At 35.1% G+C, this 72,089-nt stretch overlaps 2 long non-coding RNA genes across 2 annotated transcripts; both read left to right on the top strand.

Moving 5' to 3' along the window:
- The first annotated feature begins 41,157 nt into the window (after positions 1 to 41,157).
- Positions 41,158 to 41,743, top strand: LOC127150514 (uncharacterized). Its single transcript, XR_007822897.1, has 2 exons — positions 41,158 to 41,304; positions 41,392 to 41,743. It is a non-coding gene; the product is annotated as an uncharacterized LOC127150514 (long non-coding RNA).
- A 10,862-nt stretch (positions 41,744 to 52,605) lies between these two features.
- LOC127150509 (uncharacterized) lies at positions 52,606 to 53,611 on the top strand. The gene is made up of 3 exons (XR_007822892.1): positions 52,606 to 52,743; positions 52,877 to 52,964; positions 53,393 to 53,611. It is a non-coding gene; the product is annotated as an uncharacterized LOC127150509 (long non-coding RNA).
- The last annotated feature ends 18,478 nt before the right edge of the window (positions 53,612 to 72,089 follow it).

Below are 72,089 nucleotides of genomic sequence, written 5' to 3'. Positions count from 1 at the left end.
CTTCTCCTCTTTAATGCAATTGTAGTCCTCCTTTGATTTTGTAAAGCCTTACGCCTCACTCCACCTTCTCTCCAATCACGCCTCTTAACGTGTGATAATCATTTCATCAAATCATGCGGTAAATAATATACTACTAAATTTGCAAAGTATTGAATTTAAATTACATCATCTCAATTTTATCAACAACCTTTGCAAATTGTAATTTCAAATGGAAATCATCTCTTTTTAATTCTTTCATCACAATTCATATCGGATGCTATGTACTTCAAATATATCATAAGCATCTCTTATAACCTGTCTGCATGGTTAATTACATCTTGTACCCCGTTTCTTAAGTCAATTCCACTACGCATAACATATCTTCTAATGCCAGATCACACAGCAAGCAAAAGGCATCTCATACCAGATCACAGAGCAAGTATGAGGCCTTCCACTCAAGATCACACAGCATGAATAGGGCATTCTATTCTTGATCACACAACAAGAATAAAACATATTATCCTAGATCACACAACAAGGATAATGCATCTCATTGCATAAGGTACAAAAGATATCACTTTTCATTGTTTCAACTTCTATCAAATCTTATGCATTTCTTAAATACACATCATATCAGCTTATCGCATCATTCTTTCTCATAACAAGTCTAATTCGCTTATCATTTGTATTTTATGAATTGTAAAGCATGAGACAAATCATATGGTTCATGGTCTCCACATAATTGTAGTAACGATCTAAACACATTTAAGAAACCATTTTCATTTTGGAAAACGATTTATAAGAAAAACCACTCACAATCACAATGACACTTGGCTAGGTTCTTACCTAAGAGCTCCCTTGTACTTCTTCGCAATTCTTATTGGATTCAAGCTCATTTTAGATCTCTAAAATCTTGAAATTTCTCTCAATTCTTTAAGCGAGCTTAGGGTAAAAGCAGTTTCAAAATGACCAAAGTTTCTAAATGCATCTAAACAAATTAGAAATTAATATGCATATCAAATTACCCTAATTAAATGAATTTAGAATTAAAGGAAAAATCATATCTTTGTAGCTTCATGTTCCTTCTAATCTCAACACGAACTCAAACTCAAGACCACCACTAGGGTGACTCACTATTCTTTTGACTTAGAATTAATTTTGGAATCCGATAAGAGAAGAAAATTGAAAGAGAGATGGAAAATGGAAGTAGAATTTAGAGTTGAGATTTGAGAGAGAAAATTAGTTTGGTAAATTTTGTAAAACCAAAAATACAAATTTGACAAAATCTTTGAAATAAAAGAAAATGAAGCCTAATTATAACCAAATCACATGAAAAAATGCATTGAATTTGTTTATAAAATCTAAACACTTAACATTCGACTAGCCATCAGTGGAACCAAGTAGGCTAGGTGTTTTCATCTCGTGTAACCACTTATCCCACTAAGTGTTAGTGGAATTATATAAGAAAAAGTTAGATTTTTTCACTAACTTTAGTCCAAGGGCAATACTGTCATTTCACAATTAAAGTCAAAATCAAACTTTAACCTTTTGAAATCAAAAGTCAACATTTTGATTTTTTACCATTTTTCCTATCCTCACTAATTCTGATCTCTCAAGCATTAACCCGCATTCATTTTTCTGAAATTGAAGTCACATTTGAATATAAGGTTGATCAAAGTTTGACTTCTCAATGTCAAAAGTCAACATTTTGACTTTTTATAACTTTGACCATCTTTATGAATTCCGAGCTTTCAATTATGAATCCACTTTCTTACTTTTAATATTTAAATCACTTTTAAACTTAAAGTTCTATCTCAAACTAATTACTGATGGTTATATCACATATATTCTTTGGTTTCTCTCCCTTTACAAAATTCAAAAAATTTGAATTATTCCAATACATTTTTCAAAATTAATTCCATGTGAGCTAGCTGGGGAACCTAATGGACATATAGATCATGGACACCAATAATTCGAGATTAACCTCGATTGGGTCAAAATACTATTTTACCCCAAGACTATATCTTGCTCCTTAAGTCCCATTGAACCACTATTGAACAATTCGTTTTAGGTTCAACCTATAAACCGAATCCCTCTTAAGCCAATGAGAGGGTGAGACACTTTGTTCAAGACTTTGATTCAATTCTTAGGGAACAACCTACCTACTAACCCTAAAGCCATAAAATTCCCAAAGCTTCGGGAATAAATTAACCAATACAGATCACAAGGCTATAAAAGAGTTAAACCAACATCAGTCTCAATTATTTGAATAACTAAATTTTCTTGTTTCTTTTTTAACATAAGGGGCTATAATCACCAATTCATGTAATATTGTGTGTTGAATGATCAAATGCCAAACTGACAAGTGCTCAAAGCTTACGAAGAAAGTAAATATCATAAGAGGCTTCCATAAAAGGTACGATCCCCGTAACAACATCTAGTGTGACGAAGAGACCATTCCAACATGAAAAAATCGAGTTTGAGGCAATGTCATTCGCATTTGTTTGGAACGAACACCCGAAATGTTTAAAATTAGCCCATTTTCTTTGCTGGAAGTGCATTTTCAGTGGCTATATACACCAAACAATGTTCCCATTTTTTGGAAGCATTGATCATCTTTTTAATCGTTATGGGTTGCACCTCAGTTCTCCCTCCTCTTTCACATTTTTTGGGATGAACACTAGAAGTTGTTGAAATTAGCCAATTTTCTTTACTAGAAGTGCATTTTCACGTGGTTTTTGACACCGGACAAACGTTCTCCATCTTTTTGGAAACATTGACCATCTTTTTTACCATTTTGGGTTGCACCTTAGTTCTCTGTCTAAAGAGCTCACTTCCTGACTTATACTTTGGAAATGTATAAGGATCCATGCCAAGAATGTAGACTGCAGTCTTCAGACTTTGGGTCCCGAAGCTCAAAAGACAAATGACCAATACATAACAAAGAAACCGTCGTAGGACCCCTTTTTACCCAAAAATATAAAATTTGATCTCGAGAAAATGTCATTCTCATTTATTGAGGACGACCACTCGAAATTCTTAAAATTAGCCCATTTTCTTTGTTGGAAGTGCATTTCCAATTTTTTGACACTAGACAAATGTTTGCCACTTTTTGGAAACATTGACAATCTTTTCGACTGTTTTGGGTTGCACTATAGTTTTTTGTCCAACAAGCTCGCTTTCCAACTTATACTTTTAGAAAATGTGTAAAGGAGCATGCAAGGAATGTAAACTCAACTCTTTAGACTTTGAGTCCTTAAGCTCGAAAGACTTATGATCAATACAAAACAAAAAAACCATTGAAGAACCACTTTTTACCCCAAAATATATATAAAAAAAAAAGTCTGGGGCATTGACTGTAACGACCCGACTCCCTATACTGAATCGAAGTCATTACTAAATATAGAACAAGTGGTTTAAGTCATAAAAATTATTAAAACGCATACGGTTTAAGAAATTTCATTTATAAAAATTTTAAACAAGGTAGTCATGCAAAAAAGTAAAAGCGTTCTGAAGTCCTACTCGGGCCCTATCTACATAAAAGATGGTAAATAATGAAAAGTACTCAGACTCAAATGCGAAAATCTGAAATAAGAATAAGCGGAAGCGGTAGTCCCTATGGCCCTTCACGGTCTCACTTCGGGTCGCTCGCCAGCTTGCCCTTGCCCTTGCCTCGTCCTCTACCTGAAAACATAAAGTGAAGAGAGTGAGTATAAAAATACTCAGTAAGGGACCCACTACTAGTCCCACTAGGTGCCTGTTAACTTCCTGTTAGAGTCCTGATAACTGCTACCCAATCTCTGGCACGTTCCCGAACACGTGCAATCATGCGCTCCCGTAGGAACGTAACTCTGGTCTTCGGTGCCCCGGGGGACACCTAGGACAGTCGGGATGCGAGGACCCCGTCGAGTCACTCGAGTCATATCTATATCCATGCTAGACTGGTGTCCCGTCGGACCACACAGTCCTCAATAGGTGGTGATCCCGAAGGACACCCATGCAGGTACGACTCTAACAGATTAAGCTAACAGGTACCCTAATTGCAGTAAACATACACATGGCATCAGCATATAACATGTCACATAAATCACCTCTACACTCTCTCCGTCCCGACATTCGTCGTAGCCATAACAGCTCTTGCCACACATAACAGGCTATAGCATAACTATATCGTCATTTACATCATACTAACATTTATTTCAGGCATCGTACTGTCTAATTCTCAACATGCAACATTGGGGCATACACAGTCTCATACTTCTAAACATGAAGCTAGTAGTAGAATCTCTTACCTGGAGATTTACTTGTAGAGTCCTAACCGCGAGGCAGTACGCTTTCCAAGCGACGAGGTCCTAACTGTTTAATATGCCAAAATTCGTAATTAGGTCGCCAACGACTAACGGTTCAAGACTCATTCGAAATGACTTACCCTAGAAGGAGATTGCAGTGCTCAAGCCCCTACTGAAGAAATCCCCCGCTGCAGCAGTTACTTGGTCCACGACGTCCCTTAAGGAAAAATGATCTAATTTAATTCCAAATTAAATTATCTAGTGCCCAAAATATTGAATCTTACTGGATAATGCCAAAATAATTGATTTAATTACCAAAAATTAGGTGGAAGGAGCCAAATTAGGCTTGGCGGCTCGGCTGGAAGGAGAACAGGGGTCGGCTCGGCTCGGCTTGGCGCAAGGATCTTGCGCGTGCGGCTCGGCTCGCGTCAGCAAGGAGGCGCGGCTCGGCTTGTAGTGCAGGCGGCGCGGCGCGGCTTGCACGCGGGGAGAGCTAGGCACGTGTGGGCACGGACGCGGGTTCGGTTTCGGGTTCGGGCGAGCGGGCGCGGGGCGGTTCCGGGTTCGGGTTCGACGGCTGGAGGCGCGCGAGGCTTAGCTGCTGGATTTCAGTCGGCGCGACGGCTGGCTGGCGAACGTTCCGGCTGCGCTGCGTCGGATCTAAGCGGCGCGGCATGGCTGGGCGTGTGAATGACGGCGTTGCGGACACGGCTTGGCTGACGAATCGGCTGCGGCTCCTCAGCGCTGGATCGGGGCGTCGCGACGCGGCTGGCTGCCCTTCCTCAGATCGACGCGGCGCGGCTAGTTTCGGCTGCAAACACGGCTGGCGTGCGTAGCTGATCCTCGGCGTGCGGTGGCTTGACTCGGTTTGCAGTCTCCGGCGCGGCTGGGCGTGTGGCGTGGGTAGGCGGCTAGGGTTTCGGCGGCGGCTTAATTGTTTTCTTTCTTCTTTTCTCTTTTTTTTTTTGTTTTTCCTTATGCGCGTCCCGAGGCTGCTTTAAAGAGAAAATTTATCTTTTTTTTTTTTTTTTTCTCCAAATCCTTTAATTAATTTGAAAACAACCACCTCCTATATCTCCAAATCTTTTGAAATTTACCTAATTAACCCCAACTAGTCCCCACATTTCTCCCTTAACCAACCAACCTTAGTTTTATAAAACTTCCCCAATTATTTCCAAAAATACTTATTATCTTAAACCAAATAAAGATTCTCAACCTTAATTACTCGAGAAATAAAATGACAAGGTTCTTCCAATAAGTTTAAAAATTCCCATAACCACACTTAATATTGATGACAATGGACAAAACAAAAAGGAAATATCGAATTTGTTGGGCGTTACATTGACGTTTGTATTGTTTTGGGACGAACATAAGAAGTTCTTAAAATTAGCCCATTTCTTTGTTATAAGTTCATTTTCAGTTGTTTTTGACACTAGACAAACGTTTTCCATGTTTTCGAAGCCTTTACAATCTTTTCGACCGTTTTGGGTTACACCTTAGTTTTCCGTCCAACGAACTCGCTTCCCCATCTATACTTTGGGAAAATGTGTAAGGGAGCATGCAAGGAATGTAGACTGAAGTCTTTGGGCTTTGCTGGAAGCTTTTTCCAATGAGCTCGCTTCCCGACCTTTACTTTGGGAAAATGTGTAATGGAGCACACATAATGAATGTACACTAGAGTCTTTAGACTTTGAGTTCCCAACCTCGAAAGACTTATGACCAATACAAAACAAAGAAACCGTTGAAGGACCATTGTTTACCCTAAAATAAAAAAACTTACTTCAGAGCATTGTATTTCGTATTTTTTGCGAACGAACACAAGACATTCCTGAAACTAGCCCATTTTCTTTGCTTGAACTGCATTTTCATTGGTTTTTGACATCGGACAAACGTTCGCCACTTTTTGGAAGCATTGACCATTTTTTCGACCATTTTCAATTCCACCTTAGTTTTTCGTCCAATGAGCTCGCTTCCCAACCTATACTTTGTGAAAATGTGTAAGGGACCATGCCAGAAATGTAGAATTAAGTATTTAGACTTTGAGTCCCTAAGCCTGATAGACTTTTGACCAATACAAAACAAAGAAACCATGGAAGGACCACTTTATACCCCGAAAATAAATAACATAGTCCATGGAATCATCGTTCGCATTGTTTTGGGACGAACACAAGAAGTTCTTGAAATTAGCCCATTTTCTTTCTTGGCAGTTCATTTTCAGTAAGCCTTTACAATATTTTCGACTATTTTGGGTTACATCTAAGTTCTCTATTCCACAGCTCGTTTCCCCACGTATACTTTAGGGAAATGTGTAAGGGAGAATTCAATGAATGTAGACTGAAGTCTTCGGACTTTGAGTCCTTAAGCACGAAAGACTTATGACCAATACAAAACAAGAAACTGTTGAAGGATCACTTTTTAACGCGAAAAAAGAAAACAGAGTCCAGGACATTGTCGTTCACATTTTTTTGGGACGAACATAAGAAGTTCATGAAATTAGCCCATATCTTTGTTGGAAGTTCATTTTCAGTGCTTGTGGACACCGAACAAACGTTCGCCTCTTTTTGGAAGCTTTTACAATCTTTTTTATCGTTACGGATTGTAGCTTAGTTCTTCATCCAACGAGCTTGTTTCCTGACCTATACTTTGGGAAAATATATAAGGGGGCACGCAAGGAATGTAGACTGAAGCCTATAGTCTTCGAGTCCCCAACCTCGAAAGACTTATGACCAATACAAAACAAAGAAACCATTGAAAGATCTCTTTTTACCCTAAAATAAAAAAAAGGGACTCCAGAGCATTGTCTTTCACATTTTTTTTTCGAACGAACACATGACGTCCTTGAAATTAGCCCATTTTCTTTGCTAGAACTGCATTTTCAGTGGTTTTTTAGATTGGACCAATGTTCGCCACTTTTTGGAAGCATTGACCATCTTTTCGACCATTTTGGATTGCACCTTAGTTCTCCATCCAAAGAGCTCGCTTCCCAACCTATGCTTTGGGAAAGTGTGTAAGGGACCATGCTAGAAATGTAGAATGAAGTCTTTAGACTTTGAGTCCCTAAGCCCAACAGACTTTTGACCAATACAAAACAAAGAAATCGTGGAAGGACCACTTTTCACCTCAAAATAAAAAAATATAGTCAGGGGCATGGTCGTTTGCATTATTTTGGGACGAACACAAGAAGTTCTTCAAATTAGCCCATTTTATTTCCTAGAAGTTCATTTTTAGTGGTTTTTTGCACAGGACAAACTTTTGCCATGTTTTCGAAGCCTTTACAATACTTTCGACCGTTTTGGGTTACACCTAAATTCTCCATCCAATGAGCTCACTTCCCAACCTATACTTTGGGAAATGTTAAAGGACCACTTTTTACCCCAAAATAAAAAAACTGACTCCCGAGCATTATCTTTTGCATTTTTTGTACAAACAGAAGACGTTCTAGAAATTAGGCCATTTTCTTTGTTGGAACTACATTTTTAGTGGTTTTTTACATCGAATAAATGTTTGCAACTTTTTGGCAGCATTGACCATCTTTTCGACAATTTTTTATTGCACCTTAGTTCTTCGTCCAATGAGCTCGCTTCTCGACCTATACTTTGGGAAAATGTGTAAGGGACCATGCTAGGAATGTAGAATGAAGTCTTCAGACTTTGAGTCCCTAAGCCCGACAAACTTTTGACCAATACAAAACAAAGAAACTGTGGAAGAATCAAATTTTACCCGAAAATAAAAAAATTCAGTCTAGGGCATTGTCGTTCGCATTTTTTTGGGACGAACACAAGAAGTTCTTGATATTATCCCATTTATTTGCTGGAAGTTCATTTTCAGTGGATTTTAACACCAGACAAATGTTTGCCACATTTTGGAACTCTTTACCATCTTTTAGACCGTTATGGGTTGCACATTAGTTTTTTGTCCAATAAGCTCGCTTACAAACCTATACTTTGGGAAAATGTGTAAGAGAGCATGCAAGGAATATAGACTGAAGTCTTCGGACTTGGACTCTCTAAGCTCGAAATACTTATGACCAGTACAAAACAAAGAAATCGTTGAAGGCTCACTTTTTACCAAAAAAATAAAAAAACAGAGTCTAGGGCATTATCTTTCTCATTTTTTTGGGACGAACACAAGAAGTTCTTTAAATTACCCATTTTCTTTCCTGGAAGTTTATTTTCGGTGGATTTTTCCCCTGGAGAAATGTTTGCAATGTTTTCGAAGCCTTTACCGCTTTTCAATCGTTTTGGGTTGCACCTTAGTTCTCCGTCAAACGAGCTCGCTTCCTGACCTATACGTTGGGAAAATGTGTAAGAGAGCATGCAAGTAATGTATATTGAAGTCTTTAGACCTGATAGAAAAAACAACAAGAGACATGCTACAGCGGAATAAAAAAAGGATCATGCTTTACTCTATATGCATGTAAACGATTCAGAAGACAACATGCACATAGTTGACCTACTAAGCTCAGGATGGACCTAAACGAAGAGCATAAAAGGTAAACAATGAATTTATCTTTTATAGTTCTGAACTTTTTCTTCGATCCAAAGCTTCTTCTTTGCCTGAAAATCATGAACAAGGACGACCACCAAGTTGACCTACTAAGCTCAGGACCAAGAACAAAGTTGTGGGACTCGGTTTGTGAAGTAAAACTTTTAAAAGAAGGGAGGTAGTGTATCGTTTAGGTTGTTTTTCAGAAGAACATCATCCTCTTTCATTCTGTAATGAGAAAATATTTTATATGAAATTTACATGCAAATTATTTCATATATGTTCAACACCTAATTAATCCATTAATTCTTAATGGAATTAGTGGCTTCAAATTCACGATAATCTGCTACATTTCCCATTAACTGATAATTAATAAAATAATTAGTCAAAGGGGCATTTTGGTGATTTAACCAATTAAGTCAAAGTCAAACTTTGACTTTTCATAGTCAAAAGTTAACTTTTTGACTTTTTACTATTTTTCCTGTCTTGACTAATTCTAACCTCCCGAGTATGAATCCGCATTCATTTTTCTAAAATTCAAATCATATTTGAATATAAACCTAGTCAAAGTTTTTTTCTCAAAGTTAAAAGTCAACAAGTTGACCTTTACAACTTTGACCGTTTCAAAACTTGTCAAGCTTTTAAATATGAATCTATATTCATATTTATTTAAATCATATTTAAACACAAAGCTTAAAGTTTATTTCTACCAACTTATATCTTATATATTTGTCAGTTTCACTCTCTTTTCTTAATTCGAACAATTCGAGTTACTTCAACATTTTGTTCTTATTTGAATCCATATGAGCTAGTAGGGGAATCTAATGGACCTATAGATCATGGGCTCCAACGATTTGAGATTAACTGGCTAAACTCTTTTAGACCAAGCTTAATCAACATTCGTTAACTAAAGAGTCATTCCACTAAAGACTCTTAGTTGCACTTCCCTCACTATAGATATATTTATGTCCACCTGATATAACTATGATGAGTAAGTTGCTCCTTCACAGGTTGTTCATAATCTTGGTTGGGTCAAAATACTGTTTTACCCCCGAGATTACATCTTGTTCCTTAAGACCCACTGATCCACTATTGAACAATTGGTTTAAGGTCCAACCTATAAACTTGAATCCTTCTCGGGCCAATTAGAGGGTGGGGCCTCTTGTTCAAGACTTGGATTCAGTCCTTAAGGGAACAATCTATCTACTATCCCAAAACCGGGTATGAGTGAATTTGTCTTGCACCCTATGTCCCTAACTATCCACTCGGTCTTATCTCTGAAATGGGAGGCTTATTGGGCCAGCGATGAAAAGTTGTCCTCACCTATGCAGATCTAAGGACACTACTGAATAAATAGAGGTTCACGTTGGAACCTTTCTTAACATTTAAAAAACGTCAAGTGTTATGTACTTTTCCTCGACGTTTTAAAAACATCAAGTAATATATCTTTTCCTTCTCCAAATTTTCCTGTTTAAATTTTTTCCTTAATTTTTACTTTTTCCTTTATCTTTTCATTAAATGTTTCTTAAAAAAAACAAAAAGCCTTTAGTTTTGCACTTTCTCGCCATCTCACTCCACTTTCATGAACAAAGCAAGTCTCCATGAAACCCTCAACACTCAAACGCCTATAGCGACCCATCCATCATGCTTAGGTTGTGTAAATCTGCCTTTCATTCTTTGCTCATCACACAAGATTTGTCGTTCTTTTGTTTTGTCGTTCATCGTTTAATATTTGATATTTTTTCTATGTTTGGATCTATTCATCAAGGGATGTAGCACCCAGCTTGTGACATCCCCCTCGGATCACCTGCTTAGACCCAAAAGGTGTCGTGATGTCAATTGAAATCATCCACCTTGGAAACAATTTCAGTAACCCTTGACATGAAAACATAGAACATTTACCAGCAGAAGTCTTTAAACTTGGTAAAACTTAAAACAATAGTGTAACCCATTTGGAAATGACTTTTATCAATACAATGTAAACATAAAAAGTGCAATAAGAATAATTTTCATAAAACATGACAACATTTCTAGTAAATCATTTCTTTTCATGATTGAAAACCGATTGTCTTGGCAGCAGTAAGTTCACCATACGATTATTCACAATTTGTACCTGGAAAGAGGAAAACATTTTGAAAGAGTAATTCAAAAGACTTCGTGAGCAACAGTTTCATAAAACAAGTTTTCATAAACAGTTTAACATAAAACTGAAGCTTGAAAATCATTTATCAGTAAAGAATCATTTCATACCATGATACTAGAAACATTGAACTTTTACATACCTTTTGGAAGAAATGATCCATAGCGACATGTATACAATAGGTCTCATGGAATATTCGGACTAAGATAAAACATATTGTAAAACATTGAAACATTTCCTTTGCTTTCATAGTTCATTAGTGTTAAAGCAATTATTGACCCATTTATTTTGTACATTATTCTCAATCCATATTATTTATATATATCCATTATCTTTTATTCTTTTATGCATAATATGAAAGAAGACTCCAATACGAATCCAACACAATGAAATTCACCTAAAACAGAGTCGGAAGGAAGAAAAATGGACAAACTAAAAATTAGGGACAAATTGGTAAATATTGAAAAGTCGTGACACGCGTCAGCCATCCATATACGCGAGCACCCTCAGATCATGAGTTCGAACCTGACTCAACGCATTTATTCTCCAGATTTTTCAAAACGCCAAAAACCGCGTCGCTTTGACCCTTCCTCGCATGCGTCTCTCACGTCAAGGGCACGATCCTTACCAAATGCAAGAAAAAATCGGAAATATTTGAACTTCGTGTTTTCCCTCCTCCGCCTCATAACGCGGCACGTGTCAGCTTGTGGTCGGGCGCACCATCAAGGCACCCGAGTACGAATCCCATAGACGTAAATTCATTTTTTTTACATATTTCCAATGGCATTTTCGTAATATTTTGCCAACTTCCCTAAAATTCCTTCTTTTTCCGTCAAAAGCTCGTACGTCTCGTCCTTAAGGGTGACGGTTTCGAATCTTGGTGACCATTATTTTCTATTTTTTTTTCTATATAAGCCCTAATTTCCCCTAAATTTATCATGAATTCACGAAAAAAAATGCCAAATTCTCTAAGAACTCTCTCAATTTTCCAGAAAACTTCCTTTCCATTCTGCCCTTTTTTCTTCACTCAATTAATTTCTAGCAATCTATTTTGGATGGAGAGCTAAGCATAAAGAGGTAAGTGGCAGTGGGCTTTTCAAATTGTTGGAGAATTTTCCTTATTTATTAGACATGATTGAATCTTTGAATTTCTTGTTGTTTTTGTTGAAATCTTTAATTTAAGAACATTTCCTTCTTTCAATTACAAGTCTTCTTTGCAATTCAATTCTTTAATTTGTTCTCGATTCACCAATTTGTATGCAAGATACTCTTTCTTTAGAAAATTAATGCAAGAATGATTTGACTATCCTTGTTTACACAAAAAATTCAATTTATTTCTTACTTATAATCAAACATGTCAAACCTTGAAATTTATTAATGCTTAGGAAAATCACCTTGTTCTTGGGAATTTATGATTTAATTGCATCAATTTTATGTGCACAATCAAATTCAATTAAATCATGGTTGTAATTTCTTTCTAAAAAGTATGAAAGTCACTCGGATTTTTTTTAAGAACAAGAATTAGACATTAGTTGTTATTGCAAGAATACAAGAAATGCTTGTGGTGATTATCTCTTTTCTTGAATCTTAATCAAGACTCTTGCAAGAATTAAACAAGTTGATCTTGCAAGAACCTTGATCAATAATCTCTTTTTAAAGCAAAAATCATTTCATCCTTCTTTGAATATGATGATAAGAATTAAATAACGTCCATTACCCATCACCTCGTTTTTTTTCTCATAGGAGTTCAAGTTCTACTTTTCTTTTATTGTGAATTAAGTTTACATCTCAAATTCCCCTGATTCTTGGTTCATTTTGATGTTCTCTATACTAATGCTTTCTTTTGTTCTCTATACTTTCTTTAATGCTTTCTTTTTGCTACTAACAACATTTTTTTCAAGCTTGATTTCAAGAAATTTTCTTTGCAACCATTCCCTTAGGTTCGACATTCCTACCAACGAGATACGGTAAGAAGGAAGGGTAAATTTGAAAATACTTTTTGTCGAGGTAAATGTTGGTAAGCATCCTACCCTTAGCAAGTTACATTTCATTTTTAAACATATTAGTGCTTGATTCTAACGGTCTTACCGATACATACTTTCATACATATCATCTTTTCCTTGTGAATCAGTAAATTATTCAAACATAGCATAGTTTGAGAAATCAGTTCAACAGTCATTTATTATAAAACATATCTCTGAACAATAACTTGAAAACCATGCTTTATTAATAGTTTTCAAATCAATGTGTTATTTACACTACTTGAACTAATACTTATTCTAGGAATTCCTTCGAAGTCTTTGTTGGAATTTATGTCCTAAAACTTGTAATTTCTAGTTTAAATTACATTCTATTTAATAAAGTAGTTATTGAGGACTTATTAGTGAAAATAGAATACTATAATCTTCAATCCTATAAACTAAGGTCCAAATGCTATCTAGTGTAGCCTTGAACTTTATGTAGAGACATAAATATGGATCAAGTTCGAGTTTGTAACCCAAACTGTCTATAGTGTATAAATAAGGTTGGGCGCCTTATTCTGGGAATGTTATGGATGCAGTACGCTTTGTAGTTAATACAAATGATGTGATCCTAAATCGTTCATGTAAAGACATGGGAGTGAGGGACATCCTATGTAAAGAGTTTACATAAGACTAGAACCATGAAATAGTCACTTTTAAGTTACAACACCGTTGATTGTATAAAACTAACTATTTGATTATGATGACCTAGGTAACTTAATCTTAATCTTGAGCAAACTATGAACTTCTGTTCAAATAGTATTATCCTTAGATTTGCATAGGTAAGGGTAGCTCATCAGCACTGGTCCAACAAGCCTCCCATTTTAAGAGTAAGACTGGGTGGATGGCTCGGGACATAGGGTGAAGGACGAAATTTACTCCTACCCGCTTTAAGGTTAGTAGATAGGTTGTTCCCTTAAGGATTGAATCCAAGTCTTGAACAAGGGGTCCCACCCTCTCATTGATCCGAAAGGGATTCAATTTATAGGTTGGACCTTAAACCAATTGTTCAATAGTGGATCAGTGAAACTTAAGAAGTAAGATGTAATCTCGAGGTTAAAACGGTATTTTGACCCAGTCGAGGTTATGTACAACCTGTGAAAGACTAACTTACTGATCATGGTTATATGAGATAGACATAAATATATCTATAGTGAGAGGAGTGCAGCTACAAGACTTTAGTGGAATGACCCATTAGTTAGCAAACATTGATTAGCTCGGTCTAAAAGGGTTTAGCCAGTTAATCTTAGATCGTTGGAGCCCATGATCAATAGGTTCATTAGGTTCCCCTGCTAGCTCATGTGGAATTAACTTAGAACAATATGATGGACTAATTCGAATTGTTTGAATCAGATAAAGAGAGAAATCGACATGTATATTTGATATAGTCGTCAATTTTATGTTTGAGATAGAGCTTTACGTTTAAATGTGATTTAAATATTTAAAATATGAACATAGATTCATATTCGGAAGCTTGGAATTGATGAAAATGATCAATGTTGTAAAAAGTCAAAATGTTGACTTTTGACTTTCAAAAGTCAAACTTTGATCGACGTTATATTCAAATGTGATTATAATTTTAGAAAAAAGAAAACGGATTCATGCTAGGGAGGTTGAAATTAGTCAAGATAGAAAAAATTGTAAAAAGTCAAAATGTTTACTTTTGACTCAAAAAAGTCGAAGTTTGACTTTGACTTAAATGCTCAAATGACCATAATTCCCTTGGACTAAGTTATTGGAAAAATCCAACATTTTGTTGGATAATCCTACTAATATTTAGTGGGATAAGTGGCTATATAAGATGTAGACACCCAGCCTACTAAGTTCCACTAATGGTTAGTGAAATGTTAGGTGATGAGATTTGACCAACTTATTACATGTAAATTTGCATGTAATTAGGTTATAAATAGGTTCTTTTTCTTTATTAAAAAGAGTTTTTGGTCAGTTTTAGTATTTTTTTGAAATTACAAAATATTTTAATTTTTTTCTAAAAAATCTCAATCTAATCCCCTCTTCCAATTACAATCCCTCTCTCAATATTCCTTCATTTATCGAAATCCACCACCCAATTCTAATTTGATGAATAACTGGTCAACTCTAGTGGAGGTCCGGAATCGTGTTTGTGAGGAGATTTCGATGATTGGGAGGCTTCGAAGGTAAGGTTTTCTTCAACCCTAATTTAGTTAAACTAGGGTAGAATTATGCATGTTAACTTCTAAAATGTTTAGATGCAATTAGAATAAGATTCGATCCTTATTCCACTGCGTACCTATCGCTTCCCATTAGTCTCCTCATCTTGAATTACATCCACATTTAATTCTTAATTAACCCTTTGGTCATGAAAATATCCAAAACTTCGCTTAAAATTCCTAAAAATAACAAAACAACCCAAAACAACCCAAAACGACCCTTCGGTGCTCGCTACATAGTAGCTGGGGTTTGGAGCACGCACATGGCCTAGGGGCCTTGTTGTGTGCTAATCTCATCGATGGTGCAGCGCGCTGTGTGCTAACCTCACGATGAGGTACCGCGCTTGTCCTGGCCACATGGCTCCACTACGCGGTACAATCATCAGACGCACGTTGTGCTGTGCATATAGCCCTGCACGCTAACCTCCTCGCAAGGTCATGCACGTAGCCTTAGTGCATCCCTTATTGCCTCAAATAAGCCCAAAATAACCTCTATAAAATTTAAAACCATGCTCATCTCGCCCAAACATACTTGACACTCGACCACTTCCCAAAAATACTTTTTCATCCAGAAACATGACTCGAATTTGAAAAATCATGACTTTAAATATATAACTTTTTTGGAAATATTTTATTCTACAAAGTTACTCTTAAGTGTCTTAAATTCCTTGCCTCAAAAGTTTAAAGCCAAATTCCTTCTGATGCATCCTATGAACCACAAAACATCTACCCTGTTTAAACTTTCCTTCAAAATGACCTTCTCGGCTTACCTTGGTCTAAACACCAAGGTTTTCACCTCCAGTTTTCACAGTAGCCCAGTTCTATGAAGTAGACAAAAATGTTGAACTTTTAAGAGTAATTTGAGGTAAATAGCACGAATGAATTGTGTGAAGTTGCCTATTTATAGTGGAGCCTTGCATGAAAATGGAATGACACCTCCACCTTGCTTAAACAAACTTTAAATCTCCTTATTCGCTCCTACTTCCAATCTACCTCCACCTTGGTCGAAAAAATGCATGTGATTAGCTTCAGACACCTGTATTAACTTTTAACCAATTTCCGTTAGTTTGCCCCGTAATTTGTTAAAAACGCCTAGCCTTGTCAAGACGCCAACTAACACCGATAGCTTTTCTCGCATGCTATCTTAAACACTTAACCTTGTCAATTGCCTTGCCCACTAACCTTCATAACTACTAGCCTTCTCGTACAAAAGCTCTTCTTACGTACCCTTGGCCGTCCAACTCATGCTTGCTAACCTCTTAGGTCATCTCGCAAGCACATTGCTAGTCTTTCTCGCCTAGCCATCACTCCTATACTAACCTCTAAATCCTTCTTCTCGCATAGCAAGTCTAAGGTTGCTCATCCACTTAAAAAGCCCAACTTGTCTTAGAGGTTATTTTCCATGATTACGGTTGCCTAACATGTGAACCAAACGCCTAGCTTAAAGGTTTTTAGTCCTTATTTTGCCGCCCAATGAGTGTCATTTAGAGGTTATTCACACACTTTTTACCACCATCGTAACTTCTAAACTTCTTAGCATTTTCTTATTTGACAATTAGCCAAAATTTCCCAACTCGTTCCTTCTTGATCACATTTATATTTACCTTGCCAAAACTTAACAAGTTAAAACATGGGGTTTCACATTTTTTACCCCTTTAAGAAATTTTGTCCACGAAATTTAGAGCGTACTATTATTCAATTTAACTTTGTACATAACTTTGACTTTACAACTAAATTACATCCTTTACAATATAAAACACATATTTCCCTAAGATTTTCTTTTTGTATAATTGGGTCCTTCTCCACTTGATGGTTTTACTCTTCGGTTGATTTATAGACTAAGAGGTTGTGCTTTATTCTCCTTGTTGATTTTTGCCAATCAACGGGTAATTCCTTGTGAAATGTCCCGACTTATTGAATCGGAAAAAAATGTCTCCTTCTTTGAGACAATGTCCTAAATGGTACTTATTTCACTCACTACAAAGAGGTTTACTATTGTCACTTGAAACTGATTTTTGGTAACTACCTACTGAACTTCGAGACTTGAACGAGCTTCCCCTGGATCTACTTTTAAAACTTTTCCCTTTAGATACTCCTGGGCTGAAGCTCTTCTTTTGTTCCTGTCTTTTACTACCAAAAATTGACTTTGAAACATCCTGTAACTTCATACTATCAGACTTCTTCGAAGTCAAACTTTGTTCAAATCGTATTCAATTTTGACTAATTGTGAAAGATCCATCCACTTTGATTATGCACTTATTGGAGTCGAATCTCTTATCGAAGTCCTTTTTCAAATTGTCAGCACCTGTCACTTTCTGATGTCACAATGGGTTCAACATAACAGAAGACTTTTGTATAGTTTTTGTCATATTAAGCTACTGTTAATGAATTTTGTTTCAACCTCAAGAATTCATCTCTCTTTGCTTCACAATATGTATTTGGGTAATATTTATCTTCAAATATTCCTCGAAATACTTTTTAGCTTATAGTATCCGTATCTTTTCTACGAGCTTTCATTGATTTCCACCATCCTTCTGTTTCTTTTGGAGTAGAAAAGTAGCTAACTTGACTTTTCTTTCTTCGGAGCAGTCCATCAAATACTGTAGCACCAAAAGATTTTAACCTTTTGATGCTATGCTCCTTATTAGACTTTATCTGCATTGTTCTAATGGATTCCATAAATTTCTGGTACATTTCTTGATAACTCCATTCATCCATTCCTAGATGTTGTTGCCTCATACTTGATTATGATTCTGGAGTATGATACTCTTCTATAGGTGTTATGGGAATTTGTGCCTTTCCTCTTTTCAAGTATTGGGGCATTCTTATCTTCTGCCATCATTAATATCTTTAAAACTGTTATATGTACTTATGGCTTAGGTATAACATTCTTAACTTCTACTCTTAGCCCAACTATATTTATCAACCAAGAAAGCAACCATTACAAACCCACCTTTTATTAATTTACACAAGCCTTTACATAAATATGTTACGTACTATCTTACAGACATTTTACAAGATAACAGAAACAAAGACATATACATTGTACTCTCCTTCTGACAAACTATTTAAGTTTATTTTTCCCCTTGATCGATGCTGCTACCTCTCGACGACCGATTGAGCTACAGATCTTGACCCTATCTTCACCTATTGATCTAACTTGAAAGTTAAACAATTATTCCTAAAGTGTCCTGTTTGGTGACAATAAAATCAGACTACCTCGTCTATATAACATGTTCTCTGATGAATTTTTTTGCACTTATAGCACTACCTCTTTCTTGCTAATTTTAATGTGACCTCTCTTATTGAATGTGACCCTAAAATATTCTTGCTTACTCTCTTCTTCCATTTCTTTTAATCTCATCTTTAGTGTTTAGAGAAATATTCTTTTCGAAACATACTTTGAAATAACTCCCAATTTTGTTTCACTTCCTTAGTCAAGTCCTCCTCCAACGTAAACCACCACTCTCTTGATTCACTAGAAGAATACATTCAAATAACTTAACTTTTATGTCCTCCTCACAGTTGATTATCTCAAAACATTCTCTCACTTGGTGCATCCATTCTTCGGCTTCAGTGGGATATATAGATCCCCTGCACATTTCTATCCCGTAGATTTCTTGCCTTCCTCTTGTGTTTTTGTTTTCCATGGATCTGTTAGTGATAAAATTTTCCTTTCTTAGTGCACAAAATAATAAAAGAAAATACTTTCATAGCTTTTGGAAAGATTGTGCCCCAGTTGCTGCTTACATAATTTGCCAGCCAATCTTATTTTATGAATTTAAATTTATTTTAAAATTTACTTTTCATTTCTCTAGGAAATAACTTTTGCTTTGATACCACTTGTCACAACGCCTCCCGGATCACCTCTTAGACCTGGAAGGTGGCGTGATGTCAACTAAAACCATCCACCTTTAAAACAATTCCAGCTGACCCTTGACATGAAAACATGAAACATTTACTGCAAAAGTCTTAAAACTTGATAAAACTTAAAACCATAGTGTAACCCATTTGGGAATGACTTTTATAAATAGTATGTAAGCATAAAAGGCGCAGTAAGAATAATTTTCAAAAAACACGACAACATTTCTAGTAAATCATTTCCTTTCATGACTAAAAATCGATTGTCATGGCAGTAGTAAGTTGAGCATATAGAGATTCACAATCTGTACCGGGAAAGAGGGCAAACATTTTGAAAGAGTAAGTCAAAAGACTTAGTGAGCAACAGTTTTATAAAATGAATTTTCATAAACAATTTAACATAAAACTGAAGTTTGAATATCATTTATATATAAACAGTCATTTCATAACATACTACTTGAAACATTGAACTTTTGCAGAGCTTTTGGAAGACATGATCCATAGCCACAATTAGTATTAAACCTCTCTATCCTAAGACAGAACAATCGATAGGAAACAACTTTCATTGTAATCCTCCTCCTTTAAGGCATAAAGATATACCCTTCCTGATGACCCATAAACTATAGGTTTGCCAACCCTACCATCAGAGTGGAGTTAACCGCAAGTATACTCTCATGAAATATTCGGGCTAGAATAAATCATATTGAAAAACATCGACACATTTCCTTTGCTTTCCTAGTTCATCACTAAATTATTCTAACATAACATAGTTTGAGAAATTAGTTCAACAATCATTTATTATAAAACAGATCTTTGAATAATAACTTGAAGACCATGCTTTATTAATAGTTTTCAAATCAGTGTGTTACTCACACTACTTGAACTGATAGTTTGGGAATTTCTTCGAAGTCTCCTCGTCTAAAAAATCCACAATTAATCCTTAATTACTCTTTTGGTCATGAAAATAATCAAATATTTCCTTAAAATTCCCCAAAATAAAAAAACAGCAAAAAAAACCCAAAAAAGACCCTTCAGTGCTCATTGCTGGGTCTTGACATGTGTGCATAGCCTGGGGCTTGCCGCATGCTAACTTAGTTGAGGGTGTCACACGCATTATGGCTGCAGGCCCAGTGCGCTCCGTATCGCGTGCCTTGCTCGTGCAGCCCTACACACTAACCTTCTCGCAAGGTCATACGCGTAGTCTGACCGCATCTCTTGCCGCTCGGCTGTGCATGGCTTTGTCGTGTGCCTCAAATATGCCCAAAGTAACATCTATGAAATTAAAAACCATGCTCATCTCGCCTAAACATACTTGACAGTTAGTCACTGCCCAGAAATACTTTTTTCTCGAGAAATATGACTCCACTTTGAAAGATAATAACTTTAAATCCAGATTAAAAACTTCCTTCTACAAAGGTACTCTCTTGGAAAAACATTCTTCTACAAAGGAAATTTCTTTCAGACATGTCCTGTGGATCACAAAACGTCTACCTTGTTCAGATTCTCCTCCAAAATGACCTTCTCACCTGACCTTGGCCTAAACGCCAAACTTTTTACCTCCAATTTTCACAGCAGTCCAATTCTATGAGCTAGACACAAATTCTGAACTTTTAAGAGTAATTTGAGGTAAATAGCACCAATGAACTGTGAGAATTCCTTGTGTGAAGTTGCCTATTTATTAGTGGAGCCTTGCATGAAAATTGAATGACACCTCCACCTGGCATAAACCAAATTTAAATATCCTTAACCCACCTCCTGCTTTGAATACACTTCTTCCTTGGCCGAAAAATGCATTTGATTAGTTTAAGACACGTGGATTAACTTTTAACTGATTTCCATTACTTTGCCATGTAACTTGTTAAAAACGCTAGCCTTGTCAAGACGCCAACTAACATCTATAGCTTTTCTCGCATGCTGAACTTCTCTCGCGTAAAACTCATGCTTGCTAACTTCTTAGGTCATCTCGACAACCGCATTGTTAGTCTTTTTCACCTAGCCATCTCTCTTCTACTAACCACTAAATCCTTCTTCTCACCTAGATAAGTCAAAGGTTGCTAAGCCACCTAAAACGCCCAACCTCTAAATGCCTTAGCATTATCTTCTTTGACACTTAGCCAAAATTTTCCCAATTCTTTCCTTCAACATCACATTTTCTTTTTACCTTGCCAAAACTTAACAAGTTCCAAGAGTTTTAGAAAAATTGGGGATTCACACAGCACTAACACACAACTTCAACCTCCAACTACTCTTTTAATAATCGACAATTTTTTTTCTTTTCTTGTATTTTAGAATTTTTGTTTTATTTCTACAATTAATTTTAAAAATTAGTTAATGGGTGTTGTATAATTGATTTCTTCATATACTGTAATCCCTCTTTTGTTATGTAATTTGTATCTTTAGTTGGTTGTATAGCGTCTAACATGGGAAAATTCCAAGTTTTGTTAGTTGCGCCTATAGGGGAGTTTATCCCATGGGTTTGCAATCAAGAGGGTTTGACATTCAAAGCCAAACCCATGTTTGGATACTTGGAATAGAATCCATAGGATTAAGAAACCAAACCCATGATTTTGGAATATGTTTTTTTTATTGAATGTCATATGTTTTATCAAAATTTTCATTTTAACCTCTTATCGATGATCATTGATGACCGTTTGTAACAAATGTTGGCCAACTTCATGATTAACCATTGATGATTAATCAGGATTGTTTGATGGTCACAACGACTAATCGTCTTGATTGTCGACTCAAGATCATCTTAATTGTCACCTCTAAATCGTCTTAACAGTTGATTAGCGATCATCGGTGATTAATCTCTTTATCGTTGGTGACCTACAACTTTGGACATCACTATCGTCAAGTGAACATCTTGATTGTCAGCAATCAATCGTTATCGTTAATTATCAATCGTCGTGCCTGTTAATAGACGGTCATAGCGATTGTCAATGACCAATAGCCATGAGCCTTGGCGACAGATTGTGATGATTGTTAGCGACCATCCAACCGTCTTAAACAATGGTAACCGTTGACCATCTTCACCAAGACTTCCTACACTACTTTCCATGGGTTTGAATAGTAAACACTATTCAAGCCTACGGATTACCTTTTCTAATTCTCGATGACCGTCTTCACGACGGGTTTTCAAATACGTATTTTCTCATTCTTTTATTTTCTTTTCTTGAGTTTTTTTAACAATTATTTATTACAAAGTAGACATTTATAGCGAAAAATGGATTTAAAGATTACCCTAATTGCTAAGGTAGTAAACTACATGCATTAGGGTTTTTGAGAAATAACCTTTGTAGTATTTGAATCATTAGAAATTTCACCAAACAGGAACTCGGGCCACCACTAAAGTTGACCCGCTATACTCCAAAAGAAGAATCGGGTTATGAGACCCGAAGGAAAAAGGATTTGAGAGAGAGAGAGTAATGGAAATTTAGGAAAGGTGAAGAAATAGTAAAAAAACTTGGTGATTTATTAAAATGGAAAAAAATATTCTAAAAAATAAAAAACTGTCCTTTTATATATAAATTACATGCAGAACTTGCATGTAATTAAATGACTAAAGGCAAACACCTCACAATCCACTAACCATTAGTGGATTTATTAACTATTCCATTTTCTCTTAGTGGGCTTGGTGTCGTTATCATGAACCTCCACGTGGGATTATCCAACAAAATATTGGATTTTCCCACTAACTTCAGTTTATGGGCAAAATGGTCATTTGACATTTCTAGTCAAAGTCAAACTTTGACTTTTCAAGTAAAAAGTCAACATTTTGACTTTTTACCTCCTTGACTAATTTCGACCTTCAGAGCATGAATCCAAATTATTTTCTCTAGATTCAAATCACATTTGAATATATTGCTTGTCAAAGTTTGACTTTTCAAAGTCAAAAGTCAATATTTTGGCTTTTTACAACTGACTATTTATATCATTTTCGAGCTTCTGAGTATGAATATGCATTCATATCTTCAATATTTAAATCTCATTTAAATATAAATATAAAGCTCTATCTATAATCTAGAATCCAACAGCTATATCATATATACTCGTTGGTTTCTCTCTCCTATCCTAATTCAAACAATTTGAATCAATCCATCATACTGTTCTAAGTTTATTTCTTATGAGCTACCAGGGGAACCTAATGGACCTATAGATCATGGGCTTCAACAATTCAAGATTAACTGTCTAAATTCTTTTAAACCAAGCTAATCAACATTCGTTAACTAACAAGTCATTTGACTAAAGTCTCGTAGTTGCACTCCCTTCACAATAGATATATTTGTGTCCATCTGATATAAAAATGATTAGTAAGTTAATCATTTACAGGTTATTCATAAGCTCGGTTGGATCAAAATATCGTTTTATCCCCAAGACTACATATAGCTCCTTAAGTCCCACCGATCTACTATTGAACAACTGGTTTAAAGTCTAGCCTATAGATTGAATCCCTCTCAGCCCAATCAGAGGGTGGGGCATCTTGTTTAAGACTTGGATTCAGTCCTTAACCTAACAACCTATCTACTAACCCTAAAGCGTGTAAGAGTGAATTCTGTCTTGCACTCTATGTCTCTAGCTATCCACTTGGTCTTACCTCTTAAACGGGAGGCTTATTGGGCCAATGATAATGAGCTACCCACACCTATATAGATCTAAGGATAATCTCGTGTAGATATGAGTTCATAGTTAGCTTAGTATTAAGATTAAGTTACCTAGGTCATCAAAAAACTAAATAGTCAATTTTAAACAGTAAACGACATTATAACATAAAAGTGACTATTTCATGGTTTAGTCTTACGTAAACTCTGTACATAGAATGTCCTCACTTTCATGTCTCTACATAAATGATTCAGGATTATCTCATCTGTAGTAACTACAAAGCAGAACGCATCCACAATGTCTTCAAATAAGGTGTCCAACATTTATTCATATACTATAGACTATTTAGGCTATATACTCGAACTTGATCCATGTTTATGTTTCTACATAAAGTTCAAGTTTACTCAAAATTACTTCGGGACCTTAGTTTATAGGATTTAAGATTATAGTATTTAATTTTTCAACAATGACTTTATTGAGTAGAATATGATTACAAACTATGAGTTTTAGGACATAAATTCCGACATTATTATTATTAGATAATCTTTTTAAATTTTCTCTTTTCTCTTTCTTTCCTTTTTTTTTAAAATAATCATTCCTTCATTTGAGGAGATTTTGTTTATTTTGTTATATTTTTGTAGGTAAAAATTGATGACATATCGTCAATATGAGCTTAGCTTAACTAGCATCTATATGTTCCTTGGTTTATTTTTAGGTATACCATGGTTTCTTTTTAGTTTAAAAACATTTTCATTTTTTTCGTTAGTCAAAGTAACTAGAAGACTATCCTAACACTACCTATCATAATCATTCCCCCAAATGCATACTATCATAATAATACCTATCATAATCCTTCTCCCAAGTCCATACTATCATAACACTATCATAATCCTTTCCATGAATTCATACTGTCATAACAATACCTATCATAATCATTTCCCCAAACTCATACTATTATAACACTACCTATCATAAGCTTTCCCCCAAACCCATACTATCATAAATACCTATCATAATCATTTTCACAAACACATACTATTATAACACTACCTATCATAATCCTTCCCCTAAACACAAACTATCATATCACCAGAATTATCATAAATCTAACCCTTCCATATATCAGTCATTCTCCCAAACGCCCCCTTAGGACTTATTTGAAATGACTTAAGAAAACAATGTTTTTTAAAAAACTAATTTTTATTTAAATTCTTTTGATGAAAGTGGTTTTTAAAATACACTACATGCTTATCCTAAAAAGGCAACCATAACTATGGCTAAATGTAACTCAACTTGACTTTCGCTTTTGCTTGACTCTTTTGGTTAGCTTATTTTAAACCTATTAGACCTTTTCTAATGTTTCTTAACTGGAACTTTCGTAAACGTCATCAAATTAACATGACTTGTCATGTTTTGTGAATGATTTGTAATATTCCTAATTAGACCATTCATGTTAATGCAAATGTAATCAAAATTATTGTTATTAAATAGTAAAATTTCTTGTTCTTACATTAATCTCATGAAAATCAATAGAGTCGATAAATTGAATAAGAGGTTCAAAATATGAAAAAAAATCAATTAAAAATTTGATACACGATAATTTTAGGATGTACAATTCAAAAAAAAAAAAAAACCAAATAGATTCACTAGATCCAGAAACTCAAAACCAGCACCTCAAACACAAACATCATAAATCCAGATTTCCAAATCCTACACCCAAACACAAAGATTTACACTTTGTAGGCACCATATCCTATCAGATAGCCCACGGGTATTTAATTCCCAAGCATTTGATTTCGAACCTGTGCGTCAAACGTCCTATAGGTGTTTGATGAAATGCTTGTAAGAAGTATTATTATACCTTATTAGGAGTTTTGTAAACAAACACTTCTTTAATCCATATTGGGTAGCATGTTGGTCTTAGAAGTTCAATGTTATCGAATCTTATATATACACTTATGGTATTTGAATTATAATTTGAGTGCAATTTTAATTATCTAATTGTTGTTTAAAAAACATTAATTCTTATAAGATTCTATAGTATATGTAATTTCTGTTTGCCTCATTTTAAGAATTTTTTGCCAAGTGTGCTTTTTTTTTTCTTGATGATGATTTAAAAGAAAAAAAATCAAACATCTGATGTTTTGATTTATTATTCTTGCTGAGAACTCAAAACTCAATTCCATTCTCCATTAAACACAAAACATCATTAAATACACTATTTTAACACAGATTTTCCTTCAAAACTTTAGTTTAAGTAACTTGATTTAGTCTTTTAAAACGCTAGATTGTAGGTTTGGACTAGTTTCATTGTAAGGCCCTGGTCATGTACCGCCAATGACGAAGGGATTATGCGAAGAAAGACCTCTAAACGAAGAGATTTACGACAGACAATTAGGCAAGATTGATTGCTTCCCGAGTTTAAGATAAGGGGATGAAAAAGACACTTTGTATTTTAAGATCAATTGCTTCCCGCCGCTGGCAAGGGTAATCATTTTGGCATGGAAAAACTCACCGGAGAGGTCTATAAATAGAGGAATTCAGATCATTTTGAAGTTGCTTTTACACTGAACTTACTTAAGAAATAACTGGGGTTATACCCAAGGATTTGAAGACACGAAACGAGCTCATTTCCCGCAAGGATTCCAAGAAGTGATAGGGAGACTCTTGACCGGAGAAGCTAGGTTAAGGAGCTAGTTGACTGTGACTATGAGTGGTTCTTCTTACAATACTTTCCAAATAAAAAGAACTTATGAACCATATTTAAATTTTTCAAATATATTTTCATTGAACCTACAATGCTGTGAATTTCTTCATGCTTTCAAATCCTCAATATGTGTGTGTGACAAATGAATGACTTGAAAGAGTCGATTAAGACAATAAACTACTTAAGAGGTATAGTGTGTGAACTTCCAAGGGAAGTAAATGTTTCAAAAACCATTATTCTGAACCTCATATGATAATCATGATTGAAGCATGTGACGTATGTCATTGATGATGTTGGTATTATTTGGAAGAGACTTATGAGGTGATGAAAAGTAGAAATAAAATATCCTTGTACACTGTGTGATAGAATGCCCTATTCATGTGGTGTGATCTAGTATAGGATGACTCATATTTGCTGTGTGATGCCCTTTCTTTGTTGTGTGATATGGCATCGAAAGATGCATTGGGTGTAAGGAAATTGACGGTATATGCTAGTGCGTCGAGATTTCTTTACGTGATTGTAACTTGGCAAAAGAGTGTGGTAAATGTTTGAGTTAAGGAAATGGTACAAAGACGACATTGATATGTAGAATGAATATGTAAAATAAACACGAGATGCACGCGACGCAATAAATGTTTCTTTGATTTGTAATAGTTGATTTAACTATTGATTTAATGCTTGTTTGGGAAGATGATCATGTTAGGATAAAGAAAATTCGATTTGAGTAAAGCGATTGATAAACAATCCCACTTACTAGGCGTTTTCGTTTAACCTTTCCAATGTTTTGTTTTATCCCCCTTCCAGATTGCGAAGGACTTCTGACGTTGAACTTATAGTCTTGACTACCTACCGTGCCTCCTTAATCGCATTGTTTTGACAGTGGCCACTGTCTACTTGCATAGCATGTAGTAGCTAGGTGAAGGGAGCCCAAGTCCTTTTGAGTTATGTTTACTAGTTTTGTGACGAATGTTGTAAAAGTACTGGATGTACCTATATTCAAATTATCAATGAAATTTTTGAAGTTCATAAAAGTTTACATTCCGCGTTAAGTTTCTTTATGCTTGTCTTTTAATTTTGCTTACTAGACGTTCGACGTGTTACTTCGCATGAAAAATAGTGTACTAGGGAGTCACCACCATCACATTGCATAGAATGTTCGGGGTGGGCCGGGATAAGTTGGTATCAGAGCATAAGTTCTTGGGAACAGTTTCAAGTAGAATCATACATATGGAGTCATGTATTAGTATGAGAGACTAATGTATTGATGCGATATAGAAACTATGGCACCAAGAGGAAGGCCATGACGAGTAAGACAAGTGGCAATGAATGTTCTAGCTACTGGGAGTGCCAATAGAGCGTAAGCATCTAATGAAATATTTTGTAAACCCCATGATTCAGTGGGGAGAAGAGCCAAGGAAGGCATGTTTGATTGCTTCCAATAGAAGTTAGACAAAAGATTTAGAATCGAGAGACTAAAGGTGTTGAGGGCAATGACCTTTACAGGAACCACTAATTCAATGGACTGCCCCAAAGTGGAAAAGGTGAAATTAGCAACGTTCTTGTTGCAAGATAGTGCAAAAGATTGGTGGATCCTCAATGCAGCAAGGGTAGGCGGAGAAGGCCTCATCCTGTGGAAAGAATTCAAAAAGGCTTTCAAGGATAAGTTTTACCCTTCCTTCTATGACATGAAAGGAAACAATTTATGAGTTTGGTCCAAGGAAACATGACCGTCACTATAATATGAAAAACGATTCACTGAGTTGGCTACGTATGCTTTGACCTTTATTGTAACGCCCCAAAAATTTAGATAATTTATTGGGCGTTATTTTGAATCCATTTAATGAGAATTATTTGATTTAGGTGGGAATTGAAATTAATTAAATATTTCTTGGATGAATATTTAATTAATTAGAGGTTTTGGCATGTGGTGTTTGTTAAGTTTTTGATTAAATGGTAGGTTAAGAGGATTAAGTAAAGTTGTGGATTTTTAGTGTTGTTGAACTTGAATTTAATTAAATAATTATGGATGTTATTTAATTGTGGGGTGGAAAGTTTGTTGGAGATTGAATAATTATATGTATATGTGGAAATATATATATAATTATTATGTTAAAGGAAAAGATAATTATATTTGTTGAAATATAATTATTTAAGGAAAAGATAGTTGTATTTTGGAGAAAGGATATTTATTAAAGGAGAAAAAGTAAAATAATTATATTTTGGGAAAATATAATTATTTGTAAAAGGATAATTAATTACTTTGGAGAAAGATAAACAATAATTAATTATTTGTAAAAGGATAATTACTTTGGAGAAAGATAAATAATAATTAATTATTGTGGAAGATAATTAATTATTTTGGAGAAAGATAAATAATAATTAATTATTGTAGAAGATAATTAATTATTTTGGAGAAAGATAAATAATAATTAATTATTGTAGAAGATAATTAATTATTTTGGAGAAAGATAAATAATAATTAATTATTTTGAGAAATAATTAATTATTGTGCAGAAAGATAAATATTGTTTATGGAGTGAAGTTGTTATGGTTGAGTTAAGATAATTCATGTTGGAAGTTATAAGTGATTTATTGGAAAAGATTTGATTGATTTAAATAAATTGAGGATTTAAGTTAATTTGAGATTTTGGAGGGAAAAGTTAGTTTTGGTGGAATTGTAATTAATTGAGTATATATATATGGATATATATATTTAATTAATATTATGAAAAAGTGAAAGTAATTATATGATGAAATATAATTATATTTGTTTGGAAAAGAAGATAATCCATGAAGAGAGAGATGGTTGATTTGATTGGACGAAAAAGATATATATTTATAAGAGAGAATAATGGTTTAAATAAATATATATTTATTGTAGATTTTGGTGAGAGAAAAATAATAATAATAAAGAAGTATTATTATTATTATTAATAGTTATAAATGCCTAAGATTAAGGCATTGATTTAGGAAAGATAATGGGAATAAAGATATATGTATATTTCTTTGGTATTATACATATATATATATCCTAAAAGGAAAAGGAAAAGGAAATAATAATAATAATTATTATTATTGTTATTATGTGAGTCTATAAATAGCATTGGAATGCTTAAGATGGAAATAAAGGAAAAAGAAAAAGGTTCTTCATCTTCTTCTCTAAGATAACCCTCTGCTGTCGCTGCCTCATCAGTCGAAGTTAAGATTGGTCTCTTTGGAAGCTTGAGGATTTAAAGTGATGAATTTTTCATCAAGGATAAGAAGATTTTCCAACCTCCATCTGAGTAACCTTGGTAAGCTAATGAAATTAAATTAATATTTTATTAATTTAATTTTGGATCTATTTGGGGTTTCTGTAAAGGTTCAATTGGCTAAACTTTTTAAGATCTAAATCTTGGATTTTTCCCAATCAAGGTTGAATTGGTTTCAACCCCTTTTTTTTTAGAAAGTTAATTAATTTGGGAGAATTTTTGGATGTTAGCCAATTGCTACTTTCATTAATTAAGATACTAAGTTTTCCTTTTATGATTAGGATCAAGTTAATTGGAGAATTTTTACTGTCAACTAGGGAGTACCTTGTTTGGCTAAAATCTCCAGGTAAGAGATTCTCCTACTAGACCTTCGAACTGAATTTAAGAGACCGCATGTAATTATGATTATGCATCGATGGTAGCTAAGATGCATAATTTGATGATAATGATTATACTGAGATTATGATGATAGTTGATGTTGATGATGATGACTGAGATTATTATGTTGATGATTGATGATGATGACTGATGTTATGTTAATGACTGGTAGATTGATGTTGATGATTGTTAATGCATGATATATTAATCACATGATTAAGGACGTTAAGATTAATACTCATGCCATGTTATGATGTTGTGTTATGCTACATGCTATGGATAGGGTGTTCTGTTAACTTTGTCTATTAGAGTCGTACCTGCATGGGTGTCCTTCGGGATCACCACCTATTTAGGACTGTGTGGTTCGACGGGACGCCAGTCTAGCATGGATATAGATATGATTCGAGTGATTCGACGGGGTCCTCGCATCCCGATTGTCTTAGTGTTACCCCCGGGTTCACTACAGACCAGCATGTCCTAGGTGCTCCCTCGGGACACCGAAGACCAGATTTTCGTTCCTATGGGAGCGCATGTTGCACGTGTTCGGGAACGTGCCAGAGATTGGGTACCATTTTCAGGACTCTAATGGGAAGTTAACAGACACCTAGCGGGACTAGTAGTAGGTCCCTTACTGAGTATATGTTTATACTCACTCTTTCTATGTTCAACATTTCAGGCGAAGGTAAAGGTAGAGGAAAGCTGGCGAGCGACAGAGAAGGATCCGTGACATGCCATATGGGGACTCAGATTTGCTTCCGCGTTTATGTTTCAGTGTTTTAATATTCCGTTTTTAATGAAAATTTATTCTTCCCTCGTTTCAAAAAGTGTCTCTTGTCATTGTTTCTTTTTTAGTAACGACCTCAGCTTAGTATAAAGAGTTGGGTCGTTACATTTATGGTTGATGAGGGGGTCAAGTACAAGCGGTTTGAAGAAAGCTTGCATACTAAAGTTATAGCACCGGTCATTACCAATATGGATTGGTCTGACTTTTCTAAACTGGTTGAAGTTGCCATAGGGTTAAGAGATGCATGGTTGACGATAAGAAAAATAAAATTTTGAAAAAGAACCCTTATGGCCTAAACTTTAGTAGCTTGACGTATGATGAATGACACGACGAGACCAGACATCAGGCACAAACATCTAGCAACTAGGAAACTTTAAAACTCATCCTTATAATCCTTAAGATTCCACGACTAGTTACGGAGGAGGATTTCAGAGGAAAAATTGAGGTCAAGAAAAAGGAGGAACCTCAATGTGGATGGAGAATATGTACCCCAGCGAAGGCCTACAGAGGAGTAGAACCCAAATTTTAAGGAAAGGACTGGCTTTTAAAAAAACTGTTACACTTATGGACAACCAAGGCATTTTGCAAAGTGTTGTCCAATTGTGGGAACTCATGGTAACCGACAAATTGTATCGTATTCGATCAATCGGTCCTATTGACAAGACAAAACTAAAGTTGGGCCTCATGGAGTCAAAGGACTTGGGATGCCCATGTCACAAGGAAAGGTTTATGCCAAGACTCAGAGTGAGAACATAAATAGCCCTCATGTAATCACATGTTCGTTGATGATTTGTAATTCTCCTAATTTTGTGTTGTTTGATTCTGGAGCTACAAACCTTTTTATTTCTCCATTGCATGCTAAAACTCTAAATCGCCGAATAGAACCTTTAGAAAAAGGGTTACTAATTAGCACCCCTTATGGCGTCATGTTTTTAGTAGAACTAGTATGTAGAGATTGCGAAGTAAGTATTAAGAATGTCGTGATGAAGGTAGATTTGACTTTGTTTGAGCTTGATGAATTAGATGTGATCTTAGGAATGAGTTTTCTCACCAAGTACCATGCGATATTAGACTGCTCCAATAAGGAGGTAGTATTGAGAGACCGTAGAAAATTTGAATTTAAATTCATAGGCAACTAGAAAGTTAATTTGGCGGGGATCATATCCGTACTTACGGTAAGGAAGTTGATGAAGAAAGGGCATACCTCCTACCTAGCACACGTGGTAGATACACGGGTGCTGAGAAATGATCCAAGCAAGGTATTGATAGTTTGCGAGTACTTAGATGTATTCTTGGAAGAATTGAGTGGATTGCCACCTAAGCAAGAAATTAAGTTCACAAATGAAGTTACACTTGGAACCACCCCAATTTCTCAATGCCCCTATCGCATGGCACTAAGTGAATTGAACGAATTGAAGAGTCAATTAGAGGAGTTGATAGGAAAAGGTTATATTCAGCCAAGTACCTCAGCATGGGGAGCCTCTGTACTATTTGTAAAGATGAAGCATGGATCTATAAGATTGTGCATTGACTACCGCCAATTAAACAAAGTGATGCTCAAGAATAAGTATCATTTGTCGTGAATAGATGATCTCTTCGATAAGCTGATGGAAGCCTCATTATTCTCCAAGATAGGCTTGCATTCAGGCTATCACCAATTAAGAATTAAGGAGTCAGACGTACCTAAAACAACATTTTGAAGGCATTATGGGCATTATGAGTTCTTAGTAATGCCCTTTGGATTGACCAATGCCCTAGTAGCTTTCATGAATCAAATGAACAATGTGTTTCATCATTGCTTAGATCAGTTTGTCATTGTTTTCATTGACGATATTTTAGTTTACTCCCCAAACGCAAAAAGACACGCAAAACACTTAAGGATTGTGTTACAAACCTTGCGAGAGGAAAAACTATTCACAAAGTTCAGTAAATATGAGTTATGGCTTAACCAAGTGGTGTTTCTTGGGCAAATTATCTCCTCAAACGGATTTAAGGTGGACTCGCAAAAAATTGAAGCGATTGAAACTTAGAAACGCCCCAAGACAGTTTATGAAGTTAGAAGCTTTCTTGGCCCGACAGGTTACTATAGGTGATTCGTGGTAGGGCTTTCCAAATTAGTCCTTCCCGTGACAACGCTTACAAAGAAAATGACGAAACATGACTACAAAAGTAGTTTCCAAGAGTTAAAATGCAGACTTACTACTACACCCATTCTCGCATTACCTACGCCTGAGAAGGAATATGGAGTTTTTTGTGACGTGTCGAACCAAGGCCTAGGATTTGATTTGATGCAAGAGAGGAAGATAATAGCCTACGCATCAAGACAACTGAAATTGCATGAGCATAACTATCTAATGCATGATTTAGAATTTGGGGTCATTGTCCACACGTCGAAAATTTGGCAACACTATCTGATGGGAGAAAAGTGTAGCATGTTTACAGAACACAAAAGCCTAAAGTATATATTTGATCAAAAGGAAATAAATTTAAGACGAGGAATTGGATGGAACTCATTAAAGATTATGATTGCACCATCGTTTACCACCCTGGAAGAGTAAACGTCGTAGCTGACGCATTGAGTAGAAAGAGCCCTATCTCGAAGAACAGAGGAAGAATAGCCCTACTATAGGAATTGGGAAGTTTCAAGGTAGTTTTAAACGTAGGAGCATTTAGAAACTTGATGACACACTTTTAAGTGAAGCCCACATTAAAAGAGGAAATTGTTAGATCGCAGCTTGAAGACCTTAAGTTGAGAAAGTTAGCTGAAAAAGTGAGAAGTGAGAGGTGATCAGATTACATCTTTAGAAAAGATGGTGCTTTGCTTGAGGACAGGAGGGCGTGTGTGCCACAAAATAAAACACTGAAGGATAGTATTTTTGAAGAGGCCCATAGTTTGGACTATGCGTTGCACCCTAGAAGCACTAAGAAATACAAGACTTTGAAGGCCTATTATTGGTGGCCAGGCATGAAGCAAAAAATAGCCGAGTTCATAGCCAAATGTTTGATTTGTCAACAAGTTAAACCCCAGCGACAAAAGAATAATGGCTTGCTATGTCCTTTGCCATGTCCTGAATGGAAATGGGAACATATAACTATGATCTTCTTGTTTGGATTGTCCAAAATGCCATGTGGCTGCGATGGGATTTGGGTAATTGTTGATAAATTCACTAAGACGACACACTTCATCCCTATTAAGTAAACCTTTCCATTAGACAAATTGGTTAAGTTATATATTGACAAGATTGTATGCCTAGAATGCCATTATCTATAGTTTCAGGTCAAGATTCGTCATTTACTTCCAAGCTTTGGCCAAAATTACAAGATGCATTGGGAACTAAGTTGTGTTTCAGTACTACGTTCCACCCACCAATGGATGGTTAATCTGAAAGAACCATTCAAACATTTGAAGATATGTTGAGGACCTGTGTGCTACAATTAAAATGAAGTTGAGACGAGTGGTTTCCTTTGATTGAATTTTCCTATAACAACAGTTATCATTCAAGCTTTGGGATGACTCCTTTTGAGGTGTTATACAAAAGGTATTGCAGAACGCCAGTTTGTTGTGAAGAAGTCGTTGGGAGAAAATTATATGAATGAGAGTTAGTCCAAGCGATGACATAGGATATAAAAATGATCAAAGTGAATTTAAAGACTGTCTGCGATAAACAAAAGAGTTAAGTGGACAATCGTTGCAAATCACTAGAATTCGAGGTGGGAGACAAGTTTTCTTGAAATTATCGCCATGGAAGGGAGTGATAAGGTTTGAGAGAACAGGAAAATTATGTCCATGATACATAGGACGCTATGAGATTCTAGGATACGTGGGGCCAGTGGCTTATAAGTTAAGATTACCCACGAAAGTATCTAGAATCCATAATGTATTCGACGTTTCCATGTTAAGGAAGTACGTGCCTGACCCCTTACATACCCTCCAACACCAACCTCTAGAAGTACGAGAAAACTTGACTTATGAAGAGAGACCTTTACATATCTAAGACAGAAAATAACAAATACTAAGGACGAAGATGATTCCTATGGTCAAGATTCTGTGGAACAATCATGGAATTGAGGAAGCTACTTGGGAAAATGAAGAACTGATGAAAGCCAAACATCCAAAGTAATTTTTGTCGGCTTGTTGAATTTCAGAGACGAAATTCCAGTAAGGAGTATAGTTGTAAGGCCCTGGTTGGATACTACCAACACAATTGATAAGGATATTGCACAAAGGGATGATGCGAATAAACACCTCTATGGGAACAGAGTTACACAGCAGACAATTGGGCAAGATTGAACTTCTCCATCTACGAACAGGGATATGACCCTAATGTCAATAGGTCGGCGATCGATTGAACCTTACCGACCAATTTGAGTTCATGATAAGGGGATGACAGATACATGTGGCATTTTGAGATTGGGCCACTTCTCGCCATCGTCAAGGATAATCATTTCGGCATGGAAAAACTCATCGGAGAGGTCTATAAATAAAGGAATTCATGTCATTTTGTAGTTGCTTTTACCTTTCACTTACTTAATAAAGAATTGCGGTTGTATCCATAAATTTGAAGACATGGAACGAGCTCATTTTCGGTAAGGATTTCGAGAAGTCATAGGGAGACTCTTGACTGGAGAAGCTAGGCTAAGGAGCTAGTTGACTTTGACTGTGGGTGGTTCTTCTTATAATACTTTCCAAATAAACATCTGGCCTTTAATGTCATGTGGAAAAAATGAAAAAAGAGCTTTAATGAAACTTTTCAAAAAGCTACATAAATTTTTTTTTAATTTTTTTTGTAAAAAATTAACATTTCTCTCCTACTTTGCTCTTTTCTCGAGCAACATGATTTTTCTCTTCCCTTTGTCAATTTCTTTCGTTCTCTTCTTAATGTCATCTCACTTTCTTCCCTCTTTTCTCCGAACAGCCGCCGCCGCCACCAATAGAAGAAATCCCTCGTTCCCAGCCCGAGCCCAGTCATCGTCGAACCCACCAGCGTCGTCCCTCGTGCCCAGCCCATTATTCTACGGAGGAGAAGAGAGATTTGAATCGGGAATAAAGCTAATAAAAGCTCCATTATAGATGATGGACCGAACGGACTGGTACTGGAAGGCATTTTTACCGAAAGGATGTGACAGAGACCATCCGTCGGTAAACTTTTTCGGTCCAAACTCGACGAATATATCGAATATACGGCTTCCGACGACTAAAGTTTTGGTTGGAGGATTAGATCTGTTAATCGATTGGCAAAAGAGATACTACGAAGCATTGAAGAAATCTGGGAAGGAAGCTTACTTGACTGAATATCTGAATGCGTTTCACAGCTTTTACGGATTCCTGGAGTTGGCGGAATGCAATCTGTTCATCAAAGATATTAGGGATTTTGTAAAGGAACAATGCTCGAAGAAAAGCAGTTGAAGGAATCAGAATCAAGGATTTCAGCGGATTATGGTCAACAAAGTTTAAGATTTAAAAGCTTTGTGCGTTTTATTTGATGACAAATTAAGAACAAATATTAAGATAGATATTTTAATCAACTTTATACTTTTATAGTGTATGAAAATGATGATCGAGGGCATGTGAATCATTAATAAGTACTTGTATTAAATATTTTCTAAGTTAGTGTACTATCTTTTTAAGCAGGAGTGGATTAGTGTTATAAATTTCTTTGAAACAAAAACAACAATTGTTGGAAGCGTTTGATGAACACCCCAAATAAATAATCACCAAATAGAATATTTGATAGAAAACAAAAACCTTTTTGAAAGACTTGTTGTGTGTATTCAACTCACACTTGGATGATTTAGATTACAACATTTCAATCCTATTTATAGGATTGTCATAAGAATAACTCATATCACAAATAAATACAACAAATTAAATCCTACATTTAACTAAGGTGAAACTCTTACTAAATTAACTCTAACATTTTTAACTCATATCCTTCTCTAACTTACATAAATTAACTCACATATAACTTATTTATTTAAAACATGTTTAATTTTCAACATCCTCCCTTAAACATGTTTTTTGTTTTGAAAAACTCCAAGCAAAGTTCTTAAGTTGTTAAACACATTAACTTTGAGTGGCTTCGTAAAAATATCTGCAATTTGATCTTCAGTCTTCAGATATTCAACTTGAACTTCCTTCCTTGAAATGCAATCTCTGATGAAGTGAAATCTTGTATCAATGTGTTTGCTACGATCATGGAACACATGATTCTTTGCTAAAGCAATTGTTGACTTATTGTCTATATGAATCACAGTTGGATCTTCTTGCAAAATTCCAACTGTCTTTAACAAATTTCTTAACCAAACTGCATGACAAACACATGAAGCTGCAGCAACGTATTCTGCCTCACAAGTGGATAATGTCACAATAGGTTGCTTTTTAGAACTCCATGTAAATGCAGTATTGCCAATGAAGAAAACATATCCACTAGTGCTCTTTCGATCATTAGTATCTCCAGCCCAGTCACTATCACAATAGCCTTCAAGCTTGAATTCTTTAGATGAAGAATAAAACAACCCATAGTCAAGCGTACCTCTGAGGTAACGAAGAATTCTCTTTGCCACTTTCAAATGAGTAGTTGTAGGAGATTCCATAAATCGACTCACCAATCCAACGCTGAAAAGAATATCTGGTCGTGTGCAAGTCAAATATCTCAAACTCCCAACCAAACTTTTGAAATATGAAGGATCAACATCATCTCCTTCTTCATGTTTGGACAGTTTGGTCCCAGTTTCAATCGGAGTTGCGACAGACTTAGAATTCATCATATTGAACTTCTCTAGAATATCTCTAGTATATCGTTCTTGAGAGATGAAAATTCCTTCCTCTGACTGCTTCACTTCAATGCCAAGATAATATGACATTAGCCCTATATCTGTCATTTCAAATTCTTGGGTCATCGCCTTCTTGAGATCTTCAAACATACTTGCACAATTTCCTGTAAAAATTAAGTCATCCACGTACAAACAAACTACCAAAATATCTCCATGACCATTAACCTTAATATAAAGAGAATGTTCATAAGGACACCTCAAATACCCATTATCAAGGAAATATTTGTTGATTCTGCTATTCCACATTCTTGGTGCTTGTTTCAATCCGTATAATGCCTTCTTCAATTTTAGAACTTTATCCTCTTGGCCTTTCACATAATAACCAGGAGGTTGTTCCAAGTAGACTTCTTCTTCTAGATATCCATTCAAAAATGCCGATTTGACATCCATCTGAAAGATCTTCCAATTATTTTGTGCAGCAAGAGCAATTAACAACCTTATGGTTTCCAAACGAGCAACGGGAGCAAATACTTCATCATAATCAATGCCTTTTCTTTGAGAATATCCTTTTGCAACTAATCTTGCTTTGTATCTCTCCACTTCTCCCTTTTCATTTCTTTTTATCTTGAACACCCATTTGACACCTACTGCTTTCTTTCCATTTGGAAGAGTGGAAAGTTCCCACGTATCATTCTTTTTTATGGCTTTTATCTCTTCATCCATAGCAATCTTCCATTTGTCATTTTGCGAAGCTTCTTCAAAATTCAAAGGTTCACTGTCACCAAATAGACAAAAAAGAGTAAGGTTATTAAAACTTTGACTTAACTCTTCAGTTTCATCATATATGTCTTGTAAGCTTCTCATGCCACGAGGTCCTTCACTTGAACTTGCAGATGATGAAGATGTGCTTTGTTGTGGAGTGATTGGCGATGTTGGTGGAGAAGCAATGTCACTAGGCTCATCATGTTCATCGGGAAAACACAAAAATTTGTAATCTTCTAGTTCGTCATTCCAATTCCATGATGCTTCTTCATCAAACACAACATCTCTGCTTACGATCATCTTCTTTGTAACAGGATTATAAAGCTTGTAGCCTTTTGAGCTTGCATCATAGCCAACAAACACATATTTCTCACTTTTATCATCAAACTTACTACGCTTTTGATCAGGTATATGCGCATAAGCCATGCATCCGAATACTCTCAAATGACCAATGGATGGTTTTCTTCCTGTCCATGCTTGTTGAGGAGTTTTGTTCCATAAGCTTCTAGTAGGGGAACGATTTGACAAGTACACTGCACACTCAACAGCTTGTGCCCAAAATTCTTTTGGCATCTTCTTGCACTTCAACATGCTTCGAGCCATGTTAAGTATTGTTCGGTTCTTCCTTTCAACAACACCATTTTGTTGAGGAGTAAATGGAACTGTCATAGTGCGACGGATTCCATTTTCTACGCAAAAAGTTTTGAATTCATTTGAAGTGAATTCACCTCCCCTGTCTGATCTCAAAGCTTTAATGTAATAACCACTTTCTTTTTCAACAAGAGCTTTAAATCTCTTGAACATGCAAAATACTTCTGATTTCTCTTTGACAAAGTAAACCCAAGTTTTCCGACTGAAATCATCAATAAATAATAAGAAATAATTATTCTTACCAAAAGAACTTGGTTTGATCGGTCCACAAAGATCCGTGTGAACTAACTCTAGTGGTCTCCTTGCTCTCCAACATGATTCTTGTGGAAAACTCTTCCTTGATTGTTTGCCATGAAGACAACCTTCACAAAGTTGATCCGGAAGTTTGACATATGGCCACCCTTTCACCATGTTCTTCCTGGCTAATAATCTTAAGCCATCAAAGTTCAAATGCCCAAATCTCAAGTGCCAAATCCAATTGGGATCTTTCAAACATGACTTTAAACATTGAGCAACATCAGTTTGAATGTTTAATAAAAGCATTCTATTTTTCGTCATTTGCACTTTAGCAATAATTTTGTCATGATTATCTCTTATCAAAAGACTATAATCCTTCATCAAAATATTATAGCCTTTCTCTAAGAGTTGCCCCAAACTCAAAATGTTGTTCTTCATATTAGGCACATAATAAACATTAGAGATAAACTCATGCTTCCCATTCTTCAAATTGATCAAAATCTTACCTTTTCCTTTAACTGGAATTTTTGTGGCATCACCAAATACGATATCGCCACCAACAGATTCATCAAGTTCAATGAACATTGATTTACTTCCACACATGTGATTGCTTGCACCACTATCGAGATACCATGCACTGTTTTCACATGTTTCTGCACCCTTGCATGCTAGAAACAATGAGGAATCACCGCTTTCTTCATCTTTCTCAGCATAATTTGCATTTTCTTCAACTCTATTTCTGCATTCCCAAGAATAATGGCCGAATTTATTACAATTCTAACATTCAACCTGTCTTTTGTCATATCTCTTGTCATTATTTGATGTTTCCCAACTTGACCTCGAATAATGTTGTCTTCCTCTACCTCTTGATGAATTTGAGTTTGAATTACTCTCATCAAATTTTCTTTGACCGTAGCTTCCTTGACCTTGATCTTTGAAATCACCACGTCCACGATTACCACCACGTCCTCGACCTCGATTTCCTTTTTCTAGGTTGCCTTCCTTGTCTTTTAATTTCAACTTTGACTGAAAAAGTTGCTCAGTCATCTGCTTGTTCTTCTTAAGAAGCTTCTCTTCATGGGCTTGTAAAGAACCCATAAGTTGATCAATGGACATTGTACTCAAATCCTTTGATTCTTCAATAGCTACAACGATGAAATTAAATTTTTCATCTAATGAGCGAAGTATCTTTTCTACTACTTGCTCATCGCTTATTGTCTCACCAAATCTTTTCATTTCATTTACTACTGCTAGCAATCTTGAAGTATAATCTGAAACTGATTCAGACTCCTTCATATGTAGTGATTCATAATCACCTCTCAATTTTTGAAGACGAACCTTCTTGACTCGATCTACTCCTTTATACGTATTCTCCAAAATTTGCCATGCTTGATATGCAGTAGTTGCTCCAGAAATTTTCTCAAAATTGTTATCATCAACGGCTTGATGAATGATGGTGAGAGCCTTTTGATCTTTTTTTCTTGTATTTTGTAAAGCTTCTCGTTGAGCTTGATTCAAAGCTGCATCACTTTCTGGTTCTTCATAACCATTACTAACAATGTCCCACACATCTTGTGAACCAAGTAGAGCTTTCATTCGAATACACCAACTACTATAATTTTCTTTCGTAAGTCGAGGTACTTGGAAGGGAACTAAATTGTTGTTTGCCATTTGCAAAACCAATTTTTTGACTCCAAACTCAAGCTCTGATACCACTTTGTTGGAAGCGTTTGATGAACACCCCAAATAAATAATCACCAAATAGAATATTTGATAGAAAACAAAAACCTTTTTGAAAGACTTGTTGTGTGTATTCAACTCACACTTGGATGATTTAGATTACAACATTTCAATCCTATTTATAGGATTGTCATAAGAATAACTCATATCACAAATAAATACAACAAATTAAATCCTACATTTAACTAAGGTGAAACTCTTACTAAATTAACTCTAACATTTTTAACTCACATCCTTCTCTAACTTACATAAATTAACTCACATATAACTTATTTATTTAAAACATGTTTAATTTTCAACAAACAAAACCCCAATTGCACTATTGCAAGTATTTCTTCTCTGTACAGTCCATGACAGTTTTTCTCATTAGATTTGCCCATTCAATAGATGAAGATATTGTCTATGGCTGTGTTACGGACGTTGAAGCATTTGTTCTTAGGCCTCTTTCTTCAAGGTAACCCACAAGAAACATAATATTTATTCAACTGTTATTCATGTTTTTTTCCACTGCTGAAGTTAGACGTGTTCTCTCATTTGACAGGGTATTGATGAAAACTAGTAAACTTTCTAAATTTCAATGAATAAATGGAGGAATTAGTTTAGCACACTACCTTGTTATCAAGATTAGGGCAATCGCTGGTCATTAATGTGCAAGTGTAAATGATTCATTATTGTAGCCTGTAGGATATGGATGGAGATTTGTTTCATTCATATTAGAGTATATGATTCGGTGCTTTAAGAGTGATGTCAAAAGAGATGAAATTTGTTTTGTTGTCTTTGAGGAACCTTTAACTAGGGTTTGATTAAACCATGGCTGGCTACTTATTCCTACGTACATGTAAATTGACTCACGTACTTCTACTTTCAGTTAAAGGAGGAAAAAGGTTCCCTCATTTTGGAGATGATTCATAATTAGGAATAGGTTATACTTCGTGCTTATCTGATCTTGAGGTACTTAGTTGTGGGATTTTCTTTTCCTTCTTTCCTGAACAGTAAGATTTTTTTCAAGGTGTTAGGTCTAGAAGTTCTTTATGTTTTATCCTGATGCATTATTTCAATATCAATAAATATTGTCATTTTTTGATTTCCTAGGAGTAAAGGAGTGAGACACAATCGGATAAGACTTGGACTTTTAGCCTCTTGACTCTCTCTATTGAACCATAAGAAGCTTAGGGTACCGAAGCTTAAAGTCTGTTCGTCTTGTTAGGTCTAGAAGTTCTTTATGTTTTATCCTGATGCATTATTTCAATATCAATAAATATTGTCATTTTTTGATTTCCTTGGAGTAAAGGAGTGAGACACAATCAGATAAGACTTGGACTTTTAGCCTCTAGATTCTCTCTATTGAACCACAAGAAGCTTAGGGTACTGAAGCTTAAAGTTTGTTCGTCTTGTGTATTGATTAGAAAACTAATATAGTTTCATAGTTTGTCTCATTCTTAAAAGATGATTAAGAGTATAATTATTTTAAATATACAAGGATCTAATATGTTTTCACTTTTTTTTTCTCTTTTAAGTTTGTAATGACCGAGCACTTCTGTGGACTTACACGTCCAACTTTTTCAAGTTTTTTAAGCTTTCTAATTTAGTTTTCTAGTTTGCAAGTAAACTTACAGAATTTTGAATGCATTTTGATCTACAGGATAAATACATAAAAAAAGTAGAGGAGTCTTTTTGTTAATTCCACTATTTTGCTCTCATACTTTTCATTTTCGATCTTATGCTCCAAGGAAAAAGCATGCTTTTAAAGTTGGGGGTTGTAAAGTTTAACTCGTTTGCACATGCGATCGCATTATTTTAGGATATTTTGAAATTTTGGCCAATTTTTAAAAGTTTTAGCTTTACATCTAATGAACTAAGCCTTTTGTTTCCACTTGACTCTGTAGATAGCCCTTGAGCATCTGTGCTTGGGTTTGGGTTTTGTGGATTTTAAAAATGAATAAATGCATGAATGGAAAGCACAATTGGAATGAATGTTTGATTGGATGGAAAATAAAGAAAAAATTGCATGTATGTTCTTTTTTGTTTGCTTGGTGCTTCACTATGATAGTCGATGACACACTTATCTTAACTTATCTTGCTTCATTTTTTAAATAGGAAACGGAGCTTTCACGATTTTGAGGTCATTTTTAAAGATTTTTTTGTTGTTAGCAAGTTCATTTTTTAATTCTTTGCTAAGTCACAATGAACCTATGATCATTTAGAAAAGACTACTTGTATTTAAATTCATTTGTCGTAATCTCGAAAGGTCGATCTTCCAATCACGTCTGCTAGATGAATCATTGAAATTGTTCGTAGGAAAGGTATTACATTAAAATACTTATTTATTAGAAGAATCTAGAGTATTCAAGGCACCAAATTGTTGGAACGCAGTCATAGATTAAGAAAGATGTGTGATATTATTTAGAAATTTATGTGACAAAGTACATTACATAAAATTGGGAAGATGTCAACATGCAAATCAATTCTTTTGATCACCACAATCAAAGAAACAATAACAAGCATAGATGGTTTGAGAAGGATTAGTTGGAATGCATTGATGTGAAATAGTATGATGTTATTTACCAAATATTATCTCTCCATTTACGTTACCAAATATTCTCTCTCAATTTATGTCAGCAATTTGCCAAATCCTTATCGAATTTCATTTGACTAAAATAAGGAAGGGGAACTAGAAAAGTAATTCAAATTGTTTTCTATGTAACATACTTAGATATCCCTTCTGTCATAGCGATAATTCTATCCATCTTGTTATTCAATGACCCATAACTATTTTATTATATTTCTTACTATGGTATCGTGGGAGGTTTAGGCTTCGCTTGATATTATTGTGGCATTTAAAATAATTGATGTCAACTTTATTTCTTCTTCAAAAATCATGTATGAAAGGAAGTAAAAGAGTGGTAAATTTTCGGGGTCTTTTCAAAACTATAAAAAAGTGGCAACATAATTGGTAACGTCCCAAAATTTCGAGGTAAGTTTTAACATTTTTATGTTAATTTTCGGGAATTTAAAATTTTGGATGTTAAATTTTGTTTGGTTTAGAAGAGAAAAGAAAAAGAAAATGAAGGGTATAAATTTTAATAATATGATATAATATAATAATAACAATAATAATATAATATAAATTATATTATTATTATTATTATTATTATTTTATATATATAATTTCAAAAGAAGACCCTAAACCTATTTTCCCCTCCTGCGCGCGCCGCCACCCCCCGCCGGCGGTTCTCTTCTCCTTCTTCTTCCTTCGTCCAATCGCTGCCCAATCATCTCTTCCTTCTTTCCCGATCGTGTCCGCATGCCTCCATCTCCGTCTCTATGGTAGTCTCTCTGTCTTCGTGCAGTCAATCGCCAGCGAGCCCTCCAAACCAGTCACCCGACCGTTCGCGAGAACCTTCCCATCTCTGACTCTCTCTCTCTCTCTTCATCTCGTGTACCCAGGTGACCGTCGACTGTTTCTGCCCTTAGTCTAACGAGCCGTTGACTCCTCTGCCTCCAACCCTGTTTGCTGCGAGCCATCCCTCCATTTTCGCCGTGCGTCCCCTTCGGTCGTCGTCACATGAAGCCAAAAACTAGCCGTTCGCGAGTGCGTCGGCTACAAACGATCGAGCCGAGCCGAGGTAAGCAAGCCGATTCGAGCCGCGGCTGAACCAAGTCGAGCAAAGCCAAGCCGAGCCGTGAGCTGAACCAAGTCAAGCCGAGTCAAGCTGCCTCCCAAGCCAAGTCGACCTCCTTGTTTCCCGAGCTGAGATAAGCCACTTTCCTTCCACGTCAGGTCACGATGAGTCTTTGGTAAGGATTACTTAATGAGTTTTCTAACGTTGCTTTAGCCGATTCAAGTAGATATTCAAATAAAACGTGGAACTGATTGGTTGGGTTAACTGTTGATCCCCTAAAGGTGTTAGAGAGGTGACACTCGAGTTCAGGAGTGTTATGGCAAGTGTAGTTGGAGCCAACTCTCCCGTATTTGGGTAAGCCGGTAGATATTGCTTTGGAACGTTTTGTAATGTGGATTTTTGGTGATGTCATTATTAAACCCTTATGTTTGTGTTTAGGTGGATTCGTTTGGACGTTGAATTGAACAAGGATTTTAGCTACAGTTCATGTAAGGGATTTTTTACTACTGGACCTCCAACCGAAACTGAAATGTAGTAACCCACATGGGAATTATACGATAGCAACTGTACTGAATCGATTGATGCATGTTTGCCTAGAAAACATCACGATGACATGTGAATTAGATATACATATAGCGACTCAGGAGACAGTTGTTTAAACCTAAACTGTCTGACTGGCTAAGCTTATAACTGAACCGTTAACTTGAACATTATTATGATGTGACTGTTGTAGACAGTTTAGTATAGATTGTGGGGTAACGGTTAGCTTTACCTATGGGGTAGCGTACCTTACAGGCACGGTTTCCTTTGGGATTCCTTGACTGATATGTGTATCCTTCGAGATCACTAGAATGATATGTGCATCCTTCAGGATCACTAGACTGATATGTGATCCTTCGGGATTACTAGACTGATATGTACATCCTTCGGGATCACGAAACTGATATGTGCATCCTTCGGGATCACTAGATTGATGTGTGCGTTTTACAGAACCACTAAACTGTTTATGTAGGGTACCCCTTAATAGGAAGCTAACTGTTATTACCCTAATGGGCCCAGTAGTGGGTCCCTTACTGGATATGTCTTATACTCACCCTTTTGATCTTAAAACTTTTCAGGTAATGGTATGGCGAGGGGCAGACCAACGTGGGATAAGAAGGGTGCGTGAAGGCCATATGGACGCGTCTAGTTTCTTTATGCTTCCGCTGACGCATTTGTTAATTTCTACTTCTTTTGAGAATTAAATGGAGTCATGGTTAGAACATTTGATTGGTTATTTTGTTTTGATGATTTTGTGAACTATATTTTGGAACTTTTTGGAACGTGATTTAAAATAGGGCCCGAAACTGTTTTTGTGATATTTCGAATGTTTTAATGAATCGTAATAGGTCTTTTATGAGTTGTGTGTTTTACTGTCAAGTCGTAGCAGTACGTAGTGAACTTAGTTTAGTCCGGAAAGTTGGGTCGTTACACAACTACACTCTATCCAACAATTTTAAAAACATAAAAAGTCTAAAGGTCCACCGTGAAAATACAAAAAATGGCCAGTCAACCACACTGTCAATAATGTGCGCGTAATATATTTACGATCGTTTAGATTTGGTTATTGTTTGATACGCGATCGTTTAGATATGACTATAATTTATACGTGATTGTTTAGATATGGTTCAATATATACGCGATCATTTAGATATGGCTAATTTATATGCGATCGTTTAGATATGACTACAATGCGATCGTTTAGATATGACTATAATTTATACGCGATCGTTTAGATATGGACGTGATCGTTTAGGTATGACTACAATTTATATGCAATCGTTTAGATATGGCTACACTTTATACGCGATCGTTTAGATATGGCTACAATTTATCTTTTCAATTCATCATTTAATTTTGTTACACGATCGTTTAGATTTGGGGACCAAAATCTAAATGATTTTTTTTTTAGAATTTGGTACACGATTATTTTAATTCTTTTGGTACACGATTGTGATCGTTTAGATTTCTTTACACGACCGTTTAGATTTATTTACACGATCGTTTACATTTGGCTACTCCAATCCAAATGATTTTTTTTGAAGATTTTTTTCAAGATTTTTTATACACGATCTTTTATTTTTTTTACACGATCATTTACTTTTTTTAAACGATCGTTTACATTTGGCTACTCCAATTTAAATGATTGTTTTTTCAAGATTCTTTATACATGATCTTTTAGATTTTGCTATTTTGTTGTACACAGTCTTATACACAATCGTTTAGATTTGGTTACCCAAATGTAAACGCATAAAAAAGAAAAGAAAAGAAGAAAGACGATGGAAAGAAATTGCAGCGAAAAAAGTAGAGGAAAAGTAGAAAGGCGATGGAAAGAAATCGAAGCGAAAAAACGAAGAGGAAAAGAAGAAAAATGATGGAGAGATTAAACAACATAAATAAAGAATTGAAAAGTAAAAAACATGATGAAAAGAAATCGCAGAAAAGAAAAAGAGAAAAGAAGAAAGACAAAATCACAGGGGAAGACGGGGAAGACGAAATTACAGGAGAAAGATGAATCGTGAGGAAGAAAAGAAAGATGGAAGGACAAACCTGAAATATTTAAAAAATGGCTAACCTTATGGGCTTTATTACACGGGCTGTAAATAGTTTACATTTTTGTTAGATTTATGTAAGTTTTTCTAAATTTTATTTTTAAAGTAGAAAACTGGTTAGGTGTTGGATAAATTAATACTAAATCGTAGGAGTTCAACCAAAATCCAAAAAACCGAAAAATCAATCCAATCCAAACTAGTCCACTGGTTTGGTTCAGTTGTGTCATGGAATGCCCATATTGCCTTGACCTCAGTACTAATCGTCTCACGCTAGTTGTTCCCCAAAGGCTAAAACAATGTTCTTAACAAACGAGAACTCACCGGAAAAGAGATCAAATCAAAGAAAAATCTTTTCCTTAGAGAAAATAAAAAAATGAAAAACCGAGCAAAAAATCTTTCTTTTAATTTGCTTTAAATGATAAAAGAAAATTTGTAAGAAAAATTAAATAAATCATGAGGACGTCAATGAAGAACATGCTTATTCAGTTCGTGAAATAAAGATGAATGAAGAACGTGATCGAATTGCACATCTTTTTGTCTGCTTGATATTATATTGTCTTGAAAAAATATTTATCTTATTTATATTTTGTCATTGGAAATCAATTTTTTTTATGGTTATATATTTACATTTCAAAATATTTGTGATTCTAAAATTGAATTTAAAAAAAAAAATACAAAAATGAAATTAATTCTTAGTTTAAAATAACTAAAAAATTAATAAATTTCAAGATAATGTACGATTAATTTTATAATATATTTATGAAAAAAAGATTTCAAACATGTGTATTTGTTTGTGAAATTAGTTCATAATGTTTAATAGTATTTTATCGTAATTTGACCTAAGTATAAACATTGTTAGTATAGAACAAACCAAACATAATTTTTCATATAAACATTTATAAAAAGATCAAACCAAACATGTAAGTATTTAGATTTTAAACTCATTTTACAGAAAAGATTTTTTAAAAATGTATTCTTAAAAAAACATTTTTTTCATAGGTAATCCAAACGGGCGCTTAGTATCATTAGTTACAACGATGTTTATACCAAAGATTAGTAAATTATTAACATACAAACAAAGAATCACACAGTCAACTAAAAAGCAAGTTCTAGTAAACACATATATATAAGAACAATTGACATTTAAAACATTTTGTTTACTAAAGTGTTGTTAATTGTAAGATCGCAGAGAGATTCTGTGAGTTTGCATACCTTTTGACTTAAAACATTAATAATAAATTACTCAACAGTAAAAAAGGAATTACTTGCAATAGTTCTTTGTGTTAAAAAATTTCAAGGAGAATGAATCAATAAAACATTCATGATCAAAACAAATTTAAGATCTTCAAAACTTGTCTTAGAAAAAGATATAAAAAACCTTAGCTTATATCAAAACAATTTTTTGCCAGTTGACAAGTCATACTGTCTTGCTTTTGACTTTGAAGGTTTGTCTATAAAAGGGGAACAAAACCTCATAGTCGATTACCTTTCAAGGGAGTTGCTAACTCCAATATTCTCTACTGTCTCTAAAGATCTCTTCCAAAAAACGAGCGTCGATCGAGGATGTGGTAGAGGAAGAGGCAACTTTACCTATCACACCCTCTCCCTACCATCCTCTCTACGTGTGAGAAATGGTGTGAAGCCATCATATGGCGACTAGCTTAGGACACGAAGTGACCTACTAAACCTTATAATAATATTTGGAACGACTCTTTAGAGTAACATTGCATAAAATATGTTTCAATACTAGTAACTAAAACTCTATTTATCAACACATCTTTGACTTAACACAACTCAATAATAAGCATACGACATACAAGTCTGATAAGAGAGTGACTATTGAACCCGTTGGATAAATTAGACAACTGGGAGCGGTAATCTCAGCTTTGTGATGATGATCTTTACCCGAAAAATGACAACTTTTAAAAAAGTGAGCTAGAAAGTTCAATGAATGACGAGTTAAACAAAACATGAATAAATTTTTAGCTTAAACTTTCTTTTTATGTTTTGTTAGAACCTTCTTAAATAGTAATCTTGAAATAAAGCTCAACAGTCTTAATGAGTTTGCAATCTAACTTACAACTCATCTAATATCAAAGTGATGGAGATTACTAGACATAGATGATGATGGTCTCGATGAGTTATGGTTTCTAGCAAACTCCATTGTGGTAAAGATTACTCGATACAAACAATGTCATTTACAATAATTTACAAAAGAAACCTAGGAAGTATTTCTAATGTTTTACCATGACATTTAGAATGATTTCTACATTTAAAGCTGAGCATTGAGCATAACTATTTAGAAGCATGTTTTGAAAACATCACTCTATTGGCATTTTTAGCTCATTTTTTCAAATGTTTTCTCACTATCCAAGTAAGAATCATGTTTCCCTAAGTTGAACTTATTGCTGCCATGTAAACAAGTCTAATAGGAGAAGTTTTAAAGTTATTATGTTTAAGTAGTCGTATTGTGGGTAAAGAAAACCGATTGTATTAGAACTCTGATTTTGTCAAAAATTTTGTGAGTACTTTGTTTTACACATTTGTAAGTGAGATGGACTACACTTGAACTTTCTTTCTCTGAAAGTGAATTATATGCTCCCACAACGTTTTAAAATAAGGGTTAAAAGGTTAAGGGTCAGAAGGTATCGTTATGGCAAAAGATGGTATCGATTAACTTCATGTCGTCTCTTGGGGTTGGAGTAGGTGGTCCGAGAGGGGGTGTGACAAAAAATCTAGGCATCTACTGAATACCCTCATCATAAAATCTCTATGCACAGGAAAAACATCTCTTATAAGATTTATATAAATCTCTAGGTATTTCGTTAAAGCCTTAAACGTTCCTAGGCTACAAAGCTTTAAAACTTAATCTCAAACTATAATAGCATGTAAAGATAACTCTCTTGCAGAAAGCAAACCATAAATCTTCTTCGGTAATTCTTTTGCTAAAATCACTACAAGAAATTGGCTTTTTAATAGCCTACGAGGATAGCCCATTTCAAATAGAGCTATTGAAAAACGTGAGAATAAAATATCTTCAATTAAAAATTAAAAGGATTTCCCCAAAATTTCACCAAATCATTTTCTCCTCCTTTCATTTCCCTTTCAAATTTTAGAAACCCTCATTTCATTCCCCTCCCCTCTCAAATTTCAGAAACCAGTTGTTATCTCTCCCCCTCTCTCCGTCGCTCTCTTCTGCTCACTCCCTCTCTTTCTCGCTCTTTTCTCCTCACCATCTCTCTCTTTCGTCGTCTATAATGATATAATTGATAGGTTGTACACTTGCACCATCGACGGGAAACCTCTATTGTTGATAACCCGAGAACTTATCGCCTAGCCACCCCCTTGTGCCGTTTAACTTGCCGGACGTCGACAGGAGGCCACACCACCAATCTGCACCTAACCTCTGTGTCAAAACCACGTTTACTGCTGAAAGTTGAACCACAATGTCGAATCCCTCTCGTGTTGAAATCTGTCCTCGATGAAGCTCGATCTACACCATTGGAGCTGTTATGGGTATGTTTTGGTGAGTATTTATAGTTTTCTTGGATTCATTTTATACCAATAGGCTTTTAACTCAAATTAATTAATAACTTTTCTCATTTCATTATTCACATTTTCGATTAATCAAGGAAAATCACACATTAAGTACAGGCATGCTAGGCTGCCTGCCAATCTTGTGGAGCCGCAAAGAGACTTATTTGAGGCTCATACATATGAGCGGGTGGATCGCCTAGACTCCTACCACACGGGGTGGAGAAAGCTAGCTCGCAATGCTAATACTGGAGTTGGCATTTTCAACTGAGCTTTTGAGATGCCTACCAATTTGGTTGGTTTTCTTTCTCTGCTTCGATTGGGTGCAAATGTCCTACTTGATTTTGCTTGTCCATTTCAAAAGTTGGTAGGTTTTCCTTTTTATATCACAATTTGAACAGTCTTCCATGCTTCTTAGGGGAGTAAATAGTAGATAACTTTTACTGGCCTTGAGTATTTGCTATGAATAATAATTAATGAGGAAAAAAAAAAGAAAAAAGAAAGAAGCTAGCAACAGCTACAGGATGGCCATTAAGTTCAAAAGAAAAAAAGAACTCTCTTGCTCATTATTGGTGTTATTGTTCTTCATGCAATTAAATTATTTTTCCCTTTCAGGAATATACCATAGTTTATAATTTATATTTAAGCACTGTGTATTTTGTCTTCTGGCCAGTCATTTGGGACCTCCAAAAAGACGAACAACTGAAGAGGAAGAAGAGAAAGGGAAACATCCAAATTCTGAAGTGAGAACTCTAATTGATTGTCTGTGCAACTATATTATTCCTTATATTGCATTTATGGATTTTATATGACTCTTTTCTACCACTTTAGGACTCTGTTTACCACCACCCCACACTAAATTCCACTGAAGCTCTACCACCTGAGAAACCTCCAATGTTTAAATCATCAGTTGGTAAGATATTTTCCAGGTTTTCTGTCAGTAAACTATTGGCATTTCTTATTACTAGCTCTTCGTTGGTAAATAAAATAATGCTTGCTTATTCTATTGTCATCTTTGTCTGTCACCATTAGATTAATGCTTGCTTATCTTCTATTGGTAAATAGAATGAATGTATTTTATTGGTTTGTCATTTTTCTTTGGGTTTGGGTTTGTTAAGTAGATTTTCTTGCGATAATTTTATTTATGCATACTATGCTCACATACTAATTGTGGAGTCCTTTACAAATGAAGTTTAGGCAAAAATTGGTATGATTGAAGAATTTAAAACATCCTATTATCTTGATTTCTATTTATGCTTCACAAATAATTTGTTTTTGTATCCAAATTATTTAAAAGTCAGGCGTATCTGGATTAGATACATTCTTGAGTAGTTAAAAGATTTCAAAACCTTAATTGTTGTGTTTTTGGGTTGTTCTTCCAGATGTATTACTAGATAGTTGTAATGCAATTCATTTGGCTATGGAAGAGAAGTCAACTGCAATACAATTTCATCTATATTAGTAGAAGTCTTCATATTGTGTCAACTGTCGAATAAAGAAAAAGATACCAAGAATTATGTGCTTTGCTAAGATCATATACTCTTTTTCAAAGCTGCTCTGTTAAATGAGCTATGAATGAAAGTTTTAACACCCTTATGTACTTCTTTCGAAGTCTATGCAATCTTGTTTTAATGTTTTTAAGATAAGATGATCAATCTTAGGAACAGACATATGAGGTCAACTTCAGAGGACTGAGTATATTCTCAAAAAGTTGTCAGCTAATCTAAAAATGTTAATAGTAGTTAGGAAGATGTAAAACTTCATTGGGATGAATCTTTAAGGAATGATATTTTGCTTCATCCTTTCAGTTGAATTATATTTGTTTTCTCCCACTGCCTAGTTAAAAAAAAAGGATTCAACATATCCTCCAAGGTTTTTGTTCTTTTTTTAAAAAAAAAAATTAATATTTTAAATTAACAACTTTGTTTTTGGGAAAAATATCGTGTTTAGGTACTACCTCAGTAAAATATTTGTTTTATGTTACTTATTTCTCAACAGAATTTATTAAAGAAAATAAAAAAGTTTTTCAACGAATCCTTTATTTGAAATTTATTTACTTAATTCCAAGGGCAGAGACACACGGTGTTTAGTGCTCTCCCAAGCCTTCTCTTTGGACAGTCGTTGGGAGGAGCTATGACTTTTAAGGTACATCTAAAACAACCTCGATCATGGAGTGGTGCAATTGTTGTTGTTGTGTGTGTGTGTGTTTTTTTTTTTGTTATGTGCATTCTATTGTTGGTCTAAAATTTTCTTATATGCTCTTCTGTTCTTACTAAAGCTCTCATGGCCTAAAACATTGGTTAAGAAGTGGTTCAACTAGAAGAACAAGGCCGATGATTTCGTATAAGATGATATCACTTATAGAGGTGAGTGTTGTGTTTGTTCAAATTTCTTAATGATTTTGATAAGATAATTGGTTTTTTGGGATTTTCTCATTTCCTCTAGCTTGTCCTTAACCTGAATTAGATTCTTCTTCTAAAGTCTGAATGATAAACTTGTATTAGACTGCTTCTCGTCACTGTTTTGTCTTGTATACAAGTTATTTTTTGTCATTAGTGGAGTGTTCTATTTAGGTGTAGCCCAACAAGAGATTTATAATTTGTTGATTTATAATTTGTTTTCTTCCTCTCGCTGTTTGTTTTTTTTCTTTTGGACAGGAAAACAAAAAGACTAAAAGTTGAGTTATATATTTTTTTCGTTATGGACATATTTGGATGCGTGCATTTGATGATGATTAACTAGGAAGTAAAAGTTCAGCTATAACATTCTTTTGTCCTTGGTGTTTCTTTTTCAGGTGGGGGTGATGAAGAATGGAGAAGCCACTGTTCAAAGAGGGAGACGTGTGGTTGATTAAGGATGAACGTTATGGATGGATTTAGATGCTTGTATTTTGAGGGTTGATTTGTGTGGTTGATACATTGACTAATTTGTGTATTTTGAGGTTTAATTTGTGTGGTTGGTACATTTAGACCGCAACATTAATTAAGTAAATTATTGACTACTTTATTTTGTAATTGTAATACATTATGAATGGAAGTTTAGTACTCATTGTGCTGTGAAGTATTTATGTCTTTAGATTTAACTAACATTTAATCTTTGAACTAAAATTTATGAAAAGCTAATTAATTCAAAAATTATTTTTGAGAAAAAAGTTACCTCTTTCATAGCAAAGATTTATATAGTCATGATATCAAAAGGTTATTATAATTATTACAATAATTGAAAACAATTAAATAGCATTATTATAGCTTGATTATAACAATAAATACTATATTATAGCTTACTACTCTAGCTATAAATAGTATTTTATAGCTTTGAAAAAAGGCTATTATATGTCAAAGATAGCACAATTTTTAAGCTATATAAACTTATTATAGCTCTAATGAAAAACGCTATCAAATGTTTTTATAGCAACGTATATAAGCTATATCTTTATACTCTACGATAGCACTCATTATAGCTTCAGAAAAACGCTATAAAAAGTCCCAGACTTTTAATAACATGGGCTGTCAGGACCTTCGAAAAATGCTATAGAAAGTCTATTATAGCCTTTTTCGTTAGCTATCGTATATGTTATTTCTTGTAGTGAATCTACTTGAAATAAAAATACATAGAACTCAGCAAGACTCGTGCTTATTCATAAATCTCAAGTTAGAGGAAATAACTTAATAACACTATTAAAACCATCATTAAGCACATGCTTTTCAACTTTTTCTAAACTTTTTAACTCATGCTTTTGGAAATAGCTCTCTTAATCAAGTATATCTTAAATATTAAACTCACTCACATGTGGTAGCTATGTTCTCGGCTTATAAATTTTCCCAGACTCCTTTTCACCTGAAATTAGATAATTTTCATCCATATTAATCCTCTAAAATCAGAAAATATCAAAACTTTACAAAAAAAAATCCAAAAACATAAAAAATTGATAAAAAATGGCCTTGGGCATGGTTGGTTACTGGGCATGAATAAGATGAGCGCGCACAAACCCACAAACGTGCTTGGTTGTGTGCTAATCTCATGCTCCTCTTTTTGTGTGCCCATGGCCACGTGACACAATGTTGTGTCCCCCTTCTTTGTACATGACTTATCACATGGCTTGGGTACGCGCCTCACACAACCTAGCTATATGCTGGCCATGTCCCATGTGTGTCTAAAACCCTAAAATAACCTCCTTATCTTGTCTTTGCATGAATACACAAGCCTCATGTCTTGATGCTCGACCAACTTTTAAACCTTCCTCAAAAAACCTATTTGATTCTAGAAACATGAATCAACTTCCCAAGCTTATAACATTTACTCAGTCATCAAAATTCAAAAGTTTCTTCTTCAAAGTTTCTTAGAAATGTCTTAATTTGCTTACCTCAAAATTTTAGCTTCAAATTCAGAATATTGCGTTGTACAGCCTTCAAGAACTCCACACTTCTTTTGAAAATGACCTTCACTTCCTTCAAACCGATGAACACTCTCCTCATGTCTTCTTTGTACGGAAGCCCTACCTCACAAACTATACTCCTTAAAGATTCTTTTGAAGTTGGTTTGAAAGTAAACACACGTGTAGTTTGAGAGCATTGATCATTTGAATATAAGCTATTTATAGAAGTCTTTGCATGGCTGAGAGTGATATCTCTTGTCGGCTAAAACTTGAACATTTGCATGTTAAAGACACATGTTTTTAAATCTATCGATTACCTTGTCATCTTGAACACCCTTCTGTCACATGGCACTTCAACTTGACTTGCGATATCTTGCCTAGCTTTGCATATAGAGGTTATAATCGAGTGTGGCTCTCAAACACCTTGTTGGTCGCATCACATGTTCACATGGCCTTTGTAACGCCCCAAATTTTGGGATGTTTAATATTATTTGAGTTGTGATTGTGTGATTTTGTTAGACATTACCTAATGGTGGTGGTGCTTGGGAGTTGTGTTAATTGGATGTATTTGAGGAAACTTGATTAATGAATTTTTAGTAGTGTAATTAATTAAGTTTGGAGGATAAAATAATTTCTTTATTTGGATAATTAAATTTGGAAAGAGTTATTTGTTGAAGATAAGATAATTGAGTTGAGGAGAGAGAAAAATTGAATTATTTTGGTTTAAGATAATGTGATATTTTATTTGGAAAAAATATATATATTTATAAAAGGGAGTGATGTGATTGGTTATTTTTGAAATTTAAAAAGAGAAGATTTGGTTGTTTTGTGAATTTCTAAAGGAGTAGGAAAAGGAGAAAAATAATAATAATTGTATTATTATTATTGGTTAAGTAGGCTTCTTGGGAAGTGGATCATCTTCTTTACAAAGAGGAAAAAAAAACAAAAAAAAAAAAGGGAAGGAGAAGGACCAAACCCTAACCCTAGCCGCCGCCACGCCGCCACCACCGTCGACCGCAGCCCGCACACCGCCGAGCTCCAACTGTCACGCGCGGATCTCAGTCGCGTGTCCAAGTCGATCACGTGGAGCCTCGCCACATCGTCTGCGCTGATCCGTCGTTTGCCCGAGCGTTTCTGCCAGCTACCATTACGAGTTCAGCCGTGTCACCCAGCCGCTCGCCCAGCCACACCGTCGCCCATCGAGCGCCGTTCGTCGAAGTCTGTGAAGCCCGCGTTGCTTAGCCGCTTGCTCAGCTACACCGTCGCACATCGAGCACCGTCCATCGAAGCCTGCAAAGCCCAGCCGCGCCCGCACCTCCGCAACTCGAGTCGCACACACGCACCCAACCTGAACAGTCGCGCCCTCGTATTTGACCCGGAACTCGACCCGCGCGCTCGAATTTTCTTAATCGCGTGAAGTCGATTCGACCCGCACCCTTCTCTATGAGCTGATCGCGAGCCACGTGAGCGCCTACACAGTAGCCGAATCAAACGTGCGAGCTGCCTGTCGAGCTATCCTGCGAGTTTCTACTACTAGCCCTACAAGTAGAATTAAGAGATCTCATACATTCTTAGTTATGCACATTGATGACTAGACCGCATAACGACATGTCAATTAATGAGGATATGATATGACATGATGATGTGATTTGATGTGATGACATGATATGACATGATGATGTGGTTTGATATGATAATATGTTTGTCATGATGATGTGATGTGATATGATGATAGGATGTGACATGATGACGTGATGATGTTGTGTTATGTGTATGCTATGGTTAGGGTGCATGTTAGCTTATCCTATTAGAGTCGTACCTGTATGGGTGTCCTTGGAGATCACCACCTATTTAGGGTTGTGTCATCCGACGGGACCGCTAGTCTGACACTGATATAGACATGATTCAAGTGATTCGACAGGATCCTCGCAACCCGATTGTCTTAGTGTTTCCTCCAGGAACGCTACAAACTAATTTGTCCTAGTTGTTCCTTGGGTCACCGAAGACAAGATTTTGTTCCTACGGGATCACATGTTGCACGTGTTCGGGAATGTGCCAGTTCTTGGGTACCATTTTCAGGACTCTAATAGGAAGTTAATAGGCACCTAGCGGGACTAGTAGTGGGTCCCTTACTGAGTATTTTATACTCACTCTTTCCATTTCATGTTTCAGGCAGGGGTAGAAGTAAGGGCAAGGGCAAGCTGGCGAGCGACCAGAAGTGACCGCGAGCCATAGGGACCTCTTGCTTTCGTTTTATATCCGAGTTCAGATCTTAAATTTTGCATTTTAGTTATTCCTTATTTGTTATTCCATTTCTTTAAAATTAGATAGGGCCCGAGTTAGGATTTTATTTTTATACATATCGTAAATTACTTTTGATTAGGCTTTTAAATAATTAAATTTTGAGGTTTTGTTTCATTTTACCCAAACTTTATAAATCTTATTTGTCTTTTAAAATTAGTAATGGCTTCGACTTAGTATAAGGAGTTGGGTCATTACAGTCTTACCTTGGCACCTAGACACATTGGCCCCTATGGCCTCCTCGCCTAGAGGTGTGGTTGGTCGCGTAAGAAATACCTTTAGAGGTTTGGTTGATTTGTTTCTTTATTGAATCATGAATATGTTCAAGTTAGACTCTAAGTATGCGACTAGAGTTCGCAACTAGGTTAGGATCATGCAATAAAAGGGACATAATCCTACCTACACGTTGCTAATTGCAATTATTCATCATTTTTAGTACAAGTTTCACTATTATAGAAATTGGATTACTTGACATTAATATAGTATCAAGTAAACCTATACTTAACGTTTTAAAAAGCGTCAATGTCTACTATCAAGTATAGTCGCATTACTTGACACTAAAAAACCATCAGGTATTCTATTTCTTTACATCATTTATGTGTCAAGTAAGATATCACACTTGACACATATCACACTTGACACTTTCTATGTGTCAAGTAAGATAGTATACTTGACGTCTTTTATGTGTCAAGTAAGATGTTGCGTTTAACGATTTTTACACATCAAGTAAAACCGTATACTTGACACTGTTTACATGTCATGTAAGATTATATATTTGACACTATTTATACGTCAAGTAAGATAGTATACCTGACATTACACGTCAAGTAAAATTATATAATTGACACTATTTATCCATCAAGTAAAATAGTATACTTGATTCAAATAAGATAGTATACTTGACATGTATTTAACATCATGTATGTCGTTTATTAATATACTAAATATATTATACTGATTTTCCATTTTTCATTTCCTGCATTATGTACATTCGTTTCAATAAGACATAGCCATCAGCAAAATAAATTCTCCAACCAGTAGTTACACAAGAAAGAAACCATAAATAGTTTAGTATAATAAGTAAACAAACAATAATTTCATTCTTTTCAACAATGTCATCAACAATTACACATTCCAATCCAATATAGCTAACTAAAATTTCCTATATGTAGCTTATTCCAAAAATAACAATAATAATAGTTGTCTTATATAACCAAAAGCATGTGTGGTATACCAAAACTAAAGTCTATCCCCTTACATCTTTTACCTCATGTATATAAGCATAATGGCTATGAACAAAACATTTACACAAAAGATGTTATGAGCATGCCCATAGGTTAGCCATTTACAAAGATAACAAAACATATCTAAGTGTGTCTATCATATGTACCGAGCTAAAAATTCTGCCTACTTTGCTTGTACTTCATCCAATTCAAGTTGTGAGTATCCACTTCTCGTATCAATCTATAAAACATAAAAAGTCGAATAGACACTTTGTTAAAAATAATTTCTTTTCTTCATATTATACTATTTACAATGTTACAATTAATGTAAGTAGTTTATAAAAATATCGCATCAATGATAATGCTTATGCCCTTAGTCACAATTTCTCACATATATCTCATGACATAATATCCACATTCAACGGTCTCTACTTGTAAATGACACTATAACACAAAACCAATTAACAATGCATATTAGATTATATGCTAAAGTAAGTTTTAAATTATTTTATAAATAATTCACCACTTTCTAGAATGAGGTTTTTTGGTCTTTTTCAAATTTTTTTGAGATTGAAAAATCGTTAAGGCTGTACATTTCCCAAAATATAGTATAATTCAAAATGAAATAATTTTTTTATCGAAAAAAAAGAAACATAAACAGAGTTAGCTTACATATTTGTTATGTATTTGATATCTTCTCGAGAGCTTGTCTCAACGAGTTTAGATGGTACACCACATCATTGAAGGAATGAAATTTCCAAATCAGAAGCGTATGAACGTCGTGCAAATGGAGTTCAATTCCTAAAACCAAAAAATCCAGAGAAAAACAAAACAAAACAAAACTAGAGCATGCTGATTTTTTGGGTGGCCGCATGTAATTATGGTGATAGTTAAGTTCTATTGGGTTAGATAGACAAGTTTTGTTGATATTGGATATATGCGAACTAGTTTTGTTGATATTTTGTTGATACTAGATGTAGGTGAGAAAGATAAGTTTTGATATGGTACACTTTTAGGCTACACATAAATTTTGTTTATATCGACATAGATGGAAAGCTTAGGCTCTTGTTAGAAAGTTTGGACTGCACGTGTATATCTTGTAATTAAGTATGTAATGACCAACTTATATATCTATGGTTCATGGATATATAAATATACAATTTTTTCGATGGAAAGTTTGAGTTGATTTCAATTTTAATGTGTATTTAATGTTGTTAAACTTCAAAACAGGTGCATGATAAATTATAAGGATATTTTAAAATATATAATTTTTCATTTGAAAAAAAAAACTTGACATCATAAATACTTGACATGTAAAAACTGTCAAAAACAAAACCCTCTTATTCTTACTGGTTTACTTGACGTATAAAAACTGTCAAGAAAATCTTATATACTTGACGCTTTTTACCTGTCAAGTATAATTATAGTTAACAGGAAAAAAACGTCAAGTAAACCTGCCTTATTCTTGACACTGGACTACTTGACACATTGAAAAGCGTTAAGTAAACAAATACTTGACAGGTAAAAAGTGTCAAGTAAACCCAGTTTTGTAGTAGTGAGAATTTTTTTCTCTATTATGATTAACCTTGTATCGAGCCTCCCTATATGTAGGACAATTTTGTAAATCAGCAAACTCTTTCCAGTACAATACACAGTTATACATGCATGCGTGAATAGTCTCGTACCCCAAGCCCAAGTCATGAAATTTTCGTTTGGCTTCATAAATAGAGCTAGGGATAGTATTACTACACATTGGAAACCCTGCTCTTAAGAGTTCTAACAACCTGTCAAAGGACTTGTTACTCCAACCGTTTAGAACCTTCACGTGCATCAACTTAACCAAAAAATTCAAGGAGGAAAATTTAGAACCTTCCTCTTCCTGTTAAATCGAGGCTTGTAAATTATTCAGCATACCAAAAATATCATCTTCTTCATGAATGTGGCTACTAGTAGTTCCTTTATCAAAAGGGTTATCATTAGTTCCTCCATCAAAGTTTTCTATACTTTTAAAGCTAACTGACTCTCCATGATACACCCATTCTATGTAGTAGGAGATATTCTACTAGTCAATAGATGTCATTCCATACACTCTAATGAGTTCCAATTTGAGTTTAAACATCTCTTGCATGGACACACCTTATTTGTCCATAGGCATCAATGTGAAACTTGGTAACTTCTAAAAATTGGGCTACTCCCTCTCTATACTCGAGGGAAAACTTACTCCTAATTTTTAACTAATTCCATTCCCTTCCATTCAATTAATTCTAAACCCCCTTCACCCTCTAATTTTCAACTCAAAATTTAAATTCCCCAACCCAATTTCTCAAATAACCCCCCTCAAAATTTTAACCACATTCCAAAACTAAATCAATATCCTAAAACTAATTCAATATTCAATTTTAAACTAACTAACGTAAACTAATTTCTAACCTAAACTAAATTCAAAACTAACAAAAATAGTTTTAAACTTACCAAAAATGGAAGAACGATGACACGACGACGAGGGAACGGTGGCAAGAGCAAGGACGACGAGTACAGGAAAATCATTTTCGTCTTCTCCTTCTTCTCGTCTTCACCTTCGTTTTAATTCTATCTTTCATAGAAACGAAATAAAATATATAGGAGAACTCTTGACGTACCATGAAGACGTCGAAAGTTCCACCTAGTACCCGACACCATAAGTGAATCATGAGGAATAGTCTGAACCATTTTCGATGCCATGCATGGGCATGAAGAACCCTGCTCTTACATAATTAATGTTTGACTTTTTCCTGATGCCCAAGGCAAGACGTCAGGAACTATACTACCCATTTTCGATGCTAGAGGATAACTGTTGGGAATAGGTGTCATCGTTCCCAACGCAATGCATGGGACGTAAGGAAACGTTATTTATTTTTTTAATTGTGAACTATTCGCGATGCCCTAAATTTAGACGTCGAGAGTGGCTTCCTCTTTCTGACGCCCTTTCTGAAACATCGAGACAAGTTAATTATAAAATAATGTTTTCGCCGTGTCTCAACGTGTACAAAACGACATCGGAAATAGGCTTCTGTCTCGATGTTCCCTATCTAACGTTATTTTATGCATCAGAAACCCTCTGATTTCTTGTAGTGTATATACAATTACAAACTACAAGACCACGTGATTAGGGCATCAACCCCAACAATTATCATATGCATTAATGACTACTGATCACTAAATGAAATATATAAGCAAGTAATTAGTATTTACTGCTAATGCAAGTTTGAATTGATAAAAATTATACTTACTTGGGATTACAAGGAGCAAGAACCAAGGGATCTTGTTCATAAGTCATTAATCTACTACAAATGTTTCAAGCTCTAATCTTTCGAGTACTATGGCTAGCTGAAATATGAGATGGATCTACAAAAAACCTACTTCGAAAAATTCTTTAAACCAATAATGAGTGAGTATAAGTACTTACAATAAATCAATTGCACACATCAACTAATTCACTAGAAGAAATATAGGCTTTAATGTCGGTTGGGAAAAATGAAAAAAGAACATTAATGTCGGTTTTGAAAAGGTGGACCTTTAATGTCGGTTTTCCACTGACATTAAAGACTAAGCTTTAATGTCGGTTTTAAAACGACATTAAGAGTCAGCGATTTTGAAAATCGACATTAAAGGTCCATTTAAATTTAAATTTAAATTTTTTTATTTTGTGAAAAAATTAGACACTTTAATGTTGGTTTTCCACAGACATTAAAGGTCCATTTAATTTTTTTAATAATTTTTTTTGTGAAAAAATAACATTCTCTCTCTTACTTTACCCTTTTCGACCGTCTGCTATACGAAGAACTCGATTTCTCCAAATTTTTTCGACCATCTCCAAATCGCTTGTCTTCTCCAAACGACTCCCCTCCATTTCTTCTCCGATGGCTGTTCCTTCTCCAAATAAGTGATCGAAGCCACCATTTTTATCGCCGCCACCATTGTTGTTCTGATCGCCCACCCTTGGAAACAAATTCAGCCGCATTTCTCTCCTTCTAAAGAAACTCGTCCGCGTCTTCCTCTCACATTCTCATTCTCCCTCTCACATTCACAGCAACTACGGTAAAATTTCCATCTTCTTTCAAGTGGTCGCGATTTTTTTAATTTGGGGTTTAAGCTGCATGTTTTTTGATTTCAATTTAAATTGCAAACCACCCATTAATCTCAAAATTCAATTTGTTTCAGTATTTGAGTATCTGTTTATCTTGCTATCTTTATCAGTAAATGAAAAAAAACTACCTCAGTATTTGTTTATCTTGCTATCTTTAGATTGCTATTGTAAGGAACATTATTGGGAGTGAAATTAACAAAACATAGGGAATAAAGAAATCTCTCAACTCATACTAATATCAGTGGGAAGTAATTTGCAAGAAAAGAGGAAGAAAGTGTCGATGAAAAGGTTTAATCTTGACTACATCAAACTGTTTTTGCCAAGTTAGATGCTTATCTTAAAAAATCCTCTGATTTTGCTCAAGCCAAATTTAAAAATGATAGCCTTGACAGCATTAACCCAAACAAGTTGAGATTTTGATTCAATAGAGGACCATATAGCAGCTGAGTGATGTTACATCTAGAGTTAACGTTAGGAAAAAACTGAAAATTAAAGATTCTGAATAGGAGATGCAAACAATCAAATGAATAAGAGCAATGGAAGAACATATGATTTTGGTCCTCATCAGCCATCAATAAGTACTTTTTATTCCTATTAACTATTAGTTTTAGGCATCAGTTTTCATTAATATGAATGATTTGTACTTCTCTATTAAACATTAATTTCAGTTACCACTCTTTCCTGTGGAAGTATGTAGAACTTAAGTATGCGTAGAACTAAATTTGATTCTAATAGATATATATTTTGTTACTATTTTTTGTCTTTTCATTTTACATGATTATACTTCGAAACCTGATTGGAATATAGAGAATAACGCTTCGAACGAAAAAAGTTTCATTACTTTTCTTTTCATATTCTTGCCTAAATGTCTACTTTTTATATACTGAATAATGTGGGATTTATATAATTTATATAATTTCTTTTTTCTTAATAATTTACTTACCAATGATACCAATAACTATTCTAGCAAGCACCAAAGAAACCATATCAGTAGAAGAAGAAGAAGAAGAAGAAGAAGAAGAGGAAGAAGAAGAAGAGGAAGAAGAAGAAGAGGAAGAAGAAGAAGAGGAAGAAGAAGAAGAGGAAGAGGAAGAGGAAGAGGAAGAGGAAGAGGAAGAGTTTAGTCATGGTAGAACTTTTGGATTTTTTTATTCATGCTTATATGAATCTTAATTTTATTCATGCTTAGTCATGTCACCATTATTAAAGTATACTTTAAATTATAAGTTTAGTCATGGTAGAACTTTTGGATTTTTTATCTCTTATGTATTATCATTTCTAAACTTCGAATATTTTGATAAATTCCATGGAGGTATGAATTAAAAGTTTGAAACTTAGATTTTTTTCATTAAATTTTAAATTAAACTTGGTAGTCATAACTTAATGTTAATCGATTAGTAGTTATTTATTGTTTAACTTTGTGTATAACATATCCATTAGAGTTTTATATGTCAAATATGTTTGTTACCTATTTGGCACAAAATCAAAAGTATAATAAATCTATAGATAACCCCTAAAATTGAGGGACTAAACTTGAAATTTTACTTAAATTACTTATACTATATTAGAAGGGGAAGAATTAGTACATTCCTTTTTTGTCCCTATATTGCTCGTAAATAAACACTTTGCTCTTCTTCTTCACATCATTGAATTGTTTGTTGATTTAATTCTTTCAGATTTTTCCTCTGTTAGGGTGTGAAGCGGTTTTTGGGGAAGTTTCTGTTTGGCTATCAAGGAAGAAAAATCTTGATTTTTCTTTGTGGTTTTCTTGTTGGTAGACAAAAGAAGTTAAATGTAAGTTTTTCTTTTGGTTTTGTGTAATGTTCATGTTTGTTATAAAGTTTTTTTTTTTTAATGTTTTTAGGTTTTGTTTCCTAATTCATTGGATAGAATTCATTGGTTTTGTGTAGTGTTTTTTAGTGTTTTTAGGGATTTATTATCATGTGTGCATGGCAAGTGGTGGGGTGTGGTTCCATGAAGTTGTTATATATATTGTTTCGGACCTTATGCATTATATTGTATCGATCCCATAGTTGAGTTTTCATTCATATACTCTTTTTTTCCCGTATTATTCTATCCCATAGTTGAGTTTTGTAGTTGTTTGAGTGTATAATATAGAGGCTTTTGGTTTGGGTTATATAGAACTTGTTAGTTTTTGGAATGTGGATTCAATTTAAGTTTACTTAATTTCGTTGTTTTCTCGGTTTTTTTTAGATTAAATTGCATATTATATAATATGGGTAAGTCGTGGATGCAAAAGAATAGAACGTCATCTGAGTATGCTTATGGGGTTGAGATGTTTATTAAAAATGGGTTGAAGCATTCAAAGACGTCGAATGTCATGGCCTGTCCTTGTTTAAAGTGTGTGAATGCAAAAACTTTAGATGTGAATACAATTAGAGATCACTTGTTTTTTAACGGCATCGATCAGAGTTATCAAGAATGGATTTTTCATGGTGAATCACTACCAATAAAGAGAAACAATGAAAGTGTCTTTAGTAGTGTAAAAGAAGAAATTGACGAGGATGATGTTGATGACACAATTGGAATGTTTGAGGCTGCACATAATTATTTTAATGACAAGTCAGAAAATTTTGAGGAACTAGTAGATGATGCCAAGAAACCATTATATCCTAATTGTACGAATTTTACCAAAATATCTACGTTGATAAAGTTATATAATTTGAAAGCTAAATTTGGATGGAGTGATAAGAGTTTCGCTGAGTTATTACAATTAATTTGTGACATCTTACCTACTCCCAACGAATGCCCTACTTCTACTTATGAAGCAAAAAAAATTTTGTGTACTCTTGGAATGAAGTACGAGAAGATTCATGCCTGTAGGAATGGTTGTTGCTTGTTTAGGAAAGAATTGTCTGATGCAAATGTATGCCCCTCTGGTGGTATATCAAGATGGAAGATTCCTAAAAATTCAAAGAAGGAGGTTAAGAATGTTCCAGTGAAAGTCATGTGGTATTTCTCCCAGATTCCAAGATTTGAAAGAATGTTTCGAAGCAAAGAAACATCAAAATTATTGACGTGGCATGCCAGAAAAAGAGAAGCGAATGATCTATTACAACATCCAAAAGATGCATTATCATGGAAAAAAATAGACAATTTATGGCTAGAGTTTGGGTCAGAACCTAGAAATCTACGTCTTGCTCTTTCCACAGATGGGGTAAATCCGCATGGAGATCTTAGCAGTAGATATAGTTGTCGGCCAGTTATGTTAGTGACATACAACTTACCTCCATGGTTGTGTATGAAGCGAAAATTTTTTATGTTAACCGCACTAATACTGGTCCCAAACAACCGAGAAATGAAATAGATGTTTATTTAGCTCCGTTAGTTGATGATTTGAAAATACTTTGGCATGATGGGGTGGAATGTTACGATGCATATCAAGATCAATGTTTCTAGCTAAAAGCTATTTTATTATGGACCATTAATGATTTTCCTGCGTATGGCAACTTGTGTGGTTGTACAGTCAAAGGATATCATGCATGTCCAATTTGTGGGGAGAAAACTTCATCAATTTATTTGCCAAAAGGAAGGAAGATGGCATATATTGGGCATCGCAAGTTTCTACCACGTCATCATCCATATAGGAAACAAAAGAGTTTTCAATGGTGCACAAGAATTAGAATTGGCTCCAGACCCATTGAGTGGGGAAGAAATTTTCATACAAATAAGTAAGTACAAACACTCATTTGGTAAGAGAACTATCAACGAAAATGTAACGCCCCGAAGCTCGAGGTAAAAATTTTCGCATTTTAAGTGAATTTTAATAATATAATATTAATTATATTATTAGTATTGGGTATTATTGTCATTCAATTTTAATGTTAATATATTTTTTTTCCTTTTACTATTTATTTAAAATAAATATTAATATTATTATTTAATATTATTATAATTATTTAATAGTAATATGTTATTATAAATTATATTTACTTTGATTAATATATATTATTATTGATTATTAATAGAATTAATTAATATTAATATTTAATCATTAGTTATAATTATTATTATATAATATATATATATTATTATTATTATTATTGTTTTTCTAAACTTAATATATATATATATATATATATATATATATGTTTAAAAAAAAAAGGAAACCCTAGCCAACCCGCGCGCGCCGCCCACCCCCCCCCCCCCCCGATTTTTTCTTCTTCTTCTTCTTCTTCTTCCTCTCCCTTCCTCGCCCGACGCCGCGCCTCACCACCTTCTCTCCAGTCTCCGTTTTTTTTCTTTCTCTTCCGTCTCCGTTTTTCTCTTCCTCTCCGTCTCCGTTTTTCTTTTCCGCCTTCGTCTCCGCCTCTGTCCACGAACGTCGAAGCAGTTCCGCTGCGGCCTTCATCCATCTCCGATCTCCCTTCGGTTTTAAGCAGTTACGGATCCGCCGGCAGCCTCTCCGTTCTCATCTCGAGTTTCCGACGCCGGCAGAACACAGAGGGGAGCGCCGTCGCTGCCATCGCCGTGTTGATTTCGTTCGTCGTCGCGCGCAGCCAAAGTGATCGTGAAGCCGTACCCGAGCCGCGAGCCGTACCCGAGCCGCGAGCCGTACCTGAGCCGAGCCGCGAGCCGAGCCGCGAGCCGAGCCGAGCCGAGCCAAGAACCAAGCCGAGCCGAGAACCAAGCCGAGCCGAGAACCAAGCCGAGCCGAGCCGAGCCGAGCCGAGAACCAAGCCGAGTTAAGCCGAGCCGAGCCGAGCCGAGCCGAGCCACCTAAGCCTTCCTTCCTCCACTTCGGTTCACGGTGAGTCTTCGGTAAGGATTGTTTTGATGAATTCCCTAATGTTACCTCGTCCGATTCGAGTTTGAATGTTGGATTAAGATATGGCCCTACTTTTCTCCCTTGAAGGTAGTACAGAGTTGACGCTTAAGTTCTCGGGTTCCGCGGCAGGCCTGGTTAGAGATAACTTCCTTTTCTTGGGTAAGTCAACGGATGTCGCTTCCGACCTTCTTAAAACGACTTCTACTAAAGTCATCAACTAAAACCTTCGTGTTTCGTCTAGGTGGATCTGTTGAGCGTGGATTCGATCGAGGGGCATAACCGAGTATCAGGTAAGGGTTTTCCTACTACTGGACCCCGAGTCCAGGCTGAAACCGTAGTAATCCACAGGGGATTACACGTTAGTGACTGTACTGAATAACTGTATGCGTGTTGACTGTTATGTACTGATATTATATTTTGTCTGATGTAAATATACTGTGACTGCTAATTGTGGATTGAGACTTTATGTCGATGGACCTTAAAGATACGGTTCAGTATGTAGTAAAACACTGGTCTGGATGTGGTTCATGGAGTTTGGACGGGGAAGGACAGTGAGTCCGGTTTTTGGTTGGTTAGTCGATTGGATCTAGGGTTTTCCCTAATGGTGTGCGAATTGGTAATGCATATAGCAACTGAGGGTGTAGATGTTTAAACCTATACTATCTGACTGACAAAGCCTATGGCGGGACTGTGATATGAATGCCGTTGGGATGTGACTGATGTAGACAGTTTAGTATGGGCTGAGGGGTAACGGTTAGCTTCATCTATGGGGTAGTGTGCCTTACGGATATGTGCATCCTTGGGGAGCACTAGACTGATAGGTGCATCCTTCGGGAGCACTAGACTGATATGTGCTTCCTTCGGGAGCACTAGACTGATATGTGCATCCTTCGGGAGCACTAGACTGATATGTGCATCCTTCGGGAGCACTAGACTGATATGTGCATCCTTCGGGAGCACTAGACTGATATGTGCGTTCTACGGGACCACTAGACTGTTATGTAGGGTACCCCCGAATAGGAAGTTAACTGTTGTCCCCTAACGGTCCCAGTAGTGCGTCCCTTACTGGGTATGTTTATACTCACCCTTTCTCTTCTTTAACTTTTCAGGTAGGGGTACAGCGAGGGGCAGACCGACGAGAGGCAGGAAGGATGCGTGAAGGCCATATGGACGCGTCTGGTTTTCTTATCGCTTCCGCTATGTATTTTGTCAGAATATTTTGACTTGTGATTTTGAATTGGTGACTTCATATTTTTATTTTGTGACTTTTTGATTTATTTAAAATAGGGCCCGAAACTGTCTTTTGTAAGGTTTCTAATGTTTTAATGAATCGTAACTGGTCCGTTTTAAATTTTATGTTGAATGGTCGAGTTTTGGTGTTTGGTAGTGACCTCAGCTTAGTCCGGAAAGTTGGGTTGTTACAGAAAAGAACAGTGAAATGGGTAGAGAAGGGTATATCATTACTTTGCTTTACAATGTATTTATGTTTAGAGTTCTTAATATAATTGATATGCTTATGGTATCTTATTACTTTGCTTTATAATGTATTTATGTTTAAAGCTCGTAATATAACTGCTATATTTATGGTATATCATTACTTTGCTTTATAATGTATTTATGTTTAAGTTCGTAACATAATTGTTATGCTTATGTATGTTGACTTTGCTTACTAATGTATTTTCGTTTTTTGCAGATTCATAGATGGAGGATAGCAGTGAGGATGAAAGAGAAATGCTTCCAGAAGTAAGAAAGAAATCATTTGTTCCACGTGGGCCAACTACTATGTCTGAGTTGGCCTTAGTGAGAAATTTTGGGCAAAAGTTGCCAATTCAATTTAATGAACACGGACAACCTGTTGGAGCCACGTCTAAGAAAATGCAAAGTTACATTGGTGTGTGCGTTCGACAACAGATTCCTATCACATACAACTCTTGGAAAGATGTTCCGAATGAGCTAAAAGATAAAATCTATGATTGTATATCGGTATGAGTTCTATTATTATGTTTTTCATATAATGTAGTTTGCTTTACACTCTAAGTTTAACTAAGCTTTTCTTTTTTTTTGTGTAGATGTCGTTCGATTTATAACCCAATGCTAAACATTCTATACTTATGTCTGCATCAAGAAAGTTTCGAACGTTCAAGACCACGTTAACTCAGAAGTATATACTTTCGTCTAAGGATCAACCATCACTCTTGCAGTTTCCTCCCAAAATCTATTCTCATATAAATCAAGAAGATTTTGAATCGTTTGTGGATGCTAGACTACGTGAAGAATGGGAGGTAAATAAGTTTACATTTTCACTTTAATTTTGTTTTGATATCTACCTACAAACTAATACGTTGTACAGGATTATAGTCGTATTCGAAGGGAAAGAAGGTCGAAATGCGTATACAATCACCACATGTCACGTAAAGGATATGCTAATCTTGCCGATGAACTAGTGAGTATTTCTAATTAAATTGAAGAATTTATCTTAATATGTTGTTGTTAATTAAATATCTATCTTTTGTTGTAGAAAATAACGCATGATGTTTCCTATCGTTCAACTCTTTGGAAAGAAGCACGAAAAGGAAGAAATAATGATTATTTTGATGATGCTACTCGAGATTGTGCCTCTCGGATTGTAAGTATACTTATGATTACAATGTATAATCTTTTGTTAACCGAACTGATGATGAAAATACTTGTATTGTTTTATAGGATGAATTAGTTGCAACAAATAAAAATGAGGACATCTTGACTGACGCCTTGGGTTCCAAGGAGCACGGTGGACGTGTAAAAGGTGTGGGTGGTTTTGTCTCTCAATCACAATATTTCAACACAGTAAAAGGGAAGGAGAAAATGTGTCATAAAGAAGAGGATGACTCAAGATGCAAAAGTGACAAGAAGAGAAGTAATCACTCGAAGTCATCCATTGGAAGTATTAATATATATCTTGTTGCCGATGAGGACACACCTACCAACAAAGGAGTGGAGGTAATTGACTTTGTTGTCACTTTTAGTTTTTTAACGATATAGGATCAATTGTTCTTAACTATGCTTTTAATATTTGTAAAGGGAACACCATGCCAATTGTCTATAAGATCCATTAATAATATTGTTGCAGTAGCCACGATAGTTGAGGATAACATTGGATGTCCCAATGTTAAAATTCTAGTAGACGTGGTTATGGGAGAAAATTTGACTATATCCAATCCAGTGAAGGGAAAGATAGAGACTTTAAATCAAACATTGGGTAACATTATAGAATGGCCTCGTCGGCTTGTTTCTACGATCAATGACAAACAAGTGTGTATCTGTTTTTACTATTTAAGTTTTGATTTTATTTGTATATGTATTTTTAATTTAGAACCTTGGTTGTGATAGGAGCATTCAACTAGGAAGGATGTCGTATACCCTTCAAATTATACTGACGTTAACGGGATTATTAAGCTTTTAAATAGACATGTCGTGAACAACATGAAGGATGTAGACATGATTCGCATCCCAATGAACGAGCTAATATTTGGAAGTGACAAATTTGTTTATTTAGCTCGTGAAGATTTGTTGCATTACTGCGACATGGTTGAAATTGGCTATATGTGTATACTAGCGTATATTACGTAAGTATAAGACAACTTATACTCATCTTTATCTCCAATACCACCGTTGTAGTTAGTTTACTGATATTTTAACTATGGTTGCTTTTACTTAGATGTCTTTGGGATAAATGTGACTGTGCAAGGAATTTTTTTGTCATTGACCAATCAAAAATATCGTCACATATCAAAGATCGTGATCTTCGATCTAGAAATTTAGCCAACCAGCTAGAAGCAGTTAACTTGGAACAGAAAGTGCTAATTCCATATAATACTGGGTAAATAAAGAAGAGAAACACATTAATAAATTTCCATTGAGCATAAATGTGTACTCACATTGAAGATGTTGTTTATTGTAGTTTTCATTGGATGTTGCATGTTATCGATCTTCGTGAAAATTGCGTTTATGTTTGGACTCTCTTCGGAGTAAAGTCAATGAAGACATTCATGGAATCATAAATGTGTAAGTGTCTTCACTTTATTACTTCTTATTTAACTTTATTGTCTTCTAATGTTTCAAAATATTTAGAGGGTTGAAGACATGACAAGCGAAACACGATCTACAACGCTATCGATCAACGCCAAAATGGAGACCTGTAAAGGTTATTTGCATTTACACGTAATTATTTTTATGAAACATAAGATTAATTTATATTCACTTTATATACATGCAGTGCCCTCGTCAATTGGATTATGTAGGGTGTAGGTACTACGTGCAAAAGTACATACATGAGATAGTGCATAATTCTAGTACTTCTATTACTAGCTTTGTAAGTTTCTACTTTAACTTTTTACATATTACAATTTATGATCTAAACTCATACTTTCCATATCTTTCTCTTTGCGTGTAGTTCAATACCAAAAATGCATATAGGCAAGAGGAGATTGACGAGATTCGAACTGAATGGGCAGCTTTTGTTAGCAGATTTGTGTAAGCTTTTAAATGTGTTTCTTGGTCGAGTTAAGTTAGTAGTTGCTTTTTGTAGTTAGGTTAGTAGTTGATTTTTGTAGTTAGGTTAGCAGTTGGTCAAGTTAAGTTTTTGTAGGGACGGGCAGTCCTATAGTTTTTTGAAGGACAGGTGGTCCCGTACTAATT

The sequence above is a fragment of the Cucumis melo genome, chromosome 8 (assembly GCF_025177605.1).
Source record: "Cucumis melo cultivar AY chromosome 8, USDA_Cmelo_AY_1.0, whole genome shotgun sequence".
Lineage (NCBI taxonomy): Eukaryota > Viridiplantae > Streptophyta > Magnoliopsida > Cucurbitales > Cucurbitaceae > Cucumis > Cucumis melo.
The sequence above is the reverse complement of the archived record's forward strand: the minus strand, read 5'-3'. Positions and strand labels throughout refer to the sequence as shown.